We start from the raw sequence: 71,479 nt of genomic DNA, 5'->3' as shown, positions 1-71,479 counted from the left end.
TGGAGAGCACCAAAACCAGACACACAAACACACACACACACCACAAACACCTTTGGCACGGTGATGAAGCGGTGACGATATGGGCTTGTTTTACAGACATACGACCTCATAAACCTTGGAGTCGTCTAGACTGAGATAAACTCCACTTTATTCCAGAATGTTCCTGCTGGACCAAATTCTGGTTTGTCTGACCAAAAACAAGCTGTTGCAATGGCCAAGTCAAAGTCAAGACCTCAACCCTACTAAGAAGATTTAGGAGGACCTTAAGAGAGCTGTGCATAAATAAATGCCCCCAAACACCAGTGAACTGAAGCAATATTTTGAAGACAATTCAATATGAGAGACTAAAAAAGTCCTCCAGGAAAAGTCAATAAGGATCACACAATTATTATTTTTAAATAAAACCATAGAACTGAAGGTGTACTTTCTTTCCTTTCCTCTGTGACTGTATACAGCGCGGTTGCAGGTAAGTGTGTACAGTGTAGATGTTCATGGATAAGTACAGACATGTGTCATGTGTAAAAAAGAAATGTAAGATGGCTTAGTCAAAAATGATCCGCACTCTGGTTATATTAAAACGTCTGTCAGCTGCAAGGTCTTATCGGCGCTTTCCGTTCAAGGCTCCTGTCTCATGCAATACACATAATCCACTAGCCACCCAAAAATATTACCAATATTATAAAAAACACGCGAAAAAATCACATAGCTTTTGAGCACATGCGGAGGGCAGTGTTGGTATCGTGGGTTAACTGTTTTGAAATTTTTGGAAAATTGGAATTTTCCAATTTTTTGCTGACTGAAAAGATTAAAAAATTCACTTGGCTTTTCACTGACATAAACATGTTTTGAACATCTCCTGGACATATGCGCAACTTAGCCAGTGTTCAGTGTAGTTTATTCAGAAAGTTAGAATGAAGTTCAGTGTTGTTCATTCATTCGTTTGTTTGCTGAAAATGCTTCCAACGCTTTTCACCCATCACCCTGTCACCAGTTCACCAGTTTATCTTCCTTGGATCCCTTTTGATTGGTCCCAGCTTGGTGGTCCTGGGATTCAAACTCGGAAACATCTGACCTGCGGAGTGCTAATACTTATGCACAGGGTGGTTTTTCCTGTTATTGTGGGTGGATGATGTGACATTACCGGTCATTTCAGGACAAACCGGTTTAATTCTAAACAATTCAGTAAAAACTGCTGCCGCTGCTGAAATATAGCTTATAGAGAATAGGATGGATGTTATTTTGTTTCCTCTTTAAAAAAAAACACATCAGCTTTAAGAAATCATGGGAAATCAAATTGTGATGGCTAGAGGACTGAGTCAGAGAAACTCCAGCTCCTGTGGAATGTTTCTGGTCTGCAGTGGTCAGGACGAATAAAAAAATGATCCAATGAAGGGAAACCGGTGATCTGGCGACAGGGTCATGGGTGGGTTAAGCCTTACTAGTGATCTAATAAAAGCAGTCTGATCTAATAAAAGCGCTAGTTTAGATCAGATTGATGAAAAGGTTAAAGCTGATTGTGATGTGCAGCAGTTTCCAGTGGTGACTCAGTCAGTTAAGGCTGCAATTTACTGAACGGAAGGTTGGTGGTTCGAGCCCCAACACTACCTTGCTTCCACTGTTGAGGCAGACCCCGTCTGCTACTGGGGGTGCTGTATCCTGGCTAACACTGTGCTTTGACACCAGCTTCCTAACTGGAATATGTGAGAAAAAAAATCACTGTTCTGTAAGGTACATGTGACTAATAATAATAATTATTATTTTTATGGTGTCAAAGGGGACCTACTCAATATTAGGCAGGAGGTAATATACACTCAACAAAAATATAAACGCAACACCTTTGTTTCTGCTCCGATTTTTCATGAGATGGACTTAAAGATCTAAAAATTCATTTCAGATAATGACACAATAGATAATGAGATAATCCATCCCACCTCACAGGTGTGCCACACCAAGATGCTGATCTGACATCATGAGTGGTGCACAGGTGTACCTTATACTGCCCACAATAAAAGGCCACCCTGGAATGTGCAGTTTTTTGCTTTATTGGGGGTCTGGGGACTCAGAACCGGTCAGTATCTGGTGTGACCACCATTTGACTCATGCAGTGCAACACATCTTCTTCGCGTAGAGTTTATCAGATTTTCAATTGTGGCTTGTGGAATGTTGGTCCACTCCTCTTCAATGGCTGTGCGAAGTTGTTGGACATTAGTGGGAACTGGTACACGCTGTCGTATACGCCGGTCAAGCACATCCCAAACATGCTCAACGGGTGACATGTCCGGTGAGTATGCTGGCCATGCAAGAACTGGGACATTTTCAGCTTCCAAGAACTGTGTACAGACCCTTGCAACATGGGGCCGTGCATTATCTTGCTGAAACATGAGGTGATGTTCATGGATGTATGGCACAACAATGGGCCTCAGGATCTCATCACGGTATCTCTGTGCATTCAAAATGCCATCAATAAAATGTACCTGTGTTCTTCGTCCATAACAGATGCCTGCCCATACCATAACCCCACCACCACCATGGGCCACTCGATCCACAACATTGACATCAGCAAAGCGCTCACCCACACGACGCCACACACGCTGTCTGCCATCTGCCCTGAACAATGTAAACCGAGATTCATCCGTGAAGAGAACACCTCTCCAACGTGCCAGACGCCATCGAATGTGAGCATTTGCCCACTCAAGTCTGTTACGGCGACGAGCTGGAGTCAGGTCAAGACCCCGATGAGGACGACGAGCATGCAGTTGAGCTTCCCTGAGACGGTTTCTGACAGTTTGTGCAGAAATTGTTTGGTTATGCAAACCAATTGTTTCAGCAGCTGTCTGAGTGGCTGGTCTCAGACGATCTTGGAGATGAACCTGCTGGATGTGGAGGTCCTGGGCTGGTGTGGTTACACGTGGTCTGCGGTTGTGAGGCCGGTTGGATGTACTGCCATATTCTCTGAAACACCTTTGGAGACGGCTTATGGTGGAGAAATGAACATTCAATGCACGAGCAACAGATCTGGTTGACATTCCTGCTGTCAGCATGCCAATTGCACGCTCCCTCAATGCTTGTGGCATCCGTGGCATTTGGCTGTGAGACAAAACTGCACATTCCAGGGTGGCCTTTTATTGTGGGCAGTATAAGGTACACCTGTGCACTACTCATGATGTCAGATCAGCATCTTGATGTGGCACACCTGTGAGGTGGGATGGATTATCTCAGCAAAGCAGAAGTGCTCACTATCACACATTTAGACTGATTTGTGAACAATGTTTGAGAGAAATGGTAATATTGTGTATCTGGAATGAATTTTAGATCTTTAAGTCCATCTCATGAAAAATCGGAGCAGAAACAAAGGTGTTGCGTTTATATTTTTGTTGAGTGTATTATGGCTGATCTGTGTATATATATATATGTATGTTGTTATTATTATTATTATTATTATTAATAATAATAATAATAATAATAATAATAATAATAATAATAATAATATTTAATGTAAATAACATTGCCATCATGTACTGCACATACATGTGGTAACAGAAGGTTGCGTTTTCATCAGTGAGCCGGTAGAGGGCAGCAGAGGCTCAGCAGCGCGCTCATTGGCGTTAAAGCCACCACAGAGGCAGCGCTCAGTACCCGGATGTTCCCGACATAAGGAAGTCAGTCATGAGACAACAAACTGCGGGTTCTGAGTTTTCAGTCTGTTTAATCAACAGGAAATAAAATAAAGACCAAAAGCCTTAAAGAGCACAGTGAGTACAGACTGTCTCCTCTCCTGTCCACACTATTACACCTAACGTGTGTTTAAGACCTGCGCTGGGGAATAGAGAGATATAATCTGATATTTATATCATAATCAGGAAGAAAACAGTGTTTAAATGGGTCGTGTGTGAAGAGTTTAGATTTATAGCTCAGAGTTTTATGTTTATGATCAGGAGTTTTACTCTGGAAGGTGAGAGATATTACAATAAAATATCAGATTACAGTATTTATCACCTGATCAGTCAGGATAGTTCAGTTTATTAGGAAACTTCCAGAAAGTCTCATTAATAAACATTGAGTGTGGTATTATTATTATTATTATTATTATTAATAATAACAATAATAATAAATAAATAAACCCTGGGCAGAATGATGAGAAAATTCAGTTTTGTCTGTACATTGGGTCAGAATAACTGTCTAGACTTTACTGAATCTCCTGCAGTCCTTAGATCTCTGTCTGAAGTTTAATCTGCACCATAAGTGAATCTTAATGTGTGGAGTAAAAGTGATGTTATGAACAGTTATGTGTGGGATTTAATAATCTACTTTAAAATAATCTACTAATGCGTTACTGTCTCAATGTAAACAAACACCTGACTCTCACTCATCTTCTATAGCACTTTATCCTGTATTCAGGGACGCGGGGACCTGTAGCCTATCCCAGGAGGCTTAGAGCACGAGGCAGGGTACACCAATCCATCGCAGGGCACACACACACTACGGGCGATTTGGGAACCTCAATTAGCCTAATCTACTAATGTCTTTGGAAGGAAACCGGTGTACCCAGAGGAAACTCACCAAACATGCCCGCCACACCTGCACCAATCGATATTAATTAGAAAAGATAAAGTGAATATTTTTACTGGGATTAGTTCATATTTTCACTTTGGCTGAAATAACAGCGCTGAAGTGGTATAAGTGAATTTTAACACGCTGGAGTGGTTTTAAGACAAAACTTCATCTTTATCCTTTGATCTACTTTTTCCATTTCTCATCTGTGATTCACTCTCCGATTACCGAACAGGGAGTGTATTTGTCTGACCAACAAAGAAGGACAACTTAGTGTAAACAAGGCGTAAGATACTTAACCTTACAGAATGGGATTTGTTTGTATTAATAAGTTAGACAGAGAGTTCTGCTGTACAGAGAGACACACAGACAGACATGTATGTGGCCTTCAACCTCAAAAAATTATATCACTGATTATATTAAAGATCAGCAGATAATTTTTAGATTTAACCTTTTAACTGTTTAGACAAACTCTTTAACATGTAATATCGCTTTATTTTAAACCAGTCAAAATGTCATAAATTAACCTTGACTTATAAGTCAGTTGATGTAAATCAGAGATGTTACAGATAGATAGATAGATAGATAGGTGTGAAATAAAAAGTAATAACAAGCTTTATTTGAGATTTAACCAAAGCCTTTCCTTTTTTTAAATGAATTAGAGGACTCATCTGTGTTGAATATCTTGGCGTCCCCGACAGGAGCATGGAGAATGATGAACTTTCGCCAGAGGATGGGATGGATCGGGGTCGCCGCGTACTTGCTGCTTAGCATCGCTGCGGTTTATTACATGTTTGAGATCAACCAGACGTACAACCGCTTCACGCTGGCCCCCGTGGAGAACCAGAGCGGGACGCCCCCGTCGCCGGCGCTCCCGGACTCCGCCTCCTGGATGCAAAGCGTGACGTCGCGGCTCCTCCTGCTGCCTTTCTGGCTCTGGGCGGCCATCCTCCTCGTCCCGTACCTGCAGCTTTTCCTGTTCCTGTACTCCTGCACCCGGGCCGACCCCAAGACCGTGGGCTACTGCATCCTGCCTGTCTGCCTCGCCCTGCTCTGTAACAGACACGCCTCCTTCACCAAGGCCTCCAATCAGATCAGCAGGCTGCAGCTGATCGACACCTGACGTGGGCGGGGCTTGCGACGAGGTCCGGCCCACACTGACTCGCCGCGCAGCTCTTTATACCTTTATACTCACTTTCTTTTTAAATCAAGCCGGACGGGGAAGTCTTTATCACGATGATTTATTTACATTTTTAAGTTGTACCTGATACACCGGAGGGTAAATTAAAACAAAATTCTTTTTTGATGTTTTTTTTATCATTTCTTTTCATAATAAAACAATCAGTGTGTTCTGGATGTTGCCGTTTTTCCTCCTCGATACACTGGACCTCAGAATCTATGACAGTGTTTATTAAAGAAGTGTGTGTGTGTGTGTGTGTGTGTGTGTGTGTGTGCGTGATTAATTTAAACTCAGTGTTTAAGAGGATTTTAACTCACTGCAGATTGAAGCTTTTTTTTAAAGAACCTCAATAAATAAATCACAAACTAAACTCGAGCTGAGTTTTTTTTTTTTTTTTTACTTATTCTGAGTGCATAAGTTTGTGCACCCCAGGGCAGAATGAGCTGCTCTGGGATTCTGAAGTTTGAAGTTCTATTGTTGCTCTCAGAAATCACCAAACTGAGCCTTTAATATAAATTATATAATTCCACGAGGAAGTAGAAAAGTTTGTGCCCCCCGTTTATTGTTATATATAATATTATATGGTAATACTACTAATATAATGTTAATATAATATCCATCATACTATTTTTTCTTTTCCTGAGGACCATATACATTTTGACTGACTCTGTGTGTGTGTACTGTATATGTGTGTGTGTATATATATATATATATACTGTATATAAATAGGGAACATGATGTTTTTTAACTTGTTTTATTTCCTCTAAACAGATTTTGGAGAATGCTCCTCTCAAGGCCTCGTGTAAGTGCAGGAGCAATTACAGTTCGTAATGCCGGTGTGACTGGACGAGAAGGCTGATGGTTTAATATGTAGATTACAGTGTTTGTTTATTAGGGACAGGAATCAGCAGTCACCTGATACGATATTATCATGATACTGAACCTCAGAGCCGATTTAAATAATATTGCAAGTCTCACAGTTTTATAAACATCCCGATTAAATAATTCTTTTCCGATTTTTAATTTAATTTTAAACCTTGAACCATTAAAATAATAGGAAAATTTCGTCATAATTCGAAAGTTATATCACTTTATTCAACAGCTTCATAACGATTAATTAAATAATGTAACTCGTTCCTGATAACATTAGTTTTCTCATTTAAGTGTTTAATATTGTTTATACTATAGAGTTTAATATTGTTACTGAGCAGTGTGTATCTATCAATAATTATTATTTATGAACAAACTTGGCAAATAATTCACTCCTTCAACACGGGATGTAAATTGTTGATAGAGCACCGCCTGTAGGATTATAAAGAAACAGTGACGTTACACACGGACATGCATACAGTAGGTTCTAGTTTGTGTGTTGTGAGACTGGTGTAAGTGTGTGTAATGAGCGGGTCTGAGACTTATTTACTCACAGAGTTTGAGGATAAAGGCAAATTTAACACTTTTTTTCTGGTCACTGGCCGATTGACCAGGTCACCAATATTATAATAGTAATAAATTATTATTTTTTAATCGATTTTGGCGTCAGTGTGGTGACACATGAACCTGCACACAAAGCAATCATGATTCATAACTGAATTGTTTTTTTTTCCCTTTTATATAAAATTGTGACGTGCAGACGATATTTACATTTACATTACATTTAGGCATTTGGCAGACGCTCTTATCCAGAGCGACTTACATTTTTTTTCATCTCATTACACATCTGAGCAGTTAAGGGGTTAAGGGCGTTGCTCAAGGGCCCAACAGTGGCAACTTGGTGGTTGTGGGGTTTGAACCTGGGATCTTCTGAACTGTAGTCCAATGCCTTAACCACTGAGCTACCCCTGGCCTATATGACAGATATAAACACACATGCACACAAACGCCGACACAGAGAGACATGAACAGATGTTTGTGTCACATGACCAATTTATTGCCTGTAAACAGCTTTAATGCAGAGTAATTTTAATGAAATGAAATACAATTAAGAAAATAGAGCTTTTTGTTCGAAAATCTTTTTTTTTTTTTTGCTTTAACTTATATACAAGAAACATGTTTCTTAGTGACAGATAACAGAATTGGTGTTCCACTGGTTTGTAATATGTATATTTGTACAGAGCGTCTCCGCACTGAGAGTTCGTTTATCAGTCCTGGAAAAGAGAAGAACAACATGTCAGATCCTCCTGAGTTTTGGGAGAGAAGAGCGCAGGAGGCGGCGCTGCTGCTCAGGAAGGTGTGCCGATCTTCAGACGCTTCGACGGAGGTCCGGCGTTTAACTTTTTAACTGCAGCTGCTTCTGTAGCAGCGCCTCCTTCTTTATCACACTCATCATCATCACTATCACCATCATCTTCCTCTTCTTCCTCGTCTAGAGAGAGGAAAAGAAAAGCATGATGAAGAACGAGGTTTATTTTTATTTTTTTAGATTACTGTAAATTCATTCACGTCATGTTTTCTGTCTTCACTTCGGACCAGTTTCCATCATCCACACCACTTTACTGTTCATCATATTGCGCTGAGCAAAAATGATGTTGCTTTTTTTCTTTCTTTTTGTTACTTGGTCTCTTCACATACGGGTAGATGGAGGAGAAGTTTAGCTGGTTGGATCTCTAAAATCTGAAATGATTATAAATAAATTAAAATATTGTGTTAAAACTCATAAATATTAGCTGTATGTAGTCGAACACTTTTGTTCCGTAGGTAACATCGGCCCGATGCACTGTTTATCACCACAGGTGTACATCAGAAATGTGGGAAACACTGAAGTGAATGAATTAAGGATAATTATTTTACACCGTTATGTGTGTGCGTAAACTTTAAGCTACCAAAGATAAATACTTATAATAATAAACATGATTAAAGGATTGAAGTTGTATAAATATGTGGAAAGATCTGGAGATTCCTCACAGGACAGAAAAACCTGACAGAGAGATAAACATCATTAAAAGAAAGTACGAGAGAGAGAGAGAGTGTGTGTGTGTGTGTGTACAAACTTCAGATTATTTTAAAATAACTTTTATCAGAGATGTGATTTCAAAATAAAAATTCTCTCATCATCCAACATCATTTGATGACATTTATTTATTTATTGAGAAAGTATTTACACTCAAAGTTTGTGCAACAGTAATTACCACACATTTATTTGTGTGTGTGTGTGTGTTAGGGGGGAAGAGAAAAAGAGAGACACTTCAGCAGCACTATTCCCATCACACTATTAGGTCTATCCCGGAAGTGAACCGGAAGTGAAACATCAGCGCCACTCAACAGGACTGACCGTTTACAGACAAATTTAACCAAAAACGAATAAATCACAAAAATATTGACATAATATATATATATATATATATATATATATATTTTTTTTTTAATGTATATATATATATATATATATATATATATATATATTTTTTTAACACACTCCGAATCCGCTCACCGTGCGCGCGACTGTCGCCCCTGTCTGCGTGCGCGCTCCTCTCCTCCTCCACGAGCGCGGTCAGAGCTACAGACAGGTCTGTGCTGATGGTCTTCACCGCCTCAGTCAGGGACTTTAAGTCTCTCTCCGCCTGCACAGTGAACTCACGCCTGCTCCCGTCTTTACACTTCAGCTCTGCCTTCAACACGCACGCCATGGCTGTTATTGACTAAAAACCCGGAAGTGAAACAATACACACGTGACATGTCAAAGACGCCGCCATAGACGCCGGATAGAGCTCGATGCAGCTCAGAGTCGTTTAGTAAACAAGGACAGATTGTACACATGTGTGGTTCTGTGCTGCTGATCAAAAAGCTGTGAGTGAGTTCGAATCACAGTTAATGATGGCAAAAAAAAAAGCCTCGTTTAGGTGTCGAGGTTTCCCTGAACCAGTAGTTTCACCAAAAGGTTCATTTTGTGACGCTTAATTTAGGGGTTGTTATACTGACATCTAGTGGACAAAATTGTGTATAGCAAATAGATCCGAACATCACGAGCAGCACAAATTAATATGGGCTTGCATTTGCAAGTACTGTTGAATTCATTATTTACGGTCGTGTGTGTGTGTTGTGATTTAGAACAGAAAGGAAAAGTAAAGAACTAATAGGGAAGTCTGTATCGTTCTTTCTTTCTTTTTTAATAATAAACACAAACATAAATACTTTACAAGCCATTGTTTTTGAATCTTCGAACAGAATATAGAAATTTGTTATTTGCTTATTTTACACAAACTAAATGGTCAAAAAACACACGAAAGAAATTTAATATAAGAGGGAATTAATAATAATAAAATACAACTACACTCAATAACACTAGTTTATGGTTTACATTAAGGTCATTAATATAAACAGTTTTTGTGCATTTCCTACCTCATATAGTAGATTAGAAGTAAATGTAAAGTTCATTGTTAAATGCAAAAATAACTTAATAAATAGTTTTGTTTCCCTGAATCTCAATTTATGATTGTTTTTCCCCCCCCTATCTCCAATAAATGTAAAGATTAATGTGTGTGTTTCTCTTATAACTAAGGCATGAAAATGAGATACTATGTTCTAAGACGTGGGAACAAGAAGGTATGTTGTGGCCAACAATTGGCTGTTCAATGCTTATTTTACTCTACATAAAAATAGGTTATGAAATATGTTTAAAAGAATACAAGATGAATACAAGATTTCTCTATATTTTATTTCACATCCCATGTTATGTGTCTGCATTATTAATACAATTTTATTTGTATAGTGCTTTTAACAATTGCCATTGTCGCAAAGCAGCTTTACAAAATAAAAAGAATTATTTAAGTTTGTATGGAATGTGAATGTGTATGTATTAAAATGGTCAGATAGTCCCATTATTATCATGTAAACATGAGGCTTGTCCCTCAGTTTACTTTATTCTGACCTTTCCAATATGGCGGACCCGCTGACGTATCAGAAGTTTATGGCGCGCTCAGCGCTCGCGCTACATTTCTAACGGGTTTAGCGAGTTTAAAGCGGTAAATACAAACAGCATACAGTAGTGTATACGACGTGTAAACATGTATCAGGTGTAATATATATATTAAATAAACATAATTTTATTTCCCTTACAAAATAGCGTTTAAATAATAATCATAATAATTATAATAGAAATACAGATTTCCCGCCAAATTAGCACCGTGTTGTATAACCCGGAAACGGAAGTTTAGTTTGTTGTGGTTTATGTAATAAGCTTTTTTTTTGTAAAAAAAATAAAAAAAACAAGCAAACGCGGATTTAAAAACAGAATATATGTGTAAAATTATGTATATGTATAAATATGTTTGTATGTTATTTTTTAAATTAAAGTAATTATTCCGCGTGGTAATTCTGTGCAGCGGAAGTGATTGAACTTGATCTCTCTCTCTCTCTCTCTCTTGCGCGCGCGCGCGCAGGTTGTGTGTATTGGTGTTGGTGTGTGTGTTAGCATTAGCATTAGCATGGCGGCGGCGGAGGGAGAGGAGGTGACCGTGTCTCTGGTGGACGTGCTGGAGGAGGATGAGGAGCTCGAGCAGGAAGCCTCGGCTGTGCTCGGAGGGAGCGACTCGGAGAAGTGTTCTTACCCGGAGGTGAGGAGGAGTAAACAACAACAACACAAACAAACAACACAAACACAGGGTAGAAGTTTGTAGCAGAAGCACACATTATATAAACAAACCAGTATACATATTATAGTATATTACATTATAGAGCACTAATCTTATTCTCTACTGTGTATAAGACATAAACAGTTTGCCATAACACACACACACACACACACACACACACACTTGATTATTATCTTCACCCCTCATCATCATTAGTGTTGGTTTGTTTAGTTATGTTATGTTATGTTAGGGTCCCGACACCAGCTCTGACTCTGTGTGTGAGAGGTTCAGCTCAGACAGGTGAGGACCTGCTGATCCAGAGTGGACAGGAGACTTTATTATTACTCTGATTATTTAAGAGTTAATAAGTGATGTAATCAGTGAGGTTAGAGGACAGTGAAAGTTTTGTGTCTAGTGGTGGGATGCGAACACATGACCTTATGATCAGCAGCTCGGAGCATCAACTTCTGCCCTTAACTGCTCCCTTGAACTCGTAACTTTTAAACACGGCCCCTTAACTACGGCCCAGAAACACTGCTCAGTGTGGGGCGCGAACACATCACCCTGAGTGTCTCATTCTGCTAAAATAGAGGATTGAGTATTATGGGATGTACTGCTGAATGATGATGGAGTATCATGAGATGTGATGATGATAATGGAGTATTATGGGATGTTGTGCTGCTGCCGCCGCCGCTGCTGAAGATGATGTTGGAATTTTATGGGATGTAATGAGGGAGCATTATGGGATGTGGTGGTGATGATGATGATGATGGAGTATTATGTAATGTAGTAGTCATGGTGATTATAATGGTGTTACAGGGCTATGTGAAGCGACAGGCGCTGTACGCGTGTAACACCTGCACACCGAAGGGCGGAGTCCCAGCGGGCATCTGTCTCGCCTGTTCATACAAGTGCCACGAAGGTCACGAACTGTTCGAGCTCTACACCAAGAGGTGAGTACGGCCACGAGGGCAGAGTCCCCTCTCTCTCTCACGCTCTCGCGCTCTCTCCGTTGCTCTCTCTGTGTGTGTCTGTGTGTGTATTACTCTCTGTTGGTCTGCCTTTCTTGGTGTCTCTGTATGCGACTGTGTGTCTCTCTCTCCATCTAACTGACACTCTGTCTGTCTCTGTGTGTATATATCTGTGTGTCTCTGTAAGAGTGGGAATGTGTAAGTCTCATTCTTTTACGCTTAATGTGTGTGCGCGCGCGTCTCACCTTTCAGATGTGTTGTATTTTCCTCCTCAGGAATTTCCGCTGTGACTGTGGGAATGAGAAGTTTGGAGAGATGGACTGCAGGTTGTTCCCGGTGAGTGTGTGGTGTTGTTGTTGTTGATGTATTGTCCTCTCGGTCGTGTCTCTGATATGATGGTGAGGTGGTTTAGAGACTGACGCTGATCACACACACTGTCTTCCAGGAGAAAGAGAAGACGAACTGTGGAAATAAATATAGCCACAACTTCTTCGGGCTGTACTGTACGTGTGATAGGCCGTACCCCGACCCAGAGGACCAGGTAACACCCTGAAATCTTCACACCTCAGTAACATGACCTCAGTGGCATGGAGAAACATCTAGGTGGGTGTTGAATTTGTCATAGATATATGTGTGTGTGTGTGTGTGTGTGTGTGTGTGTGTGTTTAGGTTCCTGATGAGATGATACAGTGTGTGGTGTGCGAGGACTGGCTGCATGGACGGGTGAGTGTCCGTTTACAGTGACATGTTTAAGCAAATATGTCTAATAATGACGCACACAGACACGTCTCACTCTCTCTCTCTCTCAGCACCTGGGCTGTATCGTCCCGGAGTGTGTGGAACTTCAGGAGATGATCTGTGAGTCCTGCATGAATAAATCACCGTTCCTCTGGACCTATGCTGCTCACCTGGCAGGTATGGTGTTTACACACTCGTTTACATACACACACACACACACACACACACACACACACACACACACACACACACACACACACCGCTCTCTGTAGTGATGATAGTTGAGTGTTATAGGATGTGATGATAATAGAGTTTTATGGGATATAGTGGTGATGATGATGGAGATCAAGGGGTATTATGGGATGTATTGATCATGATGTGGAATGTAGTGGTGGTGATGGAGTATTATGGGATGTAGTGATGATGAGGGAGTATTATGAATGTATTGATGATGATGATGATGATGATGATGGAGTATTATGGGATGAAGTGATTTTGATGTGGGATGTAGTGGGGATGATGGAGTATTATGGGATATATTGGTGATGATTGGGTATTATGGGATATATTGGTGATGATGGGGTATTATGGGATATATTGGTGATGATGGGGTATTATGGAATATATTGGTGGTGATGGAGTATTATGGGATATATTGGTGGTGATGATGTAGTATTATGGGATATATTGGTGGTGATGATGTAGTATTATGGGATATATTGGTGGTGATAATGGCGTATTATGGGATATATTGGTGGTGATGATGGATCATTGCGGGATGTAGTGATGATGGCGTATTATGGGATATATTGGTGGTGATGGAGTATTATGGGATATATTGGTGGTGATGGAGTATTATGGGATATATTCGTGGTGATGATGGAGTATTATGGGATATATTGGTGGTGATGATGGAGTATTATGGGATATATTGGTGGTGATGATGGAGTATTATGGGATATATTGGTGGTGGTGATGATGGAGTATTATGGGATATATTGGTGGTGGTGATGATGGAGTATTATGGGATATATTGGTGGTGATGATGGAGTATTATGGGATATATTGGTGGTGATGATGGAGTATTATGGGATATATTGGTGGTGATGATGGATCATTATGGGATGTAGTGGTGGTGATGGCTTATTTTATCCTGTGGCTGGTCCCGTCAGTTTTAAACTGCTCGTCTCTCCTCAGTGCCTCCTACAGTCAGGATGTGTAAAGAAGAGGAGGAGGAGGAGAGTACCCGGGTGGAGGTGGAGCGTGATGAAGAGGAGAAAAAAACAGAAGTAAAGAGCTCACAGGACGAAAAGGTATTGCTCCTGAGACAGAGGGAGATTTCACATCACACCACTAGATGGCAGTGTAATGCATTTAACAGCCTAGCTTTGGTGTGTATCAGACCTCAGGATTATTGTGTTTGTGTGTGTGTGTGCTGGACGCAGGCGGAGGTGAACGGGGCGGCCAGCTGTAAAAGGAAGCTGCAGGACCTGGAGGCTGGAGCTTCAGGCTGCAGGTTGGAGGAGATGAAGAGCTCGGGGAAGAGCCGGGCTCAGCAGGGAGCTGTGTTCTGGCCCGCAGCGTGGCGCACCAAACTCTGTTCCTGTCCCAGCTGTAAGGTACAGTGTACACACACACACACACACACACACACACACACACACACACACACACACACACACATTACTACATCAAAATATCTGTGTATAATTTTATTTTTTATGCACTAATGCGTGAAACAGAGTGTGTTTGCGGAGGCGGGCGTGTCCTTCCTGTTGGACGAGACGGACACGGTGCTCGCCTACGAGAACAAAGGCAAAACCACGGAGCAGGTGAACGGGGGCGAGGCTCGAGACCCCCTCATGTCTGCACTCAACAACCTTAACCACGTGCAGCAGCTCGAAATCATCCATGGTATACACACGCGCGCACACACACACTCTCTATTGATTAATTTCCTACATCACCCTCAAAGTGTTTTATTCCACCTATACCACTTTGTATCATAATCGTGTGTGTGTGTGTGTGTGTCCTCTGTAGAGTATAACGACATGAAGACCGAGCTGAAGGATTACTTACAGAGATTTGCAGCAGAAGGAAAGGTGGGTTTCTGTCATCGTCCTAATGCTATAACAGACACTGTGATGAGAAAAACTTAGGCCACGCCCACACGCTTTGTATAAACTCCACCCTAATGTCAGAGGCCTTTGAGAAAACTGTAAGCATTAATGAATTTTCCAGCTGATTGTCGACCTTTGAACATCGCTGTGAACAAGCTGTTGCTATAGAAACGATAATCTTTCAGAACATACAAGCCCACGCTATGGTCAGATCTGCCGACCAATGGCTTTTAAAGTTTTCTGTCATTGAAATAGTTGTGGGCGGGGCTTAAAACAACCAACTGGCAAAAATATATGGGAACTTCCTTCTTTTCCACATAAATATTCATTCTTTTACAGACATGGATGAGGAAAAAAACAGGGCAAAAAAAAAAATAGAAAAGGGAGAAAAAAAAAGGGGGGGGACATGTGACCCGAGTCAGTGTTTGTGAGATCAAACATTTTGTTTGGTGATGCAAAACTTGACTCTTCTGCATTTAGAAGGTCAGTAAAGTTCAAACTTGACCCTTCACCAGGTAGGGGAGTGTCACCGATCCTGTCCTGTGCGTCCATGTCCCTTTTTCGTTCCCCCTTCTTCAACTGATTTTTCCCCCTTACCCATGTCCCTTTAGGGCCTCTGTACTTTGGTCTTTATTATAGTCTGATTATTTTCCATATTTCAATTAAATATTTTATTTGCTTATTTCATGCAGTGAGGGTGGAATTAACCAATAATAATAATATGATTTTATTTCATTTTATTATTAAAGTATTCTTATTATTGGCTGTTTTATAGCCTTCAGCTACTGTGTTGTGATAAATGTGCTTTAAAAAAAAAACATAGTAAAATCAAAGAAGTACCTGAACAGTGTGAGCGATATCAATAATAATAATAATAATAATCTATAGCAGAGGTGGGAAAAGTACACAAAGCCTGTACGTGAGTAAAAGTGCCCTATTTTATTTGTGTGTTAAAGTCCAGAAGAACTCACCTTCAAATCTACTTAAGTATCAAAAGTACAGGATCAGAGTAAACTTCATTAGAGTCAAAATCTCTCTGATCTGTTTCCAGTTTAAAAAGACTTATGTTTTTAGTCGCGTCTTAAAGGAAAGTCGAGTCACTCAGCTACACATAATGGTCAAAAATCCCTTCTACAGACTAGTGTGGTATGTAGAAATGTGGTGAAGATATTTAGTGGAGTTAAAGTAACATATTTTCTAATAAAACTACTCATGTAAAGTACAGATAAATGAAGTATGGACTTGAGTAAATGTACTTGGTTACCTTACAGCTCTGAATAATTGTTTACATAAAGCACATGTTAGAGGCCTAATTTCTAATTCCACCCCCTCCTCTCATTTCCCCCCCTCCCCCCAGGTCGTGACCCCTGAAGACATCCGTCAGTTCTTCGAACAGCAGCAGAGCCGTAAACGGCGGCGAGTGGACGCGGGTCAGTTCTACTGCAGCTGAATCGTCCTATGACCCTCGACAGTCCTCTCACTCCTTTTGTAATAAACGTCAATCACGATAACTCTGCAGCCTTGAACCCGGAGGAGCCGCGGGGTGTGAGGGGTTTACAGATGAGGAGGAAGTCCGGCGCGACCCTCGTTCCCAAAGAGCTGTTAAACAACCTCGTTAATAACACCGCGAGGATGTGGAGCGGCCCAGCACACGCTTGCGCCCCCCCCCCTTGACGGGGTGACCTCGTCTAACACCTTCTAGATGTTTCATTTGTCTCTCGCTGTTCTTTTCTGTATTCAGGACGTGTTCATGGACGACCTCCTGATCGCGCCGCTCCCGTTTGGTTTACTTTTGTTTTATTCGGTTCGTCAGGCCGTGTAATAAATTTCCGTGAACATGTTTCGTGCTTTTATTATCGCCGTTTTATCTGTACTTTAGCTCTCGCTTTACTTTGTAAATGTACCTTTGAGAAATTAAACGTATTAATACTTTACATTTTGGTGAGTCGGGTTTTCTTTCCCAAAAGAAACACACAAAAAAGGTAAAGGTTGCTTCTCTACAAATATAAACGAAAAGGTACCTTTATTATGACCCCTTTAGTTTTCAGAACTGCCTTAATTCTTTATGGCACAGATTTAAAACACTAAAATCTCATAGTCGTCCATACTGACCTGATCATCATGAGAGCTTCACGCGTGACTGTGGAGGACGTGTGAGTACAGTGAAGAAACCTGTGTCGCATGACTTGTTATTCTCGTCATCAGGTCAAACCAGACTCCATTCTCCTCTGACCTCTGGGTTATTTTCTATTTTTCACACCAAGCCACACTTACTTAAATTCTGAACTTCAGCACCTTTGGAAGAGTTTAGTAAAGGATACACTCAGCTTTTTAAAATTCATCTAATCTAGACTTGTTTTATTTGTTCTGATTACTTTCTATAAATACAATAAACATAATATAAATACTTAATATTGATTTGATAATTATAAGTGGCCAAAAAAAGAATCCTATTAAACACTTTCAGTAACATTCGCTAAACCACTTTTCACTTACATCATCTTTGCTTTTACACACACAGACTTGTCGGAGTACACTGTTACTATAGCAACGGTTATCCAGTCATCCAGCACATGGTTAACGTGCAGTAACCACACCTGCTTTAGTGACAGCACAAATCTGAGAGTGTGCGAAGCCACGCCCATTTCCCCCTTCCATTGAATCCGTTCTATATAACAGTAAAGTTGACCACCTGAGAGATGAAAAAATGAATCAATAAAAAGATAAAAGAAAAAGAATAAAAAGTTCAAAGGAAATTGTGGCAAAGAGAAAAGGAAAAAAAGGATGAACAGAACTATAAGAAGGAGAAGTAAAAAAAGACAATAAACATTATAAAATTTTATAAATAGAAACTCTTTGGTTTAATCTTGTCCGTGCACACACACACACAAAGACGAGGGGTTTGTGTCAAAGCCGTTTATTTCCGTCTAATTGCAGATAGATCATCTTGGTTACACCCCGGCGCGGACAGGAGTAGAAAAATAGACACTTCTCACAAGAAGTCCGTACAAGAATGTAAAAGGAAACAAACAACAACAAAAAAAAAAAAGCTTTGCTCCTGGTATATACACCGGATCATGTCTTCTATAGATATTTATATATAAATCTTTACACTTTACACACGTCAGAACAAGGCGTCTCTTCAAAGGTACCAAAAATCTTGAAAAATACTCTTTGAATAAAGAAAAAAAAGCAAAACGAGAAGAAAAAAATAAAATAAAGAAATAAAGAGAAGCAAAAGGAAATGAGTCTCCTTGTAGCCGAGAGCCTGAGCTGCGGTCGTACAGGGAGAAAGACAGGCTTGTAAAAATGGCTTGCATAAGACAAGGGGGGTTTTGAGAAGGAGGAGGAGGAAGAGGACACGCCCGGCGTCGGGTGTGAAGGCACTCGGATATCATCTCTATCAGAGAGAAAAAGCTAAAGCAGGACAAGTGTGGATCAGGAGTGAGTGTGTGTGTGAGGTTTTAACCTCCCACTGATCATCATCTAGCCCAGCTGTGAGGAAACACAGGAACAGGACGAGTACACGTCAAACACACACACACACACACACACACACACACACACACACACATACACACAGCTAATCTGAAATGTAGTGCAGGATATCTATCTATAGTGTAGAGTTTATAGCAGCACGTTTTCCCGGTGTGTGTGAGAGTACGGTGACATTTTTCTCACACGCATACACTGCGTAATGTGATAAGTTTTTAGTGAAATGTGGACTGAAATTGATTCCGAAATGCAGAAATAAAAAGACGACAACTGGAACTCTAGTGCCTGTGCCAAGTTTACGATCTTACAGTAAATCCTCAGCTTGGAAGAACACGAGCTTGGAAGTCGACTCTGAATCGAATCCCTCGTAGTAAGTGAATCAGTTTGGGGTTGATATTTTTGTTTGGCATAATTTTAAATTGAAACAATTGACATGAATCGACTCTAAAATGACTGACCATGTGGTAAGTGAATCAATTTTGGGTTGTGATATTTTTATTTGCTAAGATGTTAAACTAAAGCAAGTCACATGAATCAACTCTGAATCGACTCACCCACAGTGAGGTGAATGACTATTGGGTTGTGACATTTCTGTCCTAAAGTGTTAACGGAGATGGATTGATCGACTCAGTATGTATTTGAATCAGTTTTGGGTGTGATATTGTAATGTGGTAAACTGGAACAAATGACATGAACTGACTCTGAATCGACTCAATTGTAGTAGATGAATCAGTATTGGGTTGCAACATTTTTGTGTTATGAGGTTAATCTCAGACAAACAACAAGAATCGACTCTGAGTCAACTTACCTGTAGTAAGTGAATCAGTATTGGGTTGTGATATTTTTTCTGTGCTAAAATGTTAAACTGAGGCAAATGACACGAATCGACTTTGAATCTACTTACTCTATGGTAACTGAATCAGTTTATGTGCTGTGCGCTGGGTTTGTTTTACTGAGATGTTTAACTGAGACAACGGATTCACGCTCTGAATCGACTCATTCGTAAGTGAATCAAAGTTGTTTGTGTTTCATTTTGCCTTAAGAACTTGAAATTCGTATGCTGAGGTACCGCTGCAACCTGCTCTGGAGATGTTCTGGACCATTTAAGCAGTTATTACTCAGATGTAAGAATTAAGCTACGAGCAAAGAACTGTATAAATGCCAGGTCACATGGAATCGTTTAAAACAATCGCGTGGACTGACAGCATCCAAGCTGGTTTGCATAGAAAGATGTCATTTAAATGTCTGTTCTCTGAAATGACGACTCATCATCAGGCACGCATGTAGAAAAATAAAGGTTGTGGCTTTTGTCGCTCTCTAGTGTAATGTTAGATTAATGAAGCTTATTGATGCATTGATGCAACAGTGATGCATTTGAGAAGACACGATTCAGGAGGTTTAAAATACAAGTTCTACAACACATACACAAGGACAGAAGGAAAAAAAACACCACAGAGGTGGAATTGCAGCATCCAAGCATCATCATAAAACACAGACTCTGACTCTGCGTTCAGCACGTGACTGGGCTAGACGAGGGATGTGAGAGAGAGACAAGACCGCTCCCTGATCCCGGCTTGCACAGGAGACGTTACAGTACCATGAAACATGGCATAAACAGTATAAAGCTGCATATATCGCGCATCAGAGACTGCATCAGAGAGATTATTTTTTCCTCACAAAACAATAGGAAGAGAGAGGAATCTGAGGAGACGTTCAGGCTAATGAGCGATGTTAACGTCGAGATCTCGCAGAGTGTGAGGTAAAGGCTGCTAGACTCGGGATCTTTATAAAAAAAGAAAAAATAAAATACTACACTTCCTAACTTATGCTGCAGAGACGAGATCACGGCCGAGGCTGATTCTGATACTGCTGCTGCTGCTGATGATAACATACGGCTGTATTAGAGAATGAGATACGAATGTAAGGTCTGCGTTCATGACAACTGGGATTTTATTTTTTATACTCGACACGCCCTTAATCAGAAATTTAACATACAAAGCATGCGCACACAGTGGGACGCAGTTTACCTCAACCTTGAGCAGAGAGTCGCGAAACTGTTTCAGAGCTCAGAAAAAAAAATCTAACTAAGACTTTTTAGTATTATTATAATAATTATTATATATTTTTGAAGCATTAAATCTGTTTTTGTTTGATATCGTGATACCACAGAGCGTCAACATCGCTCTGATGGGATCACGTTTTACTGTTACTTAAGAAACACTTTTAAAAAGTTGCAGTTACAAACTTCACAAGCAGATCTGATAGAAATGTAGTTTATTTTCATACATCTTTGATAAAACTATCCTTAAACTCCTTTTTTCATACATCTTTAATAAAACTATCCTTAAAACGTTTATACTCCCGAACGTCCTGTATCGTGGAAACGTCTCGAGCAATTTTTGTCACATTTATTGCCACACCGTACTTTTTTCCCCCTTTCTCGTAATTCCTTAAAACAAGTTAAACACGAACACACACACACACACACACAAACACACGATAGCTGTATGTTTACGTTAATAAAATACTGTAGAAAAAAATTTAAATAAATCGGGGGGAGGCGAGAGATTGAGCTACTTGTGCGAGATGAGGGAAAGGAGGCGGAGCTTCCAGAGAGCACAACTGTCAGTCGTCCCAGGCTCCAGGTGCGTGTCATATGTCGGACTCGTCTGGAGTCGTTTTGCATATTTTTGAGTCGTATCTCGTAGCAGCGATGTTAAAAGGCAGCGCTCTTATACAAAACGCATGAAGGTGAAGGATATTTAAAAAATTTAATAATTATAAATAAAAAAACTAAATAAGTCTAAGCAGCTGGTAATGACTGTTGTTTTTTTTTGTTTGTTTCCTAGTTCCCACTTAGTCATGAACGCAGCGCTGGTACGTGTGAGTCATTAACGTGTGTCATGTTTGGATTATTGCCTGGACGTTTTCATTCCTAAGCAAAGATAAATGCATAATACATCTGTATAAATATATATAATACTCACTTCTCTCTCTCTAAGTCTCTCTCTCTCTGTCTGTCGCTCTGCTAGTGTGATCAACTCAAAGGCAGAGGAAAATGTGATGGAGAAAAGCACAGTGACGGTTCTGCATCGTGACGCGAGGTTGATTGTCACGTGACCTTTAGCTGTTAGCGCCCTTCGCCAGGTGGGTGGGGGGTTGAGGGGCGTGGAAATATTTTAAAATAAACCATTTATTCATCACGTCCCCTCCCCCGTGATTTTTGTGCCTTAAAGCCTACTCGAGTGTCTCTCTCCTTCTCTCCCTCGGGGGTCATAGTGCGGACTTCCTGTACAGGTACTCGTGTTTGTTAGGCGACCTGCGCTCTCGACCCACGATCCCTCCTCCCCCTCCCCCTCCCCCTCCCTCTTCAGCCGTCCCGGCGGCAGTGGCACCGGGGGCCCTTCGGGTCGGGTTCCACTCGTCGTAGGGTTCCGTGTCGGGGCTGAGGCCGCACGTGAGGTCCGTCTCTCCTTTAGGGGGCGCTCTTTGGTTGGCCTGGGCCCCGAGGGAGAGGTGGAGCCTGTGCGAGGCATCGGCGCGGCCGTGTGTGTAGAGTTCGTAGAGGTCGGGGAAGTGCGTGTGCTGCGGCGCGTCGGGTTTGGGCTCGGCTGCGTGCCGCTTGCGCGACGAGGAGTGCGGGTGGCGGCCGGAGAAGCACTGAGACACGGGCGGGACCGTGGAGATCAAGGGACGGGGGTCGTGACCTTCGACCTCCATGGTGACCTCAGGAAGGCGGCGGTCCTTGAGACTCATGGCTGATACACCCATGGCGATGTCCGGCATGAACTCGTTAATGACCGGCTCCATGTTCTGGAAAGAACAGAATATTGTTATCTTGTTTATATATTAGTTCTGGTGAAATAATCAACATTTTATTTATTAATAGCAGTAACTCACCCCTTTTTTGTTGGGGTTGAGAATCCGGCCCTGTGGGTTGGTGCAGTCTGGAGGCACGGGTTTGCCCCCCGTGCCGGGGTAAATGGGGCTGCCCATCTTGGAGGAGGCTTGCGTGTGGATCAGCGAGTGATTACAGGGGTAGGAGAAGGAGCGCGAGGGCTGCTGGGTGGGCACACGGGGCCGCCACCCACTCCGAATCTGCTGCGTGTTCGGGGGGTGGTACGGCGGGGGCGGTGGGGGTAGGGGAGGATGGAGCCCCATCACGGCCTGCAGGTCCGAGAACATGCTCTCCACGGCCGGGGTGCTGTTGACCCGACAGCGAGCGGACGGGCGCAGGGCCAGAACCGGGCTCTCATCCCCGAAGCGCTCATCAGGGAAGAACTTGTGCGGGTTCTAAAAAAGAGAGAAAGAACAAAAAGTGTTGTCACTCACGTGCAATGCAGGTTCTGTTCACCAGGGGGCGGGGTAGAACAAGTAGATAGAGTGGAAAGAGGTAATCTCTTGTGCATCACACTGATTGTGCTACCTGAAGAAGTTCTGCGGCGCCGTCTGGCAAACTGAACTCCCTGAGGACTCGGATCTGCAGCTCGTAACTGACCGTCGCGCCCTCGCCGCAGTTCAGGGCATACGCCCGCTGGACCTGCTCTGTGTGCCGCAGCTCGTGCAGCCGCCGGATCATCTCCCTCACCACTGCCAGCCTGGGAACTGCAAACACACACACATGCTGGAATATAACTTCAGCGATAAAGTTTGAATTTTATTACGCATCTGTAATAATGTGTGAGAGAGTCGTTACGTGTGAGATATACAAATAAATAAATAAATAAATAAATAAAATGAGTGGTAATCAAGTGAATATGGATCAGACAGAACACACACACACATACACACACACAGCTGGATGGAGTCAGACCGCAGTGAAAACACAGATGCCTGGCAACATGTTAAATCATCTGCTCCCACTGAGTGAGTTTATAAAATCCAGGGTTGATCCCCGTGTGAGGTGTAAGGACTCGATGAGGTCAGGAGGACGATGACTTCACCACCCACCCTCACGCCTGAGCTCAGAAACACATCGGGGCTGCTCTTTCTCCCACACACACACAACCCACACCACTGTTATAAATACACACACACATAGAAAACACTCACGCTTAACTCCTTATTAGGATTCATAGATAAAATAGACACACACAAGCAAATACACTGTCGTCTATATAATAATAATAATAGGATGGTGTAGATAAAAACCTTTATCTACACCATCACACAAAATGTTAATTTGTAAAATTTATTTATTTATTTGAAATACAGAGAGATAACAACAGAATTGACTGAAATGCTCATGAATCATCTCTGTTAATTTATCCGGAGGTTTTATCATGTACAAAGCTTTAATACGCTGATTATCCTTCTGATACTGATGTAACGTTACTTACATTAATTCGGTGATAACACGACTGGGACGTCAGTATCAGAGTCTCAGTTTAGATTACTGGTTTACTTGGACTCTGTCTCCGTTTCTCTACCTCACTCCGTCTCTCTCCCTTTCCCTCCACCTGTCTCTCTCTCTTCCTCTCCCCCCTTCATCTGTCTTTCTCTCTCTCTCTCTCTAGGATTATGTTTAACATACCCATGTCTCTTATTAGATTATATAGTTTTTATCTTTTCTACTTATAAAGTCATACTTTCCTTAAATTTCAACAACAATCTAAGTTTTGTGTGTTTAATCATTTAAAAATAAAACTGTAATGACGGATAGCACCAGGATTTCTCTTAAGGGAATCCAAAAATAGAGACGGAGACAGGGAGTGAGAGAAAACAACCAGTTTAAATGAGAGAGAAACAGAAAGAGAGAGAGAGAGAGAGAGTCAAAACCGATGGAAAAGTTATAAAGAAATCAAACAAGATATTGTTTAAGGATGTTTTTCCCCCCTTATTGCATGTCTGATCCGAAAGCTCCACCCACCTGGTATCTCATTGGCCACCACTGAGGGCGGGGCTGTTTGGCTGCCAGCCATTTGCTGGTGGTTGATCATGTGACAGCACTGGGGTACGGCGTTATTGACCATGTACAGGGTGTCGGGGACGTTGGACATGCGCACCATACGCAGCCTTACCAGGTCGGTCTGCTCCACCATCATCTCATCCAGGACGGCCTAAAGCCACACACACACACACACACACACACACACACACACACACACACACACACACACACACACACAGGGGGTAAACTCCTGCCTGAGACTCCTCTCTTTCTCTCAGTGAGGTGATGTGTAAAAAGGTGTACGTGTGTGTGGTACCTTGGCTTCGTCCACGTATGGTGTGAAGAGGCGGGGCCGGACGTAGATGCCGGCGCTTTTCTGTCTGAGCCAGGCGTTGGCTTTTCCTCCCTCCACCGTGGGGATCATGTCTGACGGAGGTGTGCTGATCAGACCTCGCTTCAGCTATACACACACACACACACACACACACACACACACACAGACAGACAGACAGAGAAACAGACAGAGAAAGAGTGATAAAACATTTATACAAGTGTCTCACGATGATGATGATGATGATGAAGACGCAGCAGACGCGGTCGGTCACGCGGACACACACTCTCACCGTGTCTGAGAGGACCTCGCTGTTGGTGGGCAGAACGTGTTCGGTGCGCACACATGGTAGGAGAGGCGACAGAATCTCCTTCAGCTCCTCCACGTCCAGATCACGCCTCTTCACGCCGCGCTTATTCACACTGTGGGCCGTGCCGCTTAGCAGGTTGGGCTCTGACACACACACACACACACACGCACGCACACACACACAGAGATGAGATGAGAATATATGATGGAGCTAAAGATATAAGGGATCTGATAATCTGATAAACACATAAGATGTACACGTGTGTGTGTGTGTGTGTGTGTGTGTATATGTGTGTGTGTGTGTGTGTGTGTGTGTGCGCGCTCCTGTCACCTCGATCAGCCATCCTCCTAATGAGCTGATGTTCTCCCCACTTCACCACGTACTTCAGGATGTCCTGCTCACTAGCCTGTGGGACACACAGACACATACACACACACACTTCATTTAGTCCAGAATAACCTCAGGTGCACTCAGAGGTGCTACAGAACTCCCATAAAACCCTCCTACACACTGACACAAGGTGTGCATCGCCATGGCAACCACACATCCACCCCACTGTCCACTCGTATTTATGTTGGAGAACATCCAGAGTTAAAAAGGGGGGGGGGGGTTTCTAAACCACAGAGACACACACACACACACACACACACACACACACACACACACAAAGCGGGCGGGGCTTTCACAGTGCATCTGTGATCATCACACCTGAGTCGTTTCAGACGGACGTGTCGAATAACCGGACGGCAGACGTCTGGAATCACACACTCGAATCGATTTGGGGACGGGGTTAAATAAAGCAGGAGCCGAGTGAGAATTATGGACACCGCCTCCCCTGTCCCCCCGCCCCCGTAGTCTCCAGATCTCGTGTATCTTATAAAATTCAATTTAGTTAAGTAAGAAAAATCTATACTGGGTGAAAAGCAGAGAGAGAGAGAGAGCGAGAGAGAGAGAGAGAGCGAGCGAGTGAGATGAAATTAAATATTAAAGCTTTATAATTATCTGAACCTGATCCAGAATCTCTCTCTCAACACTCTCTACACAACAAAGTGTAACAGCGCTGCTCTTTATTGAAACGCCGTCTAGACGTGCGATCGCGGTCCCTCACCTGCAGGTAATCGGACTGGATGGCGCTCAGCAGGTACTCCTTGTTCAGCTCGTAGAGGACATCCGAGGTCGTCACGTGACTAAACTCCTCACACAGAAAATGTAGCGCCTGCCGATGCACCCACTTAGAGCCGTACGGCTGTGAGCTCCACTTTAGGATGGGAACCACCGAGTCCAGAGAGATGCTCTCAGCCACGATGTCCTCACAGCCTAAACACACACACGTTACAAACAAATTATTATTCACAGATTAAATATATATATATATATATATATATATAAAAAACTCTTTTTTGATATCACATGGTGCGTCTCATATTCAGGGTAATTTAAAAAGAATGAACCAATTTCAGTAAGCAATATTTTATTAAGGTAAAATAATACAAAACTCCAGCCATGTCACAAGTATTCTACTCACAATAAACCTTTACTTCCTGTCTTACAAGTGACACTGACTCATTCCATAACTATGCTTAAGAACTGAAGTAATTAGTCACTAATCGGTTTATTCTTTTATAATTACCCTGTACTATATTTTCCACTTTCTCTTTAACACATTTTTTTGATGCACTATTTTATATTTCACTGTTATAACTGTTTTCTTTTTGTCATTGCTGCTTTTCATGACATTTCTATCACTTTTCATTTATCAAAACAATTAAAAAGTATTTATTATTATTTAAGTCAGTCATCGCTCTTACAGCTGTTTAACTTTAATGATTAATACCTAAACTTTTTTATAGTGCTTTTATTGACTTCTGAATATGTAAAATTTTTATTGTTTTTCATTTTTAGTTATTATATGAATATAATGATAATATATGAAAATGATATTAATAATAGTGTCGTCAATGGTCAATTAACAGTTTACAGAAAGTAGGCATTTAAGGTCACAGTTCTAAAAACGCAGGACACTAAAGAGACTTGGCTACCGACTGTGAAAAACAATCAAAGAAAGATGCCCAGGGTCCCTGCTCATCTGCATGAACGTGCATTAGGCATGCTGCAGGGAGGCATGAGGACTGCTGATCATCCTCGCAGTGGAAGACCACGTGTAACAACACCCGCACAGGATCGGTACATCCGAATATCACACCTGCCTGACAGGTACAGGATGGCCACAACAACTGCCCGAGTCACACCAGGAACACACAATCCCTCCATCAGTGCTCAGACTGTCCGCAATAGGCAGTCCATGAGGAGGGGATGCACTGCAGTATCTAAAGCAGCTGGTGGCCACACCAGATACTGACTGGTACTTTTGATTTTGAGCCTCCCTTCATTCAGGGACACATTGTGAAACATTTTTCAGTTTATGTCTTATGGTGTTGACTCTTTTAGTGTTCATACAAATATTTACACATTAAGTTTTCTGAGAGTAAAAACAGTTGAAAGTCAGAGGATGTTTCTTTTTTTGCTGAGTATATAATATATGTATATATATTTTATATATATAAATATATATACATATATGGTCATGTCAATGAATTACAATATCATCAAAGTCTTATTTATTTCAGTAATCGAATTAAAAAAGTTTATAAACGGTATTTTATATAGATCCATTACACAAACTGATATATTTCAAATGTTTATCTCTTGTAATTTTGATGATTATGACTCGATTACGATTATGGCAACCTCATTTCTCCTCTCGTCTGTTCCAACCACTCAGCTATCAGCATCAGCAGTAAACTAATCACCGGCCTGATCATCCATCATCATCTGCACCTGTTTCTCACTGGGTCATGCCGTTATATTACATGCTAATTTATTCTTATACAATGTATAGATCACTGTGTTGCTTAACAAACAAACAAAAAAACATTCCTCTGAAACAGCTCAGGTATAGGGGACTGGACAGAAAATATATACGAGTCGTTCAGGAAGCCTTGGGAAGTATTTCTTAATACTACATAAAAAAAAGTATAAAAAAAATTATGGAACTTTGAAAGTGAAATATGAAGAAATGTGGAGGGTTCAGGACGTTTGCACAGTACTGTATACACACAAACACAGTAAGTTATTTTACACAGCCGTCATGTGATGCCTAACATGCTAATAGCTCACTTATTATCTGTGAGGAAACCTGGACACACAGACCCTAAGAGAGAGTGAGAGAGAAAGAGAGAGAGAGAATAAGTGACAGAATGAACCGACCTGACTTCTCAGCTGGACTCACACTGAGACACTGAGCACGCAACTCCTTATCCTTTTTTTATCATTTCTTACTTTTTCATTATTAAACATCCACCACTGACTGAGCACGCAAGAAATATTGAGCTGCCTAACCCTACTCGCAGGAGGTTATTTAAGCTCAGTGTGTTTTTTTAGGTGTGAATGAGGTGGATTAAAAATGCATCAGTTTAATCTGAGCTAGAGCACTAGAGAAGTGTGTGAGCAGTGGGTTGAATGTTTTCCCTGAGTCTCCTGAGTGTGAGCAGACAGCTGGAGACTAATGAAAACGTCACTTCACTGACAGAGCGCTGGGGAAACACGGGAAACACACATACAAACAACATGAACACACACCAGCCCTGCAGGAGTATGGTGCAGCGGAAGCAAACTCTACTCACTGAAACTAAGATGTACAGCGCACACCACCATCATCTCATCAGTCACTGCTGATTAAAAGTTCTAAGAGATAACCGTGTGTGTATATTATTAAGAGACAGCAGGTGGCGCTGTGCTTGGCCCTGTGTGAGAGTAATGACCAGAAATAACTACTCTGCTGCTCCGAGCAACAACAAGCAGAGACAGGAACATAACAATTAAACTACCACACACACACACACACACAGGACCTGTTCTAACACACACTGTGAGATCTCTTAACATTCACACTGTATTAATACACTTTTACATGTTTCTTATACTTTATCCACGCATCTAAAACCAAACTATAAACTATTCCTGCGTGTGTTTTAACACGTTATTGGAGAGTGAAAAGCACGTGAAAGGTGTGTTACGTGTTTATTTACAGCTTATAATCGTAGCAGGTTATAAGTACAGGTGGTGTGTACACTGATGTACACGCCAAGGTGTGCGGTCTGATTGTTCAAGTTTCACATGTGCACTTAAGACATCGTCACAATGCAACCACGGGGGGGCGCAATCCAGTGTCTTCTTGTGCCAGTCCCAAGTCTGGATAAATGCAGAGGGTTGTGTCAGGAAGGGCATCCGACGTAAAACATTTGCCAAATCAACGATGCGAATCAAGAATATAATTCCCATACCGGATCGGTCGTGGCCCGGGTTAACAACGACCGCCACTGGTGCCGTTGACCTACAGGGTGCTGGTGGAAATTGGGCTACTGTTGGTCGAAGAAGGAGAGGAGGAAGGCGTGTTCGTAAGCAGAGAGAGAAGAGGAAAGGCAGGAGTTTAGGAGTGATAGTAGGGACTTTGAATGTTGGGACCATGACAGGGAAGGGAAGAGAGTTAGTTGATATGATGCAGAGAAGGAAGGTGGATATACTGTGTGTCCAGGAGACCAGGTGGAAAGGTAGCAAGGCTAGAAGCTTAGGATCAGGGTTCAAATTGTTTTACCATGGTGTGGATAGGAAAAGAAATGGAGTAGGAGTTATCCTAAAAGAGGAGTTTGTAAGGAATGTTCTAGAGGTGAAGAGAGTATCAGATAGGGTGATGAGTCTGAAGCTGGAAATTGAAGGGATAATGTTCAATGTTGTTAGTGGTTATGCCCCACAGGTAGGATGTGAGTTAAAAGAGAAGGAGAAATTCTGGATTGAGTTAGATGAAGTAATGCAGAGCATCCCCAGAGGTGAGAGAGTGGTGATTGGTGCAGACTTCAATGGACATGTTGGGGAAGGGAACAGAGGTGATGAAAATGTGATGGGCAGGTTTGGTCTTCAGGACAGGAATGTAGAAGGACAGATGGTGGTGGACTTTGCAAAGAGGATGGAAATGGCAGTAGTAAATACTTTCTTCCAGAAGAGGCAGGAACATAGGGTGACATATAAGAGTGGAGGCAGAAGCACTCAGGTCGACTACATCTTGTGTTGACGTTGTAACCTGAAAGAGATCAGTGACTGCAAAGTGTTGGTAGGGGAGAGTGTAGCCAGACAACACAGAATGGTGGTGTGTAAAATAACCCTGGTGGTGAGGAAGGCGAAGAGGACAAAGGCAGAGCAGAGGACAAAGTGGTGGAAGCTGAGAAAGGAAGAATATTGTGAAGTCTTTAGGGAGGAGTTGAGACAGGCTATGGGTGGTCAGGAGGTGCTTTCAGTTGACTGGACAACTACAGCCAATGTGATCAGGGAGACAGGTAGGAGGGTACTTGGTGTATCATCAGGTAAGGGGAAAGTGGACAAGGAGACTTGGTGGTGGAATGAGGAAGTCCAGGAGTGTATACAGGGAAAGAGGCTAGCTAAGAAGAAGTGGGACACTGAGAGGACTGAAGAGGGTAGACAGAAGTACAGGGAGATGCAGAGTAAGGTGAAGGTAGAGGTGGCAAAGGCCAAACAAAGAGCATACGAGGACTTGTATGCTAGGCTTGACAGTAAGGAGGGAGAGGTGGATCTGTACAGGTTGGCAAGGCAGAGAGATAGAGACGGGAAGGATGTGCAGCAGGTTAGAGTGATTAAAGATAGAAATGGAAATGTACTGACAGATGCCAGGAGGGTGATGGGAAGATGGAAGGAGTACTTTAAGGAGTTGATGAATGAGGAAAACGAAAGAGAACAAAGAGTAGAAGAGGTGACTGTTGTGGAACAGGAAGTAGCAAATATTGGTAGAAGTGAGGTGAGAAGGGCGTTGAAGAGGATGAAGAGTGGAAAGGCTGTTGGTCCTGATGACATACCTGTGGAGGTATGGAAGTGCTTAGGAGAGGTGGCAGTAGTGTTTTTGACAAGTTTGTTTAACAAGATCTTGGAGAGTGAGAGGATTCCAGAGGAATGGAGGAGAAGTGTATTGGTGCCAATTTTTAAGAACAAGGCAGATGTGCAAAGCTGTGGCAATTATAGAGGTATAAAGCTAATGAGCCAGACAATGAAGCTGTGGGAAACAGTAGTGGAAGTTAGGTTAAGGGCAGAGGTGAGCATTTGTGAGCAGCAATATGGTTTTATGCCTAGAAAGAGTACATCAGATGCAGTATTTGCTTTGAGGATGCTGGCGGAGAAGTACAGAGAAGGTAACAGGGAGTTGCATTGTGTCTTTTTAGATTTAGAGAAAGCGTATGACAGGGTGCCAAGAGAGGAGCTGTGGTATTGTATGAGGAAGTCTGGAGTGGCAGAGAAGTATGTTAGAGTGGTGCAGGACATGTATGAGAGCTGTAAGACAGTGGTAAGATGTGCTGTAGGTGTGACAGAAGAGTTTAAGGTGGAGGTGGGTCTGCATCAAGGATCGGCTCTAAGCCCCTTTTTGTTTGCTCTGGTGATGGACAGGATGACAGATGAGGTAAGACAGGAGTCCCCATGGACTATGATGTTTGCAGATGACATTGTGCTCTGTAGCGAGAGCAGGGAACAGGTGGAGGAAAATTTGGAGAGGTGGAGGTATGCTCTGGAAAGCAGAGGAATGAAGGTTAGCCGCAGCAAGACGGAATACATGTGTGTAAATGAGAGGGACCCAGGAGGATCGGTGAGGCTACAGGGAGCAGAGGTAAAGAAGGTGCAGGATTTTAAGTACTTAGGGTCAACGGTCCAGAGCAACGGAGAGTGTGAAAAGGAGGTGAAGAGGCGGGTACAGGCAGGTTGGAATGGGTGGAGAAAAGTGTCAGGTGTGTTGTGCGATAAAAGAATATCAGCGAGAATGAAAGGAAAGGTGTACAGGACAGTGGTGAGACCAGCGATGCTCTACGGCTTAGAGACAGTGGCGCTGAAGAAAAGACAGGAGGCAGAGTTAGAGGTAGCAGAGCTGAAGATGTTGAGGTTCTCTTTGGGAGTGACAAGGATGGATAGGATTAAGAATGAGTTTATCAGAGGGACAACCCACGTTAGATGTTTTGGAGATAAAGTCAGAGAGGCCAGATTGAGGTGGTTTGGACATGTTCAGAGGAGAGATTGTGAATATATCGGTAGAAGGATGCTGAGGTTGGAACTGCCAGGCAGGAGGTCTAGAGGAAGACCAAAGAGGAGATTTATGGATGCAGTGAGAGAGGACATGAAGTTAGTTGGTGTGAGAAAAGAGGATGCAGAGGATAGGGTTAGATGGAGGCAGATGATTCGCTGTGGCGACCCCTAAAAGGGAACAGCCGAAAGACAAAGAAGAAGACTCAAGACATCGTCATATATAAGTATACATACTCTCTTTAGGGAAAAAAAACTTGTATAAATTTTTTAATACTAAATTTATTGCTACACGTTATAAATTGATATATATGATAATATTAAGATAATAGTATCATGATAATATTAACATTATATTAATATAATATAGATCATACTATTATTCCTTTCCTGAAGTGTATATAAATTTTTTTGGCTGACATAAATCATATATACCCCTATACTATCCCTATAGTTATCCACTCCTTATTTATCCATTTAGGAACTTTTGTAGTGCAAAAGGACCTCAACAGTCGCAGACTCATTTACACACTACGGGCATTTTTGGTACACCAATTAGCCTAATCTCCATGTCTTTGGACTGTGGAAGGAAACCGGAGAACCTGGAGAAAACTCACCAAGCACGGGAAGACCATGCAAACTTCATGCACACAGACCCCGAGGCGGGAATCGAACCCGGACCCTGAAAGCCACTGGGCCGCCATTCCATATCTATCCATACAAACAGCTATCCATCCTTCGTTTATCCATCCTGATATCTCTCTATCCCCTCTCACTTAACACGTCACCTATTGATCTATCTTTTAATCCATCCATCCCCATATCTATCTATACATGTACATCCATCATTCACCCACTATATATCTGTCTCTCCATCCATCTCTCATGAATCTATCTATCTAACGCGATCCCACCCCCTGGAGGGTGAAATGAGTTTTTCTGCCACAAACTCAGAGTCCAGTGGGAAATAATAAGCAATACCCGACTGCCCCTCTGTGAAACGGAGCAGTGATATTCGGCCATTTAACAGCGACGTGTAGAAGAGGCGCAGCTACAGTATATAGGGCAGAGATAAATGTGTCGAGCTGTGGAGTTCTGACTCAGCTTCCTCTCACAATTTATCTTCCTTCTCTCTCTCTCTTTTTTTTTGCTGTCTGTATTGGGGTCAGCGGTGTTTATAATAAGAGCTGTGTTCTGTCCGGTCACTGAAAGTAAGGAAAGTGTTTTTTAAATGTATTTTCTTTAGGTTCTGTTTATCCCTTTAATAACATGTTTAACTTTGCGTTCTGATTGGTCGGTTGATCTTCTATATCATCAGCCTTGTATGACCGTAGCGGAGATCGAAAATGCATTTAGTTGTTATAGTAACAGCTATTAAAAGTCAGGAACTTTTAATAAATGGAAGATAGAAGGAGTCTCCAGTGTAAGTGCTAACATAATACCAATACGTACGACTTGAACAAGAACTTATCTCTGTAATCCTTTCGTAATCATGTTTAGTTTAAGCACGAACATGATGTGCATTTGGTGACGACACATGGAGGCGTGCGCAGTGGAAAGAAATTACTCTCCTGTCGATACTCCATTTCGTGAAATCACTGATGTGGGACACCGAATCAATTCCTTTATCATGGAACGATCAATAACTCTGGTAAAAAAAAAAAAAAAAAAAAAAAACAGAAATAATGAAGCAGGGGAACGAGGAGCGGTTAGTTTTTTTTTCTTTTTTTTTTTAGGCTGATCGATGCTCCATCACGTCGATGACTTTGGAAGGGTCTGGGTGCCAGGCTCACGTGCGAATATAATCTTGCTTCCAGGAGCCCCCCCCACCCCCCCCACCACACACACACAACAACACGCTCATTAACCCCGGTGGTTATTAACAGTCTGCTCTCATCTCTAGAAATAGAAACGCTTAAATCTGTTCAAACGCACACGAGAGGAGGAGAGTGTTCTACTGCAGAGAGGAATATCTGATAAGCATTAACCACTACAACACACACACACTTCCTCCCTGTGTTTTAACACTCCCTTTTGAGAGAGAGAGAGAGAGAGAGAGAGAGAGAGAGAGGACAAAACTGGGGCAAGAGAGCAAGAGACAGAGAAAAAGAGAGACGCAAGAAGAGAGGAAAAATAAGATTAAAAGCATCAGCCACAAGAGTAAATCAGATTCTATTTTTAGTCGTCCAACGGCCGCTTTAACGGTGTGATTTAATCCTCAAGTCATCGCTCAGCTTAGCACACGAAGCACTGACATATTCAGGTTTTATTCGCAGCCGTCTGGTAGAGAAGTAATCATACTTCATGTAATTCAGCATTATTCGAGTCTTCACAACAAAAAAGTAAAGTTATTTATACGTGTAGAGAAAGATTTTAACAAATGTGGGGCCACTTATGATATACAAGACTCTATATATTACTTACACACACTACAAGTCAAAAGTTGTGTGAATAAATGAATAAATGTTGTTTTGCCCAATTACATAATTCCATATGTGAGACGATTATGATAAAACAAAGCCTGCATGTTACCTCAAGCTGTGAAAACCCCATTTAAATTTGTTTAGTAGTTTTTAAATGACAGACAACAATTCCCAAAACTATCTTGACGTGTTCTACTACTCATATTACATCCCATCAAATTATTTTTCCGCCAATATCTTCAACGTACAGACAGATTATAATGTAATAAATTTGAGACAATCACACCACGACCCATAGACCCATGTTTATATTAGCGGCGGTGTGGACTCACCCTGAGCGAGCATGCTGAACTCGAGGAACAATGCGATGTGGTACAGCTCCATGGCCTCTTCGGCTCTGCTCATGCTCCCCTTGCCGGCGGCTAAAGCCTGCGCTTCCCCCAGACTACCGGCTGAGGGGCTGCTCCGCACCACGCGCTCCAGCTCCACCGTGTCCGTGTACATGCAGTGCAGCACCACGCCGGCATACTTCCGCGGGATGATCGACTCGTTCAGGACGATGCGCGCGGGCGCAGTCTCCTCCTCGGGCGTGCGCACACGGCGCTGCAGCAGATTCCGGAAGAACGGCGAGCGCGCCGAGAGCACGGCCTTGTGGGCCTTCAGTTCCTCCTCCTCTCCGCTCATGTCCGCTCCGAAAGGCTCGTCCGGCTCGGCGTCGGCGGAGAAGCAGAGCACCGAGTCGTAGTAGCACATCCTCTGGTACAGCTCGCGCATGTCCGTCTCCAGTGAGCTGGGCGCGCCGAACTCCTCGCTGAGCCTCAGGAGGACGTCCACGTTGTGCAGGCGGGCGTCTTCTGCACCCAGCTCGCCAGTGTACAGGTAACGCAGCAGCGCCGAGAACATGGAGGCGTCCATCCCCGCCGTGCCCACATCCAGGAGCAGCTGGGTGCTGAACCCGGGCGACGAGGACAGCAGAGTCCTGAAGAAGGGGCAGCGCGCAGCGAGGATGGCTCGGTGAGCAGGGAAGCGCGTGTCCTGGAAGATGAGCTCCACGTCTGTGCAGTATTTGTGCTGGTAAAGGGAGGCCAGGTCCTGGGGCAGGGTACGAGCCTCGGGGCGGGCCAGACACGCCTGCACGTTGAGATCCTTCAGTGCCGCAGTGCCCTCGTACTCCTCCACCAGGGCGGCGACGTCACGGACGTCCCAGCCTGAAAGCAGATCCCTCATGTGGCGCGCGTGGTCGGCCGAGCGGCTCGCTTTACGCCGCTTAATGAAGCGTCTTTTTAGCGTAGCCAGGCTGGAGCTCTTCTTCTTCTTGTCCTGAGGTTTCTCGGGGCAATGCTCCAGGCTGTAGAGCTTCGACTCCACTCCATAAGCCTGGGGTGCATAGGATGTGCCTGTATACACACACACACACACACACACACACACACACACAGATTTGCATTTAAATGAAAAGTGAACAGACTGTGCAGTCAGTGCTCTATAGATGTATAAGCTATAAAAGTTAATCTGAGTTCATATTAATTTAATGATAAAGTATTCTTAAACACAGTTATTTAAGGAAAAAAACAAAACAACTCTAAAGTGAAAAAGGTGTCGGAGCCACCCGCCGCGCTGAGGATGAGTCACGCGTTGGTGTTTAGTGATTAATAACGCTTGTGACACTATGAACAACTGTTGTGCTCGGCCATGTGCTCATATCTCTGACATGTTATCTATCTGTTACACGTGAGAGTGAAATTAGTTAATCATCACGTTCTAAAAATAATAGCACCACAAGCTCTGACTATCAGTTAGAAGGTGCTGTGTCTCAACATCAAACTCCTCATTATACGAAGCAGGTCATTGTACCGAATTTGAAAACGGGTCAAACCCAATCCAGATCCAGATCCACAGTTTCGGATCACTCCTGGCTCTGATACTAAAGCAGGAGACCTGAGCAACTTCGAGAGGTCGTGACTTTGGTTTCTGTCTCGGCGTGAACATGATTGAGTGCGTGCCGGCCACAGAGACATGATACACGGCCAGGCCGTGATTCTGGCTGTGGGGTGAACCTCAGCACTCCCGAGCGGCTCAATTACACCACGCTGCCCTCTGGGACGACCGCCGCTTCATCATCTCTACACGAAGGACTTATTACAGTAATGCTATTAAACCTTTTATAGCGTGATTAGTACGCAGTTTTAATGTGGTTCTGTTCATCGTCTTCTCAATCTCGGACTGTTTAAGACCGCTTACCGTTAAAAGAACACAGAGTTACTGTTCTGGGTTAATCTTGATTTAAGAAAATAACACCTTTAGAGTGTCACTGGGGCTACCAAAATATCAGCGCATTTATTATCAAACACTAAATAAATTATTTCCTTTTGATTCAAGTCAAATCCAGGTTCACTTGTATCGGCAAATACAGAATCATTGCATGTCTGAACCACAGTGAATCATAATTCTGGGGTATTATTAAACTTTAAATCATTGCGTTGTAAATTAAATTAAATAAAATCATAACATTGGGCGCCATGTCACACTGATTCATGAATCGATTAGACAGATTTAAATCAAATTCAGTAATAAAATATTCAATCCTTTCCTTGTGTCTCAAATCAAATCATAAAAGAAATAAATTAGTATCGTGTCAAACTGAATCACCGCCTTATGAATCATAACGGATTCAGTGATAGTGTTAAAATTTTCAAAATCAAATCACAGCAGATGTAATTATATCGTCAAACACAGAATCATTGCTTTATGACTCAAATGAAATATTAACAGACTCAGTGGAATTATGAAACACTAAATCGTTACCCTATGAACTGAATCGACTCATAACAGATTCAGTGGAATCAGCAAAAACTCAATCATTACCTTATGAATCAACTCTCATCAAACACTACCATCACATTATGAACTGAAGCAACTCATAACAGACTCAGTCAAATCATCAAACACTGAAGTCACCTTATCAACCAAATCAACTCGTAAACACTAAATCAAACAATATCAGGCTCAGTGTTATCATCGATCACAGAATCTTTTCTTTATGAATCTTATCAAACACGCCATGCAGAGTGTGTTAGAAACAGTAAAGGGCGTTACCTATGAAGGTCTGCTGGGTTGGTGAGTGTCCCCCGAATCGAGGGGAACACGAGTGAGGATAGCTGGAGGCATTGACCCCCATCTTCTTCCTCTTCCTCCTCCTCTTATTGACGTGCGCGGCAGGTGCCACCCTGCTAAACCATTCCGCTCCAGTGGGAACGCTCCGCCCGGCTCACAGCCTCACCCGCACAGGCCCGAGGAGACAAGGAGACACCGGAGCACCGTCAGCCATTCCTCTGTGTGTGTGAGAGAAAGAGAGAGAGAGAGAGAGAGAGAGAGAGAGATGATATTTCAATAGAAATGCTCCACCTTACAGTCCCATCATTTTCACACCGGTAGGAGGAACGACGTCACACACACACATACACACACACACACACCACACACAATATAACAGCATTTTGGTAATATAAATAACAGCACGTTTGTGTGTTTATTCCTCTTATAATGCACAACTGCAATTTTAAAAAGCTCTAACTCACATTGCAGATGGTATGAACAGTCACTTTCTCACTTTTTTTTTCTAGGAGTTAATAAGATACAAAAAGTAACATCTTGCTACAGGATACTTCACTTTATCAGTGATCCATTTACAGAAAGAGAGAGAGAGAGAGAGAGAGAGAGAGAGAAGATCCAACCTGAAAATTATCACCGACACCATAATGTGCTCTACTCTTTCCCAGAAATATCTGATCTTTTTTTATTTTTTCACTCGAACTGGCAGCGAGCTGTAAGCCGTCACCACGGTGCCAAGACATTTCTGGAGCAGATAGAAACGGCTCAACCCGGTTGTGATATCGAGAGGAGAGAAAGTTTAAAAAAATTAAAAAAACACACAACACTTTCTGGAATAAATGAATGAATGAATAAATAACTCGACTTTCTCATGGCAACTTCAAAGGGATAACGGGTTCGAGAATAATCACACGGACAACCGGAGCACCCCCACTATATGCGAGGGGTTTTACAGTCGATACCAGACTCGAGAGCTGAGGAATAAAATTATTTATTTTTTTTATTCATGCCAATGCTAAGAGGAACGTGACTCCTAAACAAAAGCAGACAGTAAAATTTAAGAGTCATAATTTCACTCGTTAACAGGTTAATAAAACCGTCTTCAAAGATCTCAAACAAAAAGTTTGTCCATTTTTCCCAAAACCACAAACACTTCCAAACAGGATTTAAAGGCAGGAAAATATCAGACATCTAAGAAATGCAGCTGTTTATCATTCCAGATTCATATCTCCACTGATGTTTTTTTTTCCCTTCTGAGAAAATAATGAAGACTTTTTGAGAGAGAAAAAGAGAGAGAGAAAAAACTCATAGATAGCCCGATGTTAAGAACCACGATGTTAAAATTATCAGGTCTGAAAATCTGACCGCACCTTTTTATGCCGCAATAAACAAACAAACCGGATGGATGAACAAGTTTACATGCAGCGTGACCTGAAATATGGGCGACGGCGCCACGCCCTCCCCCCGCTCGTTCACAAAATCAGACACACTGGGCCGCATTGTTTTGTCAGACGCCCCAGAGGGATCCGGGGGTTCTCGGGTTACCCGTGCTCTTTTGTGTACCCAGGCCTCCTGCTGAGGCGGCACAAAGACTCGCAAGCTCCGGTTACAGTGCCAGTCACAACAGCGACGAGTCCTGCGTCCGCGTTTTGACCGCTTTCCTCCTGCACGCGGCATCTTGACATCAAAGACCCTCACCACTAACAGAAAGCAAGAAGAACAAACTTCTGCATGTCAGCACCACGGGAACGGATTTAAAAAGATGGGGGGAAAAAAGAAAGAGTAGCTGCTATTTGTATGCAGGTGGAATTAAGAATGTGGTTGTTGTAAATAGAAAAGCTAAACCTGACTACTGGCGCGCACGTACACACACACAGCTGCATTCACGGCTACGGAAACTTGGAGGTATCTGAGTAAGGACAAACCAATCCAAATAAGAATGATGTTTTTAAGAAGAAAAAGCAGGACAGCTACAAATACGTTAGCGGTGATGAAATGTTAATGAAACAAACAGGAACCAAAAAAAACCCCTCAAAAAGCCTTGAGCTGATTTTAAAGAATGTTAGCGTTTGTGTGAGTTGGTTCTCTGCATGAGCGGATTTCTGGATCGATCCGTCGACTTACAGACTAAACGTGGTCATTTTCTATACAACGTGATGAGCAGAGCTTTGTGATTTAATGGGAGGTTTTTTGGTCGATTCAATTAATTTAATCAATGGATCAGTTCTTGATTTAAAATCAATTCACATTATTTTTATTATTTAGTTAAACAGTCTAAAATTTATAAAATACAAAACAGTTTTATCTTCCGGAAATACTCACATTTTACAAGTCTATCACTTGATGTTTGTTTTTGAGTTTATGTGCAATTGGTCCAATACCACCACCTACTAGATGGGAGCGGAGAGAAGACGACTGGCAGGGGGAAAAAAAGAAAGCAAAAACTAAAAGTGTTGCTTCATAGGGGACAAGACGTCTAAAGATTGATTCAGACTGTACAAGTACACAATCAATAAAAACATTTATAAAAATGATGTGTGATACCGTTATTGTCTTGGAGGTCTGTCTATAAAAATAATTATTTTTTTGAAAATTGTTTTGTGCAGATTTTACTTTTAGTACGCTAATTAGGCCCAACCTCCCTGAGATCACATGACCTGAAAAAACCACCATCATGGGCAGACAAAAATCGGACCAACCAAAAAAAAAAAAAGTTTTTTTTTTTTTTTTTTACGAAATCTACCACTTCATTACAAAATCTTTACTTGTTTGGGTTTTGATTTGTTTTGACACCTTGTCACATGACTGTTGCCTTCGCATACTTATTAATATTCATTAGCCTCTGCCAAGAATGGGCATGTCTACAAGATCAGCCTTCTTTTCTTCTTTTTAAACGTCATGCCAGCTTCTATGACTATATTCATGGCGAGAAACATTTTTGTTATTCAAGAACTAGATAAGACATTTAAAATTTATTTTTTCTAAGCATTTTAAAACCATATTTAGATTTACTTGCTTAAAAACTTTTTTTAAAGTGTCACAAGATCAGTCTACGTCTGTATTTAGTTATATTCAATGTGTGTTTTATACGACACACTGGATTTACGCTAGAGAATTTATTTAACTTTTTTATTAATTATTTTAACACATATTTTTTACGCGATCTTTAATCAACACCACCACCACCGGCTACTCAGCATTTCAGTGTTTATTCGGGGTTTTTTTTATATATACTTTAAAGACTTTCACTGCTCCTGAATCGAAAGTCAAACTGAATCAACAGTCTGAATGAACCTTCGCAGCCAGGCGGCTCTACAAATCCTGATTAATAATTATAATCAATCTGTCATTAAATACAAGATGGAAAACAACGCTTTTAAACCAACTGTACTGAAATTCCCGGTCTGCGCTATCAGCTGCCAAAATCAAGCCGAGCCATCTGGTAATTTCCAGCCCGCTTATTACTGCTATATATTACTGACAGAGTCGAAATCTGGACTCGCACATGTGCTAGGGACGAATCCAAGTCGCATAAAACAAAAACAAAACAAAAAGAAAAAAAAGTAAAGCTAATCAGTATTAGCTGATATTAGTATAATCGTTTATGAGGCTGATAAGAATTAACGCGAGGACGGAAAAATTATAAGGTAAATAAGAAATTGAGAGCTGGAGATACAGAGTAAAAGAAACTCTGCCGTTTTTTTTCTGCATGGTTGCACTTACTTGCGACCCTCGTTCTCTCACACTAATAATGAACCGGATTCAGGGATCTGCTGCGTAGTACATTGGGGTTAATCTCACACTCTCACTGGATGTTTCTCAATATCCACCGATCCCTCGCAGAGTAAGGAACCGCATGAATGCAGAACGATTGACGTATTTTGCACTAAAATTGCGTGTGGTGTGTGGGAGTGTGTGTATGTGTGCGAGTGCGTGTTCAGTTCCAAATCCCCCTTCTCTGAAGAACAGATGTCAGAATATTTCCAGTCTAAAATAAGCTGAATGGCTTCTGAACTTCCCGGGGGTTTTTTTTCTTTAACGACACACACACACACACTCACACACACACACTCCTGGTCTAAGCTGGAAATGCGCTTATGTCTGTAAATGAATTTTAAAACAGTTAAAAAAAAAAAAAAGGCTTGATAAAAATCTTATTTTTTGCCATTCCCTGTAGGCGGATTTTTTTTCCCACAAATCACAAAGTTTACGGCATTCTTACAAGATTAAACTCTTCTCTCGGGATAAACAGAGAACAAAAATATACTTTTTTATGTCTTTTCCTTAAGGTGGCACCAACACGGAGACTTTGTAAACGTTTTTATAAAAAGTTAGGATGGAAGAAATAATTCACAGTGCATAACTGGACCAGTGATGCTTTAAAAGGTTACTCTAAATGCTATTAAAGTCCGCACACACACACACACACACACACCTTCTAACAACATTCTAAGATCCCAGGCTGTATTAGTAAAACTGTACTTCTAACAGAAATTAGAGGGGAAAAAAAAACATGTTTCCTGAATTTCGCAAGGTGTCCAACGGTAAGCTGTGCGAATTGTGCTCAGCCTAGTAAAACTGCACTGATATTCCCTTACTTCCTGCAAGCAAACAGGCAACCTGCCACCTGTAGACTGCTGGTTATAAAAAAAAAAATAAAAAAAAGACCAAGCAAAGGCTAAAGCAAACATTTGGAGCAACATGCCTGAGCGTTGAGCAACACTTCAGCGTGCCAGAAATGATGGGTAAATAAATCATCATCGTACTCAAGCCAGCAAAACTGAAAGAAGAGAGATGATTATGAAATATAAACAGTTTCCACACGGCGAGCGTGCCAATGTCAGCACGGCGCACTCGCTGCGCATTCCTTTGCACAGGTTATACTGAAACTTAATCATGATACGGACGCGACAGACGAATCACACGCAATCAAACCAGGAGTTTTTTTTTTCTTTAGAGAGGCACTTTTTAAATAATCATTAAGGATGCATCACAAAATGACCAGACTGCAACAAACTAAACTGCACATGATATCGTTAAAGAAAACCACTCACAGTGATTATAGACCTTTTCCAGGCACCTAATAGTGTGTGACCTCGAAATCCAATCTGATTGAAGGCTTCTGAATCATGAATCGAATCAATGAATCGACCGAAGAGTCACTTCTCTCGTCTCAGATGGTCGACGGGTTACGATGGTGAAAAGCAATACACATTCAGCAATTCCCCCATACAGTGGTATCCCAGCCTATGAATGCCCTGCCTTTAGAACTGAAATTAGCATACGAGCAACCAAAATGAGCCGAACGAACGCTGGCTAAGTTGCAAGTACGTCCAGGAGCCGTTATAAAATTTGTTTGAGTAAGCGGAAAGTCAAGGAAAGCAACACACATTTTTTGTTTGTTTTTGCATTTTGTGCAAGGTTTACTGAAGATACAGAAACAGTTACACTGTTAGTCTAGCATCCCCTTCTTCCCTGATCACCCGTGTGCAAGTCGCACGCAGCTGACTGACTACCCGAGCACTACGGCACATGCACGCTACTGCATACGCTGTATGCTGAAATAAAAGAGACAAAATTTAACAGACATTAAAAAAAGGTACTTAATTCACCACCGACTTTTGAATCAAACAAAATGAAACAATCAATGAATTTTGAACAGACCTTAAATTTTCCTCAGCATACGAAGGATTTTCTGCATACGAGCGAATAAAGCGAGTCAAAGCAAACACTGTGTACATCCAGGAGCCGTTCAAAACTTCAGCGTTAGAGCGTCATCTTCGTGCATGCAAGAAATCCAAGCAAAAAATTGTGTTGTTTTTTTTTTTTTTGCATTTTATGCAAGATTTTGTGAAGTACCATGGGTCCCAAAATTGTTAGCAAGAAGAAAATATGGCCACTTTAAGTTTGGTTTTTAAAGCAGCCGGTACTGCGGTTTTTACATGCAGAAATAGGATTATGGTGTTGGAAATTGGTAAAATTGGTAAGATCTTTAGGTGGCTGAAAAGGATTATCTACAAATAGATATACAAAATACAAAGTTCACCTTAAGAACCGGATTAAACTTGTATGCCGAGGTACTGCTGTATTAGTAAAAGTAAAACGGAGTAGTATTTTACAATACATTAAAACGTATTTTACTAGTACATTACTAGCAATGGTTTGTTAGTTACTTAGATATGAGACCATTAAAACACTTTAAAAGACGTTCTGCTACAGAAAAATAATCCTCTTCAGGCCTACATTTTTTCCCACAGCAGCCTGGCACACAGATCAACAGGAAGTGTAGATATGTCCGCCTCTACAGATACATAAACAGACTGAATAAGCTCCTGATAAAGTAATTGTCTGCTTTGTTGTGTTTACTCCAGCTACAATCAGTGTAGTAAACATCCATAATTGGCTTAAACCAGCGCCATGAGCGTTCAGGATTCAAAACTGTTCGACTCGGTTTCTGCCTGTTTCCTCTCTTACTGCAGCCTCCTGGACTGACATTGAGACATCATCTAAAGGTCATGATTAGCTGTCACCACTGACAACTCACACACACACACAATCCATCAGACATGTGTTACAGAAAGGTCAATAACAAACCTCCCCTGAAATAACGCATATAATTTCCTCTGTGTCTAATGCAGCTCTCGTCCTGAGGAGACATCAGTGTGGTCTTAATGATCACTGGGGCTTTCCCCTGCGTGTAAAACCCACACACTGTCTACTATCAGTACACTGCTACATATGGTCTCTGTGGCTGTGTACGCGTCTGTGTGTGCATGTGTATGTGTGTGTATTTTAGCTGGCCTTGAAAATCACAAAACACTTGTTTAACACCTCAGCAGAATCACATCAAACACAACACATACAAAATTCAACACTGTGTAAATATCGAGAAACAAACATGAAGGATGGCGTGATAAAAAAAAAAAGTCTCTTGCGGATCTAACTGGTGCGTCATCTCCAATTGGAGCAAAAGGGGCTTCCTCTAATGCTGATCTAACTAGTACCTCTTATACTTCTAGGGTAAAATGGGCTTCGTTGAATGCTGATCTAACTGGCGCCTCATTGATTACTGGGGCAAAATGGGCTTCTTCTACTATACTGGTAAAATTCAGTAGTATCTGTCTCCTTTATCGCTGATGTAACTGGTACCTCTTAAGCAATTTCCGCAGCAGTGGCTTCCCTTACTTCAGCAACCTGCTTACCCGGGGCATTCTCAACTGCTGGGGCAATAAACAACTGGAGGAATGGCAGTTTTTTCTCCTACTCCTGATTTCCCACAACACCTCCTGTTTTAAGCGATGTATAAATTAGTCTAAACACTGATGCACTGAAATAAAAACATTTACGACATGTTTGAACTCCTGCATACAGACTCACTGTGACGATATTCAGAATCTTGTAGTTATTAGGAAAATAATTAGGAGTGTGAGTGGAAGATAAAAAAAAGTGTTTGAGGGACAAAGAGATGTGCACTGAACTGAAGAGGCAGGAATAAAGTGCTGTGTGTTACACTGGTATCCTAGTGCGTGTGTTTAAGAGGGAGAGAGACTAATGAGTGCGTACGATTGTATAATCGACTCTATACTTGACTACAGAGCATTAACACACAAGGAAAAGATGCAACCTTCCACATGAGGTTTCACTTCTCAAGGTGACATCACATACACAGGAGACTCCATCCAATAAAACAGAAATGTCTACACTCCAACAGCGGAGACGTTATCAGGAGTGTATAAAGTAGAAAGAAAGGATTCACACAAAGTTTTCCACAACATAATTTGTTTCATTATAAAGTTCATCTCAAAATTCTGTTCTTTCTATTACACCCGCTAATAAACTAACCTACACATTGGTACCATCACGCTACCAAAAAAAAAAAAAAAGTCTGATCTGGCAGATGTCCTCATTCTCTCACACCGACGCTGGAGATAAAAGTAGCACCTAACCTTTCATACAACTCTTTCCACAACATGTCAGCTTTGGGCAAACACGCTTACACAAGCCGTCAGATTACATCTGAACCATCGGAGCAACAAACACAACAGGATGTTGTCTACAGAGCATGGCCTTGTTCCCCCCCCCCCCCTTACTTTTTACAAACAGATTGTAATCACAGTCTGCTGAAGAGAAAAACACAGGCCTTGTTCACATCATTTTACAGCAAATAACTTTAGTATTGTTCACGCCCCCCCCCACACACACACCTTTCATTAGTAATACACTAAGCAATACAGCACACCACACACACACAGACACACCCTGGCTAATAGACGTAACCTGTAATGAGTGCGTGAGTAATCAGTATGGATTTGATGAGACTGATAGAGGAGGAGAAAAAGAAGGAGAAGGAGGAGGAGAAGAAATCAGAGAAAACTGTTAAGCACACACACAAACACAGTGTATACCCAGTTAGAGCTGGGAAATATGATATCATCGATATGCTGAAATATTAACAATACGATCCTGTATCCCCTTTCCATCTCACGATTTTTCATACGTTAGATAATCATGTATTTTCTCATTGTTAAAATGAAATATTGCTTTTTAAAAAAACATAAATAAATAATGGATGGATGATCTTAATACTGTGTAGTGTGAAAAATAAGGCAACAAGTTGCTGTATGTACAAACTGGTGGATTTTTTTTTCAGATTGCTCAGAAGTGACATCAGGGCAGATTTATATTCTCACACGTTAATGTTTCAAGTGATGATTAAAGAAAATGTCTGGGGCAACTGTTAATGTGGGGACATTTGTTTTTGCAAGGACATCTTTATTTAACATTCCTGAGAGAAGTCTCCATTGTCAGCATTTTGTAACAATCCAGAGCAAAGCTGTAACTTAGGGGGCGTTTTCAAATCAGGACGCCAGAATCATTTCTGTCTGGTTCATTTTAATCAGTGTGAACACAACTGCTCAGCACTTCGGGAACCGTGCCCGAGTTTGCTGTTCGGTGGTAATGGTGCTCTCGAAAACGATACAGCATGCTCAGGTCCTTAAACATAGAAGTTACCGAAATCTCAGGGAGCTCATAGCACGTACTGATCTTATCCTCTGACCTACACAGCTTTAGTCATTTTCCCCCCAAATAGCACAAAGGTTAGCCTCTCATTGTCTTCTTCTCGTGTTTAATGACGGCTTGCAAAAATAGGTGCATACTGCCACCTGCTGTATTGGAGTGTGTAAATACAAAAATAATGTGAACGCTGCCCAGTTGCAAAGTGAGAAGGGCGGAGCAATCATTCATAGGATTGATAAATTGATAAATCAATCAGACCTAATGTGAAAACACTCTTAGTATTCTGATGCCAACAGGCTGGTGTGTTATGAGCAAATGTTCCACAATGTTAGATGCGACTCAAAAAATGGATAAGTATGAATAGTTGAGATGAAGGGGAATAACGCGCGCACAGGAAACTAATCTGTTTCAGTGTCAAAGAAGTGACGTTGCTTCTTCACAACATGTTTATTAATTTTCCTATAAAAGCACTACACACTGAGTGTTTTATTCCTCGTAATTGCTATAAATGTACCAATATTCAGATTAATCTTATTAAGGCTACATTAATGCTCCTGAAAAGATGAACATGATGGATGGTGGAGGCAGTATGGAGAAAGCGTGGTTTAGATTTATTTTTTTTTTTTATACACATCTTTCTTTTCCTGCACAGACACAAAATACCCCCACCCCCTAATGACTGTGTACAAGCTAGGAAAAAAAAACATGACAAAACACGCAACACACGGATCATCCTGATCTTCAGTTTCATCTTAACACTTAATTTCTATATATTTTTTATTTTTTTAAAGCCATTTAACTGCCCCATAAGAGAATAAGGAAAAAAAACGGGTGAACATGTTGTCCAAAAGCGAGCAACACATTGTGTTGAGTGAGACAGAGTACCATGTAAGAACCTGTAAGTTTCAGGGTCACACCTCGTCACTGCCAAGAAAATCTAGGGGTTTGAGTGGGAGAGGAGAAAGTTTCTCAATTTTCCCTTCACTCGGCAGTTCGAGGTCGTGGGAGCACAGTGCAGGAAATGAAACACACCTTCGATTCGCTCGAGAGACAGAAAACATGTAAAGAAAATTACATCTAAAACACTTCTTAATCCTGATTCACGAGTACAACAACAACATGAACTACTCAATTTGTTTAATTTAAACTAAACATTCCTGATTTAGCAACACACACACACACACACACACACACTATGACACTGATGCTCTAACTGATTTTATATACTACTACTACTTTTTTTTTTTTTTTTGCAGGACCACAGTAAGAAGTGGGTGGGTGTAAGGTTTAATTTAGCACTTATACACAATTCCTGTGAATAAAACAAATAAATCCTATCTTTAGCTGAATTTGAATAAATGACAGAGCGCACGGTTTATCGATAAAGTCTGTTTCTTTGTTATGTTTTGAAATAAATAAATGATGTGTTTCAGCGCTGTATCTAAACACAATCACGGACACACAAGAAGAACTCGAGTATTGTTTGTATGATCAAAAGAAAGATTTTTTTTAATCCATTTATAAATAACAAAAAAAATAAAAAATTCGATCCTAAGCACTGAGATAAGATGAATAAGTTATAAAATGAATATGCCCTCTTTTCTTTCCGTACACGGGTTAAAAACACAATGCAGTACGTCCTGGGTCATCTGTTACTCCATAAAGATGTTTACATAGTCCGTCAGTCTTTCACTTGTTGTGTTAGATTTGTAAAAACTTTGTCGCATCTTGTTGTTTATCAGGGACACACGAGAGCTGGCTAATTAAATCGATTGATCTCATTCAGTTAATTAAATCAATGGATCTGTGTTTGATTCATTCGCTATTTAGGTCAACTTTCATATCCTCTAAAAAATATATTTTTTAAAAACATACCACAGTTTCTGCAGGAAATGCAAATAAAATACTTCCATTTTCCACATTTCATGAGAGTATCGCTTCTTCTTTTACTTTTTGGGTCGGTTTGGTGCACTACCGCCACCTACTGATCTGTAGTGTAGCGCAGCAGATCAGCAGCTTTGTATACGACATTTAAAATATCAACACAGCAATTCAAAGCATGATAGACACTTTCATGTTTTCATTTACAGCTGTTTTCCCAGTTTTCTCCCTAATTTAGCCGTAGCCAATTCCTGTTTCCTCCCGACGGTGCATGAGCAAGCAGTTTGAAAAGATTTTTTCAAACTGCTTGCTCATGCACCATTAGGAGCTGCATAATACAATCAGAGAATAGAGCTATCCGCTCCTTCCGCTAGCTAATTTTTAGTACTTTAAAACCCTTAAGAAATAAAGTTGTTTCAGACAAATCAGATTTTAAGCATCACTGCTAGCAAATCAAATTAAAACAAAAACCCTAATTGAATCAAATACACAGTCTTCCTTATAATTCGGAGGACTACAACAGACATTGTAAGAAAAAAGCGGCTATCTCTGTATTTAATCACTAGAGCGTTACAGACATCACGTCATATTAAAACCAATACCATCACAGTGCAAAATAACCACAAAGATCTGCACAAGCTTGTTGAGTCTCGAAACGGTTAATAATCTCATAACCATGACCGATAAACAGCCACTGATATGACAGAGCTTTGGGTAAGGAGACGGCTTCATAATCCAAGCATCACGCTTTATAAAGCGATATTCAATGCTTTATGGAAAGCTCATCAATGATGTCGATGACCTTTAAAGTAATGTGATGGGATATCTTTCATTTATTACCCTGATTCATAAAGCTTAAGACCCTGTGTGAGAAAAGCTTAATATAATGGCTATGAATGAGTTATGATGCTCATACGTATGTAGGTACGCTTCAAATACAGTACTTCTTTGACCAGCTTTGTTTAGTCCGGTTTAATCAGGAGATTATTGTTTTTTTTTTTTTATTATTTGCTAAAACAAAAGCAGGAACTAATTAAATTTGGATTAAAAACTGATAACAGCATTCAAAGAATTTAATATAGTAAATGTTAACGATAGAATGTCGTGGTGTAAGAGGAATAAAACACTGTAGGTCATGCTGTTGGAGGAAACGAATCACCTTCAGAGCAGTAAAACCGAGCACACTTCTTCTTTGTTGATTATTTTACTATAACAGCACAACATGCATAGTGTTTCACTTCAGAATGTGACTTTACTTTAGTTTCTCCTATCACAGCAGGGCGCACTCAGGCTGAATGAGTTTATATCACAATTAAAGAGCTTGTTTAACCATGTTTATGTCTGCGGTTATAACACATTATATTTCTCCCTGACCAGGCACCAACAACCACCACCCAGCGTGCTCTCCCTGCCACAGAACACACACCAACAGGAAGGGTGAAGGTCATCGCATGATTCATCTGACAAACCACAAGAAAATCAGCTCATATGTTTTCAGAAACAGTGGGAGGAAACCGCTATCTGCCTTCTCCCTCTACCGACCATCTAGTGTCTCAGTAATTGACAGGGGAGGAGACAGTGAGCACCTCCCACCTTGAGGTCACTGTTTTGGATTCATTTAGATCATGTCAGGGAGAAAGCAATCTTTGTATACACTGAGAAAACATGCATGATCATGTGACCTTATTAATAGTGGACAGACAATATAATCATCATAATAATATCATACATCATAAATGTATGTACAATACCTCCTAATATTCGTAATAACCTAAAATAGAGATAAGCAATAGGGAACAAATCTATTTTCTTAGGAAAATAAACAAATAAATAAATAAATAAAAAATAAAAAAAATCCCAACAGTGTTTGACTAATGGTACTTATGGTTAGTCACCTAGTAAACAGTGTAAGAATCTATCCAATAACAAAAACTTACTCTGGATTGAGATGCCTAAATGTAAATTATTTTTTTTTTTTTTACTGTGCACAAGAACAATTCCTCCCAACTCTGCACTGGCCGGCATTCACATTCTATTTGCTTACTTATCATATTAAACCCAAGAGAAGAAGAGAACATGAAAGTCAACCTTCACACTAGACCTAATATTATTGATATGTATGAAAAAAATAAAATAAATTAAATGATTTGTGGGAGGAGTCTCCACCCTACTTCATGAGAGCACTGCAGTATAAAGCACGAACATAAAAAACTGTTTAAGCAGACTGCTGGAAATGTGTGTAAGAGAAATACAACACTGCAGGATATGCCGTGTCTGTAAGGGTGTTTTTACATAAGGACACTGAGAACACTTGAGCGGATCAAATCAGACATCGTACCTGAGCACAGAAGTAGACACTACGTCATCACCGTATGCGAATAGTACAGTATTGATACAGTAGGAAGGCACGCTCTTGCCTAAAATATCTGCAATATCAGGCATAGTACTAAAGGTTAACATTCTCACTCTCGTATTTTCTTCAGTTTAACGGCCACATTCCATATCTGAGAGCATAAATACACAAGTGTACCAAAGTATGGAAAGCAAAAATAAAACAAACACTGGCAAACAGGGCAACAGGGAGAGGGGCAATTGTTCCTGGACACGGTACTAATCAGTCGTGACTAATGATGAAGGTGTGATTACTTTCCTGTAACTGCCCCACACAATCACAGGTTTACTCCTCACATACTGTACATCATACTTAACGGTTTACAAGCAACACTATTGATATAAAAATATTTACTAACTAGGATTAGTACCGGTTGATGATGGTTAAAGAGTTTGTAGAAATAGTTAAAAGGTTAAAGGTAACATGATCAGCTTTAATGCAATCAATGCTTATTATTATTTCAGGATGAAGCCCACATACTTTATTTCTGTCTGTCTTTCTGTACAGCAGAACTCTCCGTCTAACTTATTAATACAAAGAAATCACATTCTGTAAGGTTAAGTATCTTACGCCTTGTTGACACCAAGTTGTACCTCTTTCATCGTCAGACAAATACACTCCCTGTTCGGTAAACAGAGTGTAAATCACAGATGAGAAATGGAAAAAGTAGATCAGATAAGGATGAAGTTTTGTCCTAAAATGACTCCAGCGCGTTAAAATTCACTTATACCACTTCAGCGCTGTTATTTTAGCCAAAGTGAAAATATAAACTAATCCCAGTAAAAATATTCAGTTTATCTTTCCTAATTAATATCTTTTGGTGCACGTGTTTGTTTACATTGAGACAAAAATAAAATAGATTATTAAATCTGACACATAACTGTTCATAACATCACATTTAGATTTCACTTATGGTGCAGATTAAACTTCAGACAGAGATGTAAGGACTGCAGTAGATTCAGTAAATTCTGTGCAGGCAGACAGTTTCGTGTGATACTGTGACAGAATCTGACAGACACACATACCGACAGAAAAGATTCTGGATGTCAGAGACTGGTTTCAGTTCCTCCAATGTATGAAACGGAAAGATATCACTGAAAGAGTAAGTTCTGACCAATGAACAGACAAAACCTTTAATTTATTTATATAGATCATAACTCACACGTGACTTGTCTAACCTGGATTAATGCACTGTGTGTTGGTTCAGGTTTATTCCTAGTTAAACACACTATTAAAACACAAATTATAGATTTTCTTTCTAATCACCCTCCACTACCTACATCCAGAATACATCACAAACTACAGAAAATCAGTTATTTTCATTATTTCTGATTTTACACGCTTTGTATCGGGGCTAAAACTAAACACTAAGCATTAGAAGTCTTACACTTACCCATAAATCTGTAAACATGCGGCTAATCCGGAATTAGCATGAGATGTCAGTGTTTATATCGAGGCGGTTTGCTAGCTCGGAAGTTAGCCATCCAGCTAGCACAGCTTCCCAGGTGAACACCCTTTACTCACTCCCGAGTAACCAGGTTTAGCAAGGTTAACTAGTGATCACGTGACAGTGTGTGTGGACGAAAACAAGACGCTAACGAGTTAGCCCTGCGCTTGAGCGCAGCCTTAATTTACTCACCTCAGAGTGAGGAGGAATAAAATCCCTTCTTCTTAAACTTCTTCTTAATTCCTCAGACAACCAGCGGTAGATTATTAATCCTAAAACTGAACACTAAGGTACTTTTTTCTCCTCCTCCCCCTTTCCCCCCTCCCCTCAGTTAGCTAGCTTAGCTTCGTCGTCACCAGCTCCGAGACTCTGATCTAGTGCACGAGCCGCCTCACTAAACACTCAAACTTGACTAGAAACTTCTCCCCCGTCTTCTCTCCGTGACTTTCCCCGGTGTTTGTATCACTCCCGGTGCTTTAAACCCGCCCGCTGAGGCGAACTGTGGAAAGTGTTCACAGATACACGGAGCTACACCGTTAGCCTAGCTTCCCCCTCATCCCTCCTCCTCCTCTCTTGTGTGTCGCGCGCAGCTGACTGACTGCTCGAGCGCCTGAGCGCGCGCACGCTGCCGCATACACGGCGTATGCTGGAACGAAAGAAACAAAATTCAACAAGCATTTAAACCAAACAACCGGGACAAAATTCACCATCAACATAATAATACTATACAAAGCAAAGTGTATACAGCAGTACCCCAGAATACAAACATATTGTACATATAGTTACAGCATTACTTTAGAATACACACATACTGTACATACAGTTACAGCATTACTTTAGAATACAAACATACTGTACATATAGTTACAGCGATACCTCCGAATACAAACATACTGTACATATAGTTACAGCGGTACCTCGGGATACAAACATACCGTACATATAGTTACAGCGATACCTCGGGATACAAACATACTGTACATATAGTTACAGCATTACTTTAGAATACAAACATACTGTACATATAGTTACAGCGATACCTCCGAATACAAACATATTGTACATATAGTTACAGCATTACTTTAGAATACACACATACTGTACATACAGTTACAGCATTACTTTAGAATACAAACATACTGTACATATAGTTACAGCGATACCTCCGAATACAAACATACTGTACATATAGTTACAGCGGTACCTCGGGATACAAACATACCGTACATATAGTTACAGCGATACCTCGGGATACAAACATACTGTACATATAGTTACAGCATTACTTTAGAATACAAACATACCGTACATATAGTTACAGCGATACCTCGGGATACAAACATACTGTACACATAGTTACAGCGATACCTCCGAATACAAACATACTGTACATATAGTTACAGCATTACTTTAGAATACAAACATACCGTACATATAGTTACAGCGATACCTCGGGATACAAACATACTGTACACATAGTTACAGCGATACCTCCGAATACAAACATACTGTACATATAGTTACAGCGGTACCTCGGGATACAAACATACCGTACATATAGTTACAGCGATACCTCCGAATACAAACATACTGTACATATAGTTACAGCATTACTTTAGAATACAAACATACCGTACATATAGTTACAGCGATACCTCGGGGTACAAACATACCGTACATATAGTTACAGCGATACCTCGGGATACAAACATACTGTACACATAGTTACAGCGATACCTTCGAATACAAACATACTGTACATATAGTTACAGCGGTACCTCGGGATACAAACATACTGTACATATAGTTACAGCATTACTTTAGAATACAAACATACCGTACATATAGTTACAGCGATACCTCGGGATACAAACATACCGTACATATAGTTACAGCGATACCTCGGGGTACAAACATACTGTACACATAGTTACAGCGATACCTCCGAATACAAACATACTGTACATACAGTTACAGCATTACTTTAGAATACAAACATACTGTACATATAGTTACAGCAATACCTCCGAATACAAACATACTGTACATATAGTTACAGCGATACCTCCGAATACAAACATACTGTACATATAGTTACAGCGATACCTCCGAATACAAACATACTGTACATATAGTTACAGCATTACTTTAGAATACAAACATACTGTACATACAGTTACAGCATTACTTTAGAATACAAACATACTGTACATATAGTTACAGCGATACCTCCGAATACAAACATACTGTACATATAGTTACAGCGATACCTCCGAATACAAACATACTGTACATATAGTTACAGCATTACTTTAGAATACAAACATACTGTACATATAGTTACAGCATTACTTTAGAATACACACATACTGTTATATAGTTACAGCAGAACTTTGGGATACAAACATACCGTACATATAGTTACAGCGGTCCCTCGGGATACAAACATACTGTACATATAGTTACAGCATTACTTTAGAACAAGTGTTCAGATACAGTCAGGCATTAAGTTGGAAACCCAACCCTATAAATAACTGCCACAGCAACTACAGATATATATCCGTCGTCTGATGCTAACAAATTATCTACATTCACATTATGTCCTATCAGCTTTATACCATTCGAAATTTTGCCTTAAGAAACCACCTCTGGAAAGGTTTAAATTCGTATGTCAAGGTACTGCTTTATTGGCTTGTGTGAGATACACACCCCCAGGGTCTTTACATGAGATTTTGCTGCATAGCTTATACACACTTGCACATATACATGTAAAACTCGGTAGACATCCAGATCTTATTGAGTTGAACAACTTTTGCTATGCATGTGATTTGCTCTACTTAACAGAAAGTCAATTATTTTTGGTTGTTTGCAAAACGCACCTAATAGAATTTGATATATAATTCTTTTAGGGGATTTATATGATCGCCACCAAACTAGGCCTATGTGATCGCAAGACATTGAGGATGCAAAATTGTGAAGGGATTTCTAATATGTCAAAGGGATCAGCTATGACAATGCCTTAAACTTGTTGAAAAGTGGCTAATAATTTCGTGAGTGACATCTAAGTGTGATGCTTTTTTTTTTTTACAGCATCCGTGGCTTTTTAAAGGACTTAACATAAAATTGCCCCTTTTCTAAAATCATGTTATAATTTTATTGGTATTTTCCCTGAAATGCATGTGCCCACAGCGCCCACTGATTTTCTGGTGCGCCCGGCCGACAAAAACGCAGGTGCTTGGACCCGATCATCATTGGTTGCAACTATACTTCGATTTGTAGCTTTATGGCGAAAAAGAAATCACGAGTTTTAAGACTTCTTTTGTACAATTGTTTTAATTAGTTTATTTGTTAGTTACTGTGATGAATCATTCATTAATTCTTGATACAGTATGTATTGATTATAATTCTGAAGTAACATAATTGTTTTATTACATTTGTGTGCATTGCTAATCTGTATGCCTCACAAGTTAAACCATAAATGTGAACAAATTTTTAAATTATATATTTTTATATGATGGTGTGTGAAATTTTTAATAATTCCATTATCTGGTGTAGACAATTTAAAAAGCAACAACAATAGCCTTTAAATATATTCTATAAATATATAATATTCTATATTTTACTATGTTTGTATAGTTGACTTCATTTATTCTTTGGCCTTTTTTTTTTTGCATTTATGGAAAATTGAGACATGCAGTAGCGATGAAGAGTAACACAAAGACATGCTAATAAAAATTCATACTCTATTCATTTCTTTCTGTATCTCCTAAATGATGGACAATCAATCCACTATCCATTATAAAGTAAATCAATACTTTATAATTTAATCCCATAAGTTACTCTAAATGGCTGAAAGGAAGAAAGAAATTAAATTAAATAAGTACATAATTATCTCCATTTACTCCATTATAAAATTTATCATTTGATTTATATCAACTACTCTCTTTCTCTGTATTCTATTTTATTTACACTATTCTATTTTTCATTTTGGTAACATGAATGACCACATTTGTCATGAGAGAGGGCCTCCATGTGGTAATGAGGAGTAATGCAGGATTCAATTTACAATTCATAAGAGTTGCCTCTTTATTTAGAGATAAAACATCAACATTAAACAGCTATATGTTTTGTAGGAATATATGATGTGTCAATAAAAATGTTAAATGATGAATCTGTTAATTACTCGTGTAAAGATTTGTATTTGATTGAGTTTGGCTTTGATTTATAAACTTGAACATCCACTTAGGAACCTCTGGTGACCGTTGTATTTATTCCCAGTTTATGATCGTGGTAGGACCTCCGGTCAACATTCACACACGCATTTACACACTACGTGGACTGGACTGTGGGAGAAAACCAGAATACCCGGAGGGAACCCATCAAACACTGGGAGAACATGTAAACTCCATCACACAGACCCCAAGGCGGGAATTGAACCCAGACCCTGGAGATGCGAGCAAAGTGCCGCCAAGTTTAGAGACAAACATAAATAAAATAATTTCCATGTATTTTTCTGTTTGTGTTTCAGTTCAATGAAAATGATTCATGGTGACTCGAATCTCAGAATCAGAATCAGAATACAGAGTCGTCTCTGAAGATGAGCAGTTCGAGTAATGAGAGAGCTTTCCTGTGTTTATGATAATACAGTAGATCTGCAGACCTCAGACTCGGTACATCCTGTTTGTGTTTTTGTGTAAATCTGAAGGGTTTAGTAAGGACTTGTTTGTGCAATACAGTGCCAATTAGATGCTTGTAAATGGTTTGTTTAGCATGAATTACATTTCCTTCATCAGGACTTTTTAGCACTGCTTCATAATAATTCATTAAATAAAAATATTTTAGATGGTTAAATGGTGAAATTCATATCCAAACCTAGTGGCTACATTTAATATAATGTTAACTGTCATCATTTATTGGGTCTCATTTCATACAAACTTAAATCATTCTTATGATTGTGTAGAGTTGCTTTGCGACAATGTCAATTGTTAAAAGTGCTATACAAATAAAATTGAATTGAATTGAATCTGCCCTAGTAGCAACCCAAAAGGCATTTTATCATCTTTTTATCGACCCTAGCTGCACCCTAGAATGCACTTTATCATGTTTTATTTGCCTTCGTGGCACCCTAAAGGGCACTTTAGAAAAAAAACTTTTTAAACTGCCATAGTTTGTATTCATTGGGCTGAAATGATGTTTTCATACAGTATGTCCGTGATAAGTAAATTACACTAGCACATTACAGAGGAGTACATTTAGTGAAAATAACACTGTACTTTTAATCAAACTTAATTATTACGCTTTAATGCTAAAATTTTAGAATATATGCGAAAATAAAAATAAATGTGAGTAAAAAGAGAAACATTACACATAAAAATGATATGGTTAAAGCTGCTTACATGCACACACACACCCCACACACCCACAACGCACATGCACCCATCCCACACACACAACGCACATGCACCCACCTCACACACACACACCCTCAGGAGATCAGGAGATTATCAGCAGGTGAATGCTGTCTGTCTGACACAATCAAGCACAGACCTGTCTGTCTAATGTTCTTTGTAATGAATTAACGCAGACCCCCCGCCCCCAGCTCACAAACACACACAAACACACACACACACACACACATAGAGAGATGAGATAAAGCATTGCTATCTCCCCTCGGGGATCTCTTCCGTTCCTTTAATCTCGCCCATTACTCAGATCATTAGGACAGCATTGTGTACCTGATGGCCGTGAACACACACGCAGGTGTTTCTCTGTTCAGTGTCACACAGCGTTCAGACACCCGGCAGCTCGTGTCTCGCCGCACATGAAAAAAGAGACTTGAGACAGACAGAATTATTGGCACCCAAGATGCCGCTTTAATGTAAGGGATGTAAAGGCAACCTACAGGGCAATTAGTCATGTTTTATCTATTGTAGTGGCACAATAGAGGGCATTTAATCATATTTTATGTACCATGAGACACAGTTTGTTACAGTTTGTTAAAGGCACATTATCATTCTTAATCTATAATAGTGGCACCTAGCGGGCACTTAATGCATTTTGTCCATTGTAGAGCCAACATATAGGATGTTTAATTGTGTTGTTATTGACCACTCTGGCAACCTTGAGGGCACTTTGTTTTTATGTTTTATTTACCGTAGTCAAATCCTAGAGGGCACTTTATCATGCTTTATCTACCATACCATAATGGCACCTGAGAGGGCATTTTATTATCTTTTATTTACCCTAATCAAATCCTAGAGGGCACTTTAACTTCTTTTATTTACCCTACTGGCACCCTAGACAGCACTTCATCGCTTTTTTTTTTATATCTGGCCTAATGCCCTTCAAGGACATTATCATGATTTATCTACCATACCATAGTGGCACCCTAGAGGGCAATTTATCATGTTTAATCTGCACTTATGGCACTCTAAATGGCACTATACTATGTTTTATCTACCATAGAGTGGTACCTTAGAAAACGCTTTATCATGTTTTATCAACCCAAATACCACCTTAGAAGGCACTTCCTCATGTTCCATCTTCCGTAGTGGCACCTTAGAGGGCATTTAATCGTGTTTTAAACACCCTAGTGGAATCCTAGAGGGCACTTTATCTTTTTTTTATCTACCCTATTGACACACTAGGGGGCACTTTATGATTTTTTTTTTATCTGCCCTATGATTCCCAATGTTACATTTTAACAACCATGGCCACCCCAAGGGGGCATTTGATCATCTTATCTACCATAGAGACTGCCTAAAGGGCACACTATCTTATTTTTTGGCAAAATGGCAATCTACAAAGCGTTCTTTTATATTTTTATCGCAAGTTGGCACCCTAGAGGACACCTAGATGTCTTTTATCTAGAGAGCACTTTAATATGTTTTAATTACCATAGGGCACTCTAAAGGGCACTGTATTACATTTTAAGTGCCACAGCCACCCCAGAGGACAATTATTAATCTTATCTACCACAGTGGCACCCTAGAGGGCATTCTACAATGTTTTATCTACCCTTGTGGCACCCTAGAGGGCAGTTGCGTGTTTTGCGTGTTTTATCTGCCCTAGTGGCACCTCAGAGAACACATTATTATATTTTACCTACTGTACCATACGGAACTCTAAGGGCACTGTATTACTTTTTAACTACCATGGCCACCCCAGAGGGACATTTATTTGTTTAATTTAATTTAATTTTGATTTAATTTAAATTTATATTTATTGTCCATAATGGCAAACTAGAAGGCATTGACCGTTGCATGCCGGCACCATAGAGGATACTTTATGTAGACATTTTCCCACATGTAATGGCGCCCTACAAGGTAATTAATCACTCTTTATTTATTGTAATGGCACATGGATGGTAATGTCTCCGGCTCTTTTGGTGAAATCTTAATCATCCTTTTATTTTTTATTTTTTTTACACATTGTTCTGAAGAGTGGCTGTAATTCTGGAGATGAGTATCCACTAGAGATGTTTTGTACAGTCTCATGCACTTACTGAACCCTGTCTCAGGAGGAACGCTCCAGCTCCACCTACACATCGCTCTTGGATTCGAGACGATCTGTCTTCTGAGAGCTTTAAGAGTATAGGAAGACCACTTCTCACATATACCAATAAATTAATTTATATTATCTAATAAGTGTATTTGTCGTTTCCAAAAATCCCCAGATGTGTACAGATGTTTTTTTTTATATTTGTCATGCACTTACAACAGTTCTTATAAACGACCAAACCTCTCTCTCTCTCTCTCTCTCTCTCTCTCTCTCTCATCACTGCTGCTATCTAAAATTTCAACAAGCTACTTATTATAAAAAAAAAAATTATTGTTCATTGCTTGGAAGATACTTTATTTATCCACTGGACAAGATAACCCTGACACCAGTGATTTAACGGCGTCTGGTCCTGACTCTGTGTTTAAACCCTCTGTAAGAACTAAAGAAGTTTGGACAGACTCCGCCCTCAGAGTGGGCCGGGTTTGGGTCACATCCTGGACCATTTATCAGGACGTCCTCGTTCATTTATCATCACTGGAGAGGAGAGAACAAGGGGTTGCACACAGCAACTCTCTCTCTCTCCCTCTCTCTCTCTCTCTCTCTCTCTCCCTCTCCCTCTCTCTCTCTCATTACGTCCCTCACCTTGACCTCACCTATACTCTCTCTCTGTCTGTCCTCAACATGTTGCCGGCTCTAACCAGAACCATGCGGCGCAGCAACCTCAGCTGGTCCCGGGTCGTCCTGCAGAACCGCAGCAGCAGCATTTACAGCAAACCGCCCAAGACCAAGATCGGACCCGGGGTGAGTCTATAAACCAGGGCACGTCTTCAAGATTTAAACACAGTTTGGTTCTGACTAATGAAAAGTCAATTCAGTCCAAAGATAATGTAAAAAAATTCAACATTTTCTTTTAATAATGTGTGATCATCTCAAAAAATGTATAATTTTATATAAAAAAAAAACTTATTAAGAAATGATTAATTTAGTTTTAAGTTTTGTCCTTGTTTTATCCCTAATGCCGGCATATAGATTTTATAATACACTCAAGAAAAGAAAAAAGGATTTTGACCTCATGTTACTTTTGCATGTTAATATTATGTCTAATTTATGAAGAAACAAATAGTTAATTTTATAAAGTACTTTATTCTATTTCATAATTCTAACCTAAACATTATTTACCCTTATTTATTTTTGTTCAGTTTTACTCCAGTGGAAATTTTGCGCTTAATTTATGTACAGTATACTAAAAAAAGTGTAATTTTAAACTTTAAGATAAAAATGAACTGAACTAAAATGGAAAACCAAAAAAAAAAAAAAAACCTAAAACTCATATTGGGTCATCAGAAGACTTGTGTATTTCCTCAATTGTTCCTGTAGATAAAAAAGAGTTTTATGATGAAATCCCCAACATTTTGGTGAAGGTTCCTGGTTACCAGCATTACACTGATCATAACTTTCGAAAATGAAATAATATATTTTATATAATTGTAATTATAATTATTACACTTCACATATTTTCATGCATATTAAAACTGTATTTTGACAATTTATTAAAATATTTCACTTTGTTTTGGGGTTTAAGTAACATTTTACCCATAGAACTACAAAACTATAGTGTTAAATTAACATTGTTTATACGGCGTAGATTGGAGACAAATGCACTCCAATAAATATTAGATCAAACCTAAATAATGAATAAATCAAATAATAATGACTCTTTTATAAATTACTGCATGTGCTTTTAATTGCTCTTTGAAATACAAATGATTTTGATAAAAAGTTATACGACCAATTCATAGATATTTGGATTAAATCCCATAACTAAAAAACAAAACAAAAGAAACCTCCCCACAGTGTGTGACTGATGGAACTTACTGTGTAGTTAGTAACCAAGTGTAACGATCCCTCTAATGATTGAAACTTTAAAACATATAGAGCACTTATAGTCTGCCAAACGTCTAAATGTACAGTAAATGTAAATATAAATGACGGTGTCAGAACGTAGGACAAATCATTTGTTATTGCTTTTGTCTATTCTAATTTTTTATTCTTTAAGGATCTAGTTAAAAGTAAGAACTATGTATAAGAAGGATATAAAAACATTTTTATGTGAAAAAATAAGTTACAAATAAAGTTACTCTGGATCATTTGAATTATTCAACCTAATAAATACCAAAAATATGCAAATTTGTTTTTTCTTAAATTGCGAGTAGCACTTATAATTATAATTAATATGTAAAAAATAAAACCTTTAATCATAACATTGGATCATATTAAACGGGAATCTCTTTTTTAAAACATTCCGTAGTGTACAGTGTGACTCACACGTTCAGTTCAGAGTTAAACTAATCCTCAGGACTGAGACTGTTAAACTCAAGTGCACTTGAATCAAATTGAGAAGTGAATCTTTGGGCCTGAGGGTCAGAGGATCAGGAGGAACACTCAGCACTGAGTGAACAAATGAACTTTAATTTTATCAGCAGACCTGGAACAATCTCAGGTCATTAAAATCACAGAAGAATAACTTAAAAATTATCCAGATTTGTGTTTATTATTTATTCATTATTAACATTATTATACAAATAAAATTCTATTTAATTACAGTAAATAGAATAATTCAGGATTTTAAGTTATATATACTTAAAAACTAATATAATATACAGTATATATACAGTACTGTGCAAAAGTATTGATTGAAAAATAAAATTTGTTCATAATAAACGCTGCAGAGAAAATGACAAAAACCTCTCGTCTGTTCCAACCACTCAGCATCAGCAGTAGACTAACGACGAGTGCAGACTCCGCTGTATCCGCATTCTCGCTGAAAGTGAGAGAGAAAGAGAGAGAGAGAGAGAGAGAGAGACTGTTTATAGCTGCTATAACAAGTGAGAACAGGAACGTACATGTTTCAAACTTTAAACATCTAAAACCAATGAATCAGTCAATGTTTTGTGGATTAATAAATTATAAAAATTATAACTGTGTGCCAACTTCAGCAGTGTCAGAGGAACAAAACTGTAGAAATGTTATAGGAAAATAATCAACAGCAGTGTTGGGGGACGTTACTTTTTAAAGTAACTAATTACATTACATAATTACTGTCTTTAAAAAGTAATCAGTTACATTACAGCGTTAGTTTCTGATAAAAGTAACTAGTCTAAGTACTTTTCCACTGCAGAAAATGAAAACTCCTTTGTGATTCCTCATGCATGTTGTTTTAGTCGAGACCTTTATAATTATTATACCATCATCACTCAGTGAAGTTTGGCCCATAATCTGTTAACTACTAATACCCCCATCTCACCTACTAATACCCCTATCTCCCCTACTAATACCCCCATCTCACTTACTAATACTCCCATCTCACCTACTAATACCCCTATCTCACCTACTAATACCCCCATCTCACTTACTAATACCCCCATCTCACCTACTAACACCCCTATCTCACCTACTAATACCCCCATCTCACCTAATAATACCCCTATCTCACCTACTAATACCCCATCTCACCTACTAATACCCCCATCTCACTTACTAATACCCCCATCTCACTTACTAATACCCCCATCTCACCTACTAACACCCCTATCTCACCTACTAATACCCCCATCTCACCTAATAATACCCCTATCTCACTTACTAATACCCCATCTCACCTACTAATACCCCCATCTCACTTACTAATACCCCCATCTCACCTACTAACACCCCTATCTCACCTACTAATACCCCTATCTCACCTACTAATACCCCATCTCACTTACTAATACCCCCATCTCACCTACTAATACCCCCATCTCACCTACTAATACCCCATCTCACTTACTAATACCCCCATCTCACCTACTAATACCCCCATCTCCCCTACTAATACCCCTATCTCACATACTAATACCCCCATCCCACCTACTAATACCCCTATCTCACCTATTAATACCCCTATCTCACCTACTAATACCCCCATCTCACCTATTAATACCCCTATCTCACCTACTAATACCCTTATCTCACCTACTAATACCCCTATCTCACTACGGGGTAAGTACAGTTCATGATTCACCATGAGTTTTGGCGCCGTGATTAGGTTTCCGTCTTTCCGCGCGTCGGTCGCCACATAGTTAAACCGCATAGGTGAGATCGGGGTATAACAGCAGGAATAACAAAGGGGGCGGGGTTTTGGGGGCGGAGCTTGTAGGACGACTTTCACACAACAATAACGGATTGATAATCACTGCTGTCTGGCTCATGGATTACATAAATTGTCTGAATAACGAATTACATTTTTGAAAAAGTAACTAAATAACTGAGTACTTAAATGGTGGACCTAACACGTTAGATTACTCATTACATCAAAAAAGTACTCTAACACGTTACTTTGTAACACGTTACACCCAACACTGATCAACACTGAGGTGAGAACAGTAACAGAGTTTCATACTGATTATTTTCCAATAACAGCATGACACAAGGGTTTTATTCTTTAGAATATAAAATTTTATTGAATGAATCATTGATTATAAAAGTAATCTTGGGTTACAAAATTTGTTGCATGTTTTTTCTCATTTGCACTCATCAACACAGCTCCACAATCATAATTGAATTTAATTATTATGTTTGTTAATAGTTTATAACTGACACTGAAGCTGAATCATGTGTATTTGTGTGTGTTTTCACTTCCTCGTGTTCTCCACAGCAAAGTTTCTTCATCATGTCGGTGTTTGCGACGGCTCTCCTGCTTCCAGCCGGATGGATCCTGCACCACCTGCCTGAGTACCGACAGCGCCCTCCTGCTCCTCCGTCCTGAACAGAGCGCCACCTAGCTGTCATGCTTCACGCCAACGGCGAACCGGCTACCTCTGAAGCATCACTCACCTCCATAATCCACTTGTTTGTCAGAGCACTAATGAGGAAACCTGAGAGAAATAACACATCACTCCTCCGTGGTGTTAGCACAGCGTTAGCGCAGCACTGCTAATGTCACTGCAGCTCAAGACAGCGCTTACTGTGTAAAAAAATGCTACACATTCCTTCCTGTAATAAACACAAGCTCTTAAAGTAAAACAGTCTAAAATCCTGTGGTTATTTGCAAAGTTCGTAAGGCTACAAAACACCTACATAAGAGGTTTAACAAGACAACTTCCATGAACCTACATAAACATTTATAAACACTTATGCTAAGCAAGGTCCTGTCATAAGGGCTGTCTTTATAACCTTTGATGTGACATAAGCCCTAAGTCACATTACAGAGAGTTTTCATGTCATAAGTTTGTCTTAATACATTTATGTGAGATCGTGACAGCTGACTCTTTATAGATCTGATGTGTCACAGTGACATAAGGATGATATTGAACTTCATAACTGAGATATAATCTTGACTTTACCCTAAGACATCATGACACTCTGATACACAGCAGCGTTATTAAACATCACAACGCTCTTCAATTCAATTCAATTTTATTTATGTAGCGCCTTTAACAAGGGTCATAGTCACAGCATAAAGCAACTTCAACCTTATACAGTTCATACGCAGTGACACCACATACAGTACATACACCACATACAACATTCTATTAACAATTAAATGAATGTACCAAATTATACCATACAGAAAGTCGGATTAAAGATTCATAATTCAGTTATAACGGCGTCATCATCTGTGTGCAGGGTTTCATGACCTGGGAGGAAGTTATAATCAGAAATATGAATCTTATCATACAGTATGTATATATATACATTTGAACATTTGAACAGCTCAAACATCAATGTTGTCCAAGCACTAATGACATACTGGGATAAGTGCATCAGTGTATCAGGGGATTATATAGAGGAATAAAGAGAGTTTTTACTCTCAGAAGTGAATTATGAATCAGAGATTATGAACCAATGCTGTAATGTGTTATTATGATTATGCTGAAGATCACTGAGTTACATCAGGGTTATGAGAGCTGATGTGTGGCTTCGAAAGAAGTTTTATTTAAAGTTCTTCAGCAGCCGTTGAGACGTTTGGTTATTTATGAAGCTCAGGATAGGAGCGTCTGGAGAAAATGAGCTGATATCAGGATGTGTGATAACATCCATAACACTAACATTCATCAGTACATCTGCATGTTTCTATCCTCAGTGGAGCACAGGAAACGCACGCGCGCGTGTGTGTGTGTGTGTGTGTGTGTGAGAGAGAGCCTGAGAGGACCAACAAGACAACAACAGTGTGATTATCGTGCGATTGAAGAGAGTGTGATGTTCAGGTCAGGACGAGAGCACAGTGTGTGTTTTCTCCTGGAGAGAACCGAACGGATATAACACACTTCTTACACACACACACTTTACTGCACAGTTCACAATCATGATTTACATTTTTTTTTATTAGTGGCTTCAAGTTAAATCTGAACACTGTATTATGTAGGATTTTGAAAGAAAATGTCAACTTTAAAAAATGTAATATTGATTAAAGTCTGATAAATTCTGATTCATTTAGTCTAAATTTAAAGTTTTAATACCTAATGTTAACTGTACATTCTGTATGATGATACTGTGAATCACATAAAAACGATCATGTTAAAGAATCACATGTGGAAATAATTTAGTCTCATGAAAAATGTTTTTATGTCACATGGAAATGAAATAATCAAGTGTACGAATCAAGTGGAAATAAATAAATCGTGTATAAGAGTTGTGTTTGTAAATAAATATTTAAAATTACAAATCACATACGCAAGTTTATGAATCATGATTAAGAATCAAATATGGAAATAAATGAAGTATGATTATGAATCACATGTGGAAATGAATGAAACGTCAAATATAGGAAATCTTACTGGAGAATCACGTGTCAAAATAAAGACATTATGATTAAGAATCACAAAAAGAAAAAAGTAAATCACACAAGAATCACATTCGGAAATAAAAAAATCACACAATATGTTAATGAATTACAATTAGGAATCAAATACTGAAAGAAAGAAATTGTCTGTAAGAATCATAAAACTGATCAAATGTAAAAATCCCATTAGGAAAAATTAAATCTTATGAAAAATATTTTAAGTCACATGGAAATTAAATAAATGTTATGTTATATGTGTGATGTGAAAATGATATAATCAAGTAAATGAATCATAGGTTTAAAGAAATTATAAAAAATTATTAATTAATCATGTATAAAATGGAAATGTGGAAATAAATAATTAAAATTATAAATCACATATTTATGAATATATGAATCACATCAAAATAAAGAAATCATGATTAAGAATAACAAAGAAGTTTGGAAATAAAATGAAAATATAAGAATCATAGGTAGAAAGATCAAAGTAAACAATTCAAGTAGAAATAAATTAATCACATCTAGGAATTATATGTGGAAATAAGAATAATAGGTTAAAGGATCCTGTGTGACGTGTGTTGTGGTTGTGAGTCCGGTGGCTCGGTGGTGGACTGGCGGTCGCTCTGTGGTCTCACACGTCCTGCTTGGAGTTTGCATGTTGTCTCCCCGTGCCTGGTGGGTTTCCTTCCTCAGTCTAAAGACAGGCAGATTAGGCAAATTTTGTCTGTGTGTGTGTGTGTGTGTGTGTGTGTGTCTGTGCCAAATTCAAATGTAATTGAGATGCTTATACGACCACACGTCACCTAAAGATAAGGGTCTCTCTGCGGGAATGAATTACACTAGTAAACACATACAATGCATTAAAAGATTTAGAGAAAGTATTCGAATAGAGAAATAAAATATGAAATAAGAGAAAATGATACGAATACAGAAACAGAGAGGTCGGAGCCTTGGTGACGGCAGCGACCTCACCGGCGCCATCTTGGATCTTGGTGACCCGTGATGGATTGGCACCTCGTCCAGGGTGTAACTTCTGGGACAGGATCCAAGCTCCTGCGACTCTGTGGACAGGATAAAGCACTATAAAATATAAATAACTGAACAAATACAAAAATTTATATAAATATAATGGAATATTATATGGAAATATAATTATTAATTAATCATGTAAGAAAAATTGTCAAAAAATTCCTGAATCATCTTTTTTTTTCTTATGGGTTCCGTATGAAACAGACGATTAGTTAGAAATAAAGAAATATAATTTAAAAGAAATTATTATTATTATTATTATTATTATTATTATTATTATTATCTTAAATCCCCATTAGTAGATGTTGTGTATCTCCTGATGTTCCCCTGGTGGTTCTCCAGCCTAAGCACATTACTGTGTACTAATTAAATTGTCTAATCCATTAGCGCTCCCATTTTCAAGCTGACTGCTGATGCGTCTTGATTCTCGTGACCTCGTGTGACCCCGTGTGTGGTCCCGTGGACAGGAGCCGTGGAGATTTTTCCAGTCTCTCAGACAGCGGGGATAATGATTTATTATCTTTACCTCCTGGAGCTCAGTGATTACGCCACGCTTCCTCGTCTGCTTATCGGAAAAACAGATGAAAATCACCAGCATTTTTAAAAACCCTGCACATGGAAAGTTTTGCCGTTTTAATTAGGAGCGATTAACATAATATTATCTCTAGTGCAAACATTTCTTATATTCCCATGGCTCAGGATGGAACGTTCACTTCCTCCTGATTAGAACATCATTAGAAGATCAAACACAGGTTAGAGGAACGTGCAAAAGTCAAAAGTATATATATAGACTCACCATAAACAACAAACAATGAATCAAAACAAACAGATTTCGATTCTTATCTTTAAAGTGGCTTTTTTTTATACAGTAAGTCTACTGTGCTTGTCCTTCATCTTGAAAAATCTTCTCTATCTTTCGACTAAAGAATGCAACTAAACTGGAGTCTGATTAGTTAAAAGTCTTTTCATGTGAAATCTAAATTAAACGAGTTTCATCTGAATGACAGTTAAGATCGTTGAAAAATTTGAATTGAATTTGAATTTGAAAAAGTAACAGACACTAAAACATAAAAGGGCATAAAACTGTATTTAGCAAATGTGCATCTGGTAAAAAATATAAATGTGTAGCGTTTTTATAAAAAAACTAAGTATGGATCAGGAAATAAGAAGCATTGCATATTATAAAAAACAGTGTTATATGATCGGATCTGATAATTCATCTTTTCACCTGGATGAGACATTTTTTGGCACCATTACTATGTTTTGCCCAATTATCGTTTCCATAGCAACAGCGCTTTTAAAGGATATGTATGACAGATTCTGCACCTATAACAAATAAGGCAGGCAGCGGTAACTCAGTGGTTAAGGCGTGATCAGAAGGTCCCAGGTTCAAATCCCAACACCACCGCCACCATGTTGGGCACGGCCCTCAAATGTATTACGGGATAAAAACTGTAAGTTGCCCTGGATATGGGCTTCTGCTTAGTGCTCTAATGTAAATGTGAGGAAGGAGTCTCCAGTTTTAGGACAACAAAAAGTTGCAAGTCTGGTGCTGAAACAGGTGTTTATGTGTCCCTCCTGTATGTAATCTGTCACGCCTTATCTCACTCTGGTCCTCCTGAAACACCTCCTTGTAGATCTACAGAAACATCTTCCACTGGATGACCTGCTCGCAGGGACGCGTAATCAGTAGACCACCTGCTGCATCCCTCCTGGTCTGGAGTTTTGTCATATATGATGATGAGTGCAGACACGGTGAAACACAAACAAGCAAACTGAATAGGATACCAGGAATGCACACTAAACACCAGTACTGTACATGACACAGTGACACAGAAAACCCCAACTTAAATCTAAACCCATTGTGTGTGTGGAGTAATGATGATGTCACTCGCAAGGGCTGATGGGTACAGTGAGAAAACTTAAACTAGATTAAATGTAATTATATTAATGGGCAAGGCATATGATGTGTCACTGTTTATTGGATGAAAACTGTAATAATTGGCTTTAATTGATAACTGATGCGAAATAAGAGGAATAAAACACGTTTAATGTTTCAGTCCTTAATTTGGTTGCTCTCGTCAACACCGACATTTAAAGTTTCTTTAGACACAGTAATGCAGAAAATATGACATGTTCTTGACTCACAAACTGGAAAACACACTGGGGTGAAACGGGGTGAAGTCGTTACGTGACCACTGTCATGTTTAAAGTGTTAAAGCTCCGTGGGATTTCAGCGCTCCACCGGGGATGTGTGTGTGTGTGTGTGTGTGTGTGTGTGTGCTGAGTGTCACACTCCCACCCCAGAAGAGTAACAGACAGTAAATCCGGCACTGCAGAGGTACCACGGTTTTCCCAGAAGCGCAGCGGTCTCTCATCGCATCTGTTTATCTCAGTGTTTAATTCTCTGTTTATTGTCACGGCCTCTCTCATTTTTAACTTGTTTTCGTTCCCAGAATTGCGTTGACCTGGAGTGTGCATCCGTAGAACTCCGTTCACGTACTTAAGCATTAAAAAAAAAACAGCTCACAGAAAAACCTCTGAATTATTGGCACCCTTTCTTACTGTAATTATTGGGTATTACATGTAATGATTCACACTTTTCCTCTGAAACTCATTTCCTCTGCATAGAAACGATTCCTCAGAACAGCATTGTGGGAAAATTAATGGTACCATCATAAAATACATCATTCAATTCATTCTCTATACTGTTTATCCTGTACAGGGTCAAGGAAAACCCGGAGCCCATACCAGGAGTCTTCGGGCACAAGGTGAGGTACACCCTGGACGGGGTGCCAATCCATCACAGGGCAGGAACACACTACGGGGCAACTCCGGAGGAAACCCACCACCAAGCACGGGGAGAACGTGCAAACTCCATGCACACAGACCCCGAGGTGGGAATTGAACTCAGATCCTGGAGGTGTGAGGTCACGATGCTAACCACTACCACACCGTGTCGCCCCTTATAGATATATTTTATTAAAAAAAACAAAAACAAAACAAACAAGAAAGCAGAGTGCATGTGAGAAGCTCTAGAGTGTGTGAACGCTATGAAACAGCTCGCAGGGACCCTGTTTCACAGTGTGTGAGAGCCATTTGGGAGTGTGTTCAGGTCGTTAGAGTGTGTAAGATGTTGAGCAGTTTAAACGCTTTAAGCTTGACAATGGGGTGTAAAAACCTAATTAAGTTTTTAGTTTTAGAAATTTAAACAGAGCTGTATGTCCTTAATATCTGCTTAGAGAAAAACCCTGGGGCGTACAAACTTTTGCACTGGTTTGTGTGTTTAATAGAGCGTGCTTCTTTTATGTCCAGCAGGTGGAGCCTATGTACTGAAGATGATTTTAAACTGAAGGCTGCAGCTCTCGCATCACTCCTCACACATCATCATCATGGTTATAAAACAGGGATTTTAAACAGCTCTACACTATGAGTGAGTTTCTTTTCCCTGAATAATAAACAATTATAGAGACTAGGAGTTTGCATATGTTTCATATTAATATAAATATATACCTCTATATGTATCGTATAAATGCAAAGTCACTGCCCAGCCCAAAAATACTTTACACAC

At 40.1% G+C, this 71,479-nt stretch overlaps 5 protein-coding genes across 7 annotated transcripts; 3 read left to right on the top strand and 2 right to left on the bottom strand.

Annotated features, from left to right (window-relative positions):
* The first annotated feature begins 3,607 nt into the window (after positions 1–3,607).
* Positions 3,608–6,101, top strand: tmem251 (transmembrane protein 251). Of its 2 annotated transcripts, none has more exons than XM_053489231.1 (2): positions 3,608–3,752; positions 5,214–6,101. In XM_053489231.1, exon 2 carries the CDS (start codon positions 5,264–5,266, stop codon positions 5,672–5,674), a length of 411 nt encoding a protein of 136 aa, XP_053345206.1. In that variant the 5' UTR covers positions 3,608–3,752; positions 5,214–5,263; the 3' UTR covers positions 5,675–6,101. The 2 variants fall into 2 exon arrangements, with proteins under 2 accessions (XP_053345206.1, XP_053345207.1); XM_053489232.1 differs by having other exon boundaries at positions 3,626–3,752; positions 5,253–6,101.
* A 1,521-nt stretch (positions 6,102–7,622) lies between these two features.
* Positions 7,623–9,376, bottom strand: si:dkeyp-55f12.3 (uncharacterized protein LOC568418 homolog). Its single transcript, XM_053489368.1, has 2 exons — positions 9,159–9,376; positions 7,623–8,093 (listed from the first exon to the last, which is right to left on the bottom strand). Exons 1-2 carry the CDS (start codon positions 9,352–9,354, stop codon positions 7,951–7,953), a joined length of 339 nt encoding a protein of 112 aa, XP_053345343.1. The 5' UTR covers positions 9,355–9,376; the 3' UTR covers positions 7,623–7,950.
* Positions 9,377–11,099: 1,723 nt separating this feature from the next.
* ubr7 (ubiquitin protein ligase E3 component n-recognin 7) lies at positions 11,100–17,061 on the top strand. The gene is made up of 11 exons (XM_053488556.1): positions 11,100–11,280; positions 12,118–12,251; positions 12,545–12,605; positions 12,715–12,810; positions 12,939–12,992; positions 13,079–13,184; positions 14,205–14,320; positions 14,453–14,626; positions 14,750–14,921; positions 15,048–15,109; positions 16,485–17,061. The coding sequence occupies exons 1-11, from the start codon at positions 11,152–11,154 to the stop codon at positions 16,575–16,577; spliced, it is 1,197 nt and encodes a 398-aa protein (XP_053344531.1). The 5' UTR covers positions 11,100–11,151; the 3' UTR covers positions 16,578–17,061.
* A 967-nt stretch (positions 17,062–18,028) lies between these two features.
* btbd7 (BTB (POZ) domain containing 7) lies at positions 18,029–53,130 on the bottom strand. 2 transcript variants are annotated; one of them, XM_053488815.1, is made up of 11 exons: positions 52,749–53,130; positions 37,804–38,039; positions 35,040–36,104; positions 26,262–26,470; positions 25,484–25,559; positions 25,136–25,296; positions 24,829–24,972; positions 24,492–24,681; positions 23,049–23,227; positions 22,523–22,915; positions 18,029–22,435 (listed from the first exon to the last, which is right to left on the bottom strand). In XM_053488815.1, the coding sequence occupies exons 2-11, from the start codon at positions 37,883–37,885 to the stop codon at positions 21,896–21,898; spliced, it is 3,039 nt and encodes a 1,012-aa protein (XP_053344790.1). In that variant the 5' UTR covers positions 37,886–38,039; positions 52,749–53,130; the 3' UTR covers positions 18,029–21,895. The 2 variants fall into 2 exon arrangements, with proteins under 2 accessions (XP_053344790.1, XP_053344791.1); XM_053488816.1 differs by lacking the exon at positions 52,749–53,130 and adding an exon at positions 40,141–40,229.
* A 7,474-nt stretch (positions 53,131–60,604) lies between these two features.
* Positions 60,605–65,132, top strand: si:dkey-85n7.8 (COX8 domain-containing protein). The gene is made up of 2 exons (XM_053489475.1): positions 60,605–60,857; positions 64,753–65,132. Exons 1-2 carry the CDS (start codon positions 60,738–60,740, stop codon positions 64,861–64,863), a joined length of 231 nt encoding a protein of 76 aa, XP_053345450.1. The 5' UTR covers positions 60,605–60,737; the 3' UTR covers positions 64,864–65,132.
* The last annotated feature ends 6,347 nt before the right edge of the window (positions 65,133–71,479 follow it).

The sequence above is a fragment of the Clarias gariepinus genome, chromosome 27, assembly GCF_024256425.1.
Source record: "Clarias gariepinus isolate MV-2021 ecotype Netherlands chromosome 27, CGAR_prim_01v2, whole genome shotgun sequence".
In the NCBI taxonomy this organism is placed as follows: domain Eukaryota; kingdom Metazoa; phylum Chordata; class Actinopteri; order Siluriformes; family Clariidae; genus Clarias; species Clarias gariepinus.
Note: the sequence above shows the minus strand (reverse complement) of the source record. Positions and strands in the feature narration are given on the sequence as shown.

Bases quoted from the DNA above. Each gene is read 5' to 3' on its own strand.
- tmem251 (XM_053489231.1), top strand. From the start codon at position 5,264: ATGATGAACTTTCGCCAGAGGATGGGATGGATCGGGGTCGCCGCGTAC.
- si:dkeyp-55f12.3 (XM_053489368.1), bottom strand. From the start codon at position 9,354: ATGGCGTGCGTGTTGAAGGCAGAGCTGAAGTGTAAAGACGGGAGCAGG. The intron at 8,094-9,158 runs GTGAGCGGATTC...TCCTCTCTCTAG, and splicing joins GGGCGACAGTCGCGCGCACG to ACGAGGAAGAAGAGGAAGAT.
- ubr7 (XM_053488556.1), top strand. From the start codon at position 11,152: ATGGCGGCGGCGGAGGGAGAGGAGGTGACCGTGTCTCTGGTGGACGTG. The intron at 11,281-12,117 runs GTGAGGAGGAGT...ATGGTGTTACAG, and splicing joins AGAAGTGTTCTTACCCGGAG to GGCTATGTGAAGCGACAGGC. The intron at 12,252-12,544 runs GTGAGTACGGCC...TTTCCTCCTCAG, and splicing joins TTCGAGCTCTACACCAAGAG to GAATTTCCGCTGTGACTGTG.
- btbd7 (XM_053488815.1), bottom strand. From the start codon at position 37,885: ATGGGGGTCAATGCCTCCAGCTATCCTCACTCGTGTTCCCCTCGATTC. The intron at 25,297-25,483 runs GTGACAGGAGCG...TGTGTGTGTCAG, and splicing joins TAGGAGGATGGCTGATCGAG to AGCCCAACCTGCTAAGCGGC. The intron at 24,682-24,828 runs GTACCACACACA...GTGTGGCTTTAG, and splicing joins CATACGTGGACGAAGCCAAG to GCCGTCCTGGATGAGATGAT.
- si:dkey-85n7.8 (XM_053489475.1), top strand. From the start codon at position 60,738: ATGTTGCCGGCTCTAACCAGAACCATGCGGCGCAGCAACCTCAGCTGG. The intron at 60,858-64,752 runs GTGAGTCTATAA...TGTTCTCCACAG, and splicing joins AGACCAAGATCGGACCCGGG to CAAAGTTTCTTCATCATGTC.